The sequence below is a fragment of the Xiphophorus hellerii genome, chromosome 5 (genome assembly GCF_003331165.1).
Source record: "Xiphophorus hellerii strain 12219 chromosome 5, Xiphophorus_hellerii-4.1, whole genome shotgun sequence".
Classification (NCBI taxonomy): domain Eukaryota; kingdom Metazoa; phylum Chordata; class Actinopteri; order Cyprinodontiformes; family Poeciliidae; genus Xiphophorus; species Xiphophorus hellerii.
Window position 1 is genome coordinate 28,450,047 of NC_045676.1, and position 71,180 is coordinate 28,521,226.

General features: G+C 38.0%; 4 protein-coding genes across 8 annotated transcripts; 3 read left to right on the forward strand and 1 right to left on the reverse strand.

Annotated features, from left to right (window-relative positions):
• Positions 1-1,115: 1,115 nt before the first annotated feature.
• LOC116720348 (arf-GAP with dual PH domain-containing protein 1) lies at positions 1,116-19,786 on the forward strand. 3 transcript variants are annotated; one of them, XM_032563552.1, is made up of 12 exons: positions 1,116-1,425; positions 1,541-1,689; positions 6,519-6,649; positions 9,465-9,556; positions 10,005-10,087; positions 10,176-10,288; positions 12,248-12,394; positions 14,775-14,858; positions 14,934-14,996; positions 17,408-17,479; positions 18,561-18,792; positions 18,888-19,786. In XM_032563552.1, the coding sequence occupies exons 2-12, from the start codon at positions 1,569-1,571 to the stop codon at positions 18,914-18,916; spliced, it is 1,167 nt and encodes a 388-aa protein (XP_032419443.1). In that variant the 5' UTR covers positions 1,116-1,425; positions 1,541-1,568; the 3' UTR covers positions 18,917-19,786. The 3 variants fall into 3 exon arrangements, with proteins under 3 accessions (XP_032419443.1, XP_032419442.1, XP_032419444.1); XM_032563551.1 differs by having other exon boundaries at positions 1,117-1,689; XM_032563553.1 differs by having other exon boundaries at positions 1,121-1,656; positions 18,888-19,783.
• A 2,252-nt stretch (positions 19,787-22,038) lies between these two features.
• On the forward strand, positions 22,039-23,385 carry uts2r4 (urotensin-2 receptor 4). Its single transcript, XM_032564079.1, has one exon. It carries the CDS (start codon positions 22,122-22,124, stop codon positions 23,181-23,183), a length of 1,062 nt encoding a protein of 353 aa, XP_032419970.1. The 5' UTR covers positions 22,039-22,121; the 3' UTR covers positions 23,184-23,385.
• A 1,938-nt stretch (positions 23,386-25,323) lies between these two features.
• Positions 25,324-29,028, reverse strand: lgals2b (lectin, galactoside-binding, soluble, 2b). Its single transcript, XM_032563513.1, has 4 exons — positions 28,924-29,028; positions 27,107-27,180; positions 26,774-26,933; positions 25,324-25,689 (listed from the first exon to the last, which is right to left on the reverse strand). The coding sequence occupies exons 1-4, from the start codon at positions 28,924-28,926 to the stop codon at positions 25,543-25,545; spliced, it is 384 nt and encodes a 127-aa protein (XP_032419404.1). The 5' UTR covers positions 28,927-29,028; the 3' UTR covers positions 25,324-25,542.
• Positions 29,029-30,405: 1,377 nt separating this feature from the next.
• On the forward strand, positions 30,406-47,892 carry gtpbp1l (GTP binding protein 1, like). 3 transcript variants are annotated; one of them, XR_004339374.1, is made up of 16 exons: positions 30,406-30,494; positions 30,792-30,964; positions 31,237-31,348; positions 33,147-33,327; positions 35,845-36,028; positions 36,729-36,893; positions 37,022-37,145; positions 37,972-38,086; positions 39,838-39,982; positions 41,557-41,739; positions 41,925-42,060; positions 42,150-42,328; positions 42,445-42,585; positions 43,948-43,998; positions 44,965-45,051; positions 46,254-46,360. XR_004339374.1 is itself a non-coding variant. In XM_032563511.1 (15 exons), exons 2-15 carry the CDS (start codon positions 30,794-30,796, stop codon positions 46,365-46,367), a joined length of 2,001 nt encoding a protein of 666 aa, XP_032419402.1. In that variant the 5' UTR covers positions 30,406-30,494; positions 30,792-30,793; the 3' UTR covers positions 46,368-47,892. The 3 variants fall into 3 exon arrangements, 2 of the variants coding, with proteins under 2 accessions (XP_032419402.1, XP_032419403.1); XM_032563511.1 differs by lacking the exon at positions 44,965-45,051 and having other exon boundaries at positions 46,254-47,892; XM_032563512.1 differs by lacking the exons at positions 43,948-43,998; positions 44,965-45,051 and having other exon boundaries at positions 46,254-47,892.
• Positions 47,893-71,180: the final 23,288 nt, after the last annotated feature.

Genomic DNA, 71,180 nt, shown 5'->3' on the forward strand with positions numbered 1-71,180 from the left:
AATTTCAAATGGTGTAAAACACGTGTGTCAAACTCGAGGCCCGGGGGCCAAATTTGGCCCGTCGTGGCTTTTTATGCGGCCCTCTAGACTCCAAATCACATCGATTGGCCCCTCCAGTTTTTCCACAAATCTGCAAAAGTGATACAAAACCAACAGATCCCCACATTTCTTTTCTGATTTTTTACTGCAATTTTCTTCTTACAATTGGCCAAAACACTTTGGGTTTAAGTGACTCCTGCCTCAGCCTTACTTGATGTCAAGCTATGACCGATCCGGTGAATAATAAAAAGTTACATTTAGCATCGTACATTAGCGCAAATATCATTAAAAAATCCTTACAAATATTTTTAAAGTAGCACCACAAAATCTGTGATTTTGATTGCAAAAAAACAAAACAAACAAACAAAAAAAAACATATGGTCCAAAAATATTCACATAATCCTGGATGGACTGACCAGTGTGAAAAGATGTCCAATATTATCTCATTTAAAGAGAAGCTTTTTGAATGGTGAAACAAGCAGCTATTTATTGATATTTTTACAGTTTAGTGGGTTTCATCAATACATGCTACCGGCCCTTTAAGAACATTCCGATTTTTGATATATCTGATATATTTCTGATCAAATGAGTTCGACACCCCTGGTATAAAACTGAAACGGATATGTATCTGTTTTGACGTCCCAAACTTTAAATACATCTTCTAAACACAACCCAGATTTTATGTCTCTTCATTTAAACAACACGAACCCCAAAATGCGTCCTTGCTTGTTTTATGAACCCACAAACATCTCAATCCTTTACTTCCTAACGTTCCTAAACATGGAAGTGAAAAATGAATCGATGGCAAAAATGTGGTGACTGTATTGGTCCAGCTCACCCACATCCTGTCTCGTTTTCTCACTTTCAGAAACTGAAATGACTTATTTAATAGCTGCGTTTACTAACAAAAAAATGTTTTATTTTTTTTTTGAAAATTACTAAAAATGTTCTCTCTCTTTTCTTCCCCCCATCAACATGCAAGCTCACGTGGTGAGAGCAGAGCGTTTGCATAGATTTTACACAGCTGCGGGAGAGATATGCGATCAAAGCGCATAATATGCGGAACAGCAGCGTGTTGGAACAACCTCGGCTCTTCACTTCCTAGTGTGGCGTCGGACTCTCTCCGTTCAACACATGCAGTCCGGGCCCGGAGGTAGAAAGATCCAATCTGTCCGCTGCTCTCACTGCGGGATTACAGGAGAGGTGGCGCGATTTGGGGGAATTGAAAAGTTTGGATTATGTTAAGTTTTTCACCGCGTCACAGGACGGAGAGGCTTTGATTCGCTTTTTCCTTCACCTGGAAGCATAAAGTCTGCGCTGCGGCCGCACACCGGGCCTACCTGTGCGGTCTTGTCCGCACCTCAAGGAGGGGAGGGCGCGACGCCAGTAGGCATACCTTTTGCCTTATAAGTTTCTCTCTCTCTCTCTTCCTTCCTTCCTTTCTTTTTACTCTGCTGCACCCCATTTCTCTCTCTCTCTCTCCCTCCTCGCTCTTCACAAGCCGGCGGATAAGGGATCTAAACGCCGAAATGTCGACAAACGAAAGGGCAACCCGAGCTCTTAAAGAGATTCTGCAAAAGCCGGGAAATGACGTCTGCGCAGACTGCGGCGCGCTGGGTAGGTGGAAGAAAATCAGCGTTGCCTGTTCCAGTTAAGTGTTTGATGAATGCCAAGGCATTTAGGGCGCATAAGGTAACCGCCGCCACTAGTTTAGTTTGAAATCTTGCAGATTGGTATCTGATTTGAAAATGTGTGACAAAGAATGCTGGGATTTCAGGAGAATGGGGCTTTAACTAGACCACAGGTGAAGTTGCAGTGGCCTCCTTCTGCTTGGTGTGTGCAACGTGGAGCATCCAGGAAAAAAAGAAAGAAAGAAAAAGCCATGAGAGTTGAACAAGACTTCACATGCTTGAGTGTAGGGCAGTGTAGGACTTGCACAGAACACACCCTTTTTTTTTTCAGCCAAGACCAAAAAAAAAGTACGATCTGCCTTTTATTTATTTATTTTTCTCCCATACAGCAAAGAAAATCTGGACATTTAATGCTAAAATCCACTGGAGAAGTATAAGTTCACTAATCACACTGGTCAACAGACAAAAACTATTGTCTGTGGTTTTTCCATCTGTTTCAGGGTCATTTTGATGAGCTGAATCCAAAACTCACTTTGGTTTTGCTCAATCAGGTCAACTTTCTGAACTATGGAGCAACATGAGCATCAAAATGCATGACTTGTTCTCACATCTGGATCGGTTTCCTGAGAATCTGGGATCAACGGGTGATGAGCGGGGACAGAACGGGGACACAGGGACAGAAAAGAGACGGAGAATTTTACACAATGTTTGATTCGCATGTCCTTACTCGTATCAGTGTTTGTTATTCAACTTACAGAATTACAAGTTTGTAACATTTAGTTAATGCGCTCTGCTAAAAAAACATTTTTTTTTCTCCTATAACTTTTTTTGGATGAGAAATATTAGTGAACTGATGATGTCACAACGATGTCATCAATTAAATTTCTCTGAATCAAATTGGAACAAAATCCAGGCCTGATTGAGAACACTGGATGTCATTTTCGTATTCAACACTGCAAAAATAATCCTAATTCAGTTGAAAAAACATAGACAACTTAAAAAATAATATTTTTATGTAACCCAGTGTAATCATTGGCTGGAACACCAACAGTCCATTGAAGTAGGCCTGTTATGATAACAAATTTTGCTGAACGATTAATTGTCTCAAAAATTATTGCGATAAACGATAATATTGTTTGAAGACCTTTTAACACTGATTTAATGGAAATGACGTAATAATTCATGCGATTTCCTGCCAAAGATAGATACACTTTAATTTCAAAAGAATATTTAACACTGGAACTGATAAACAAAACAACCAAAAACAAAAATAAAATGGATTCTCAGTCTCCATTAACAAAAAATGAACTTGAATAAAACCTAAACAACATAAAGCCAAAGTGGAAATAAATACTGCATTCAACCAAGAGTGCAGATTATGAAGTCTGTGTACTATGTTGCCCTTCAGTAATAATTAGATTTAAATAGAGAAAATGGGCACATCGACTACATGATGCAATAGTTCACACTGCACCGTTTTTCCCCCCGATTTTTCCCTTACGACAATCTTAGAACGTTGGTCGTTCTAAGATTGTCGCTTACGATTTCATAACCGATCATCCTGTAGTGTGTGGTGTGTTACGGTAGACCGTTGTTGCCGCTCCGATCTAAATCAGGGGTTTTCCCCGACTGGGAGCTTTAACACAGCCTGTTGAATGTGACAGGTAGCCAATCAGAAAGCACGGATTCCCTCCGCGCTTTCTGATTGCGGACATTGGAGTCCAGCGGACATTGGAGATGATATGTGGAAACAACATTAATGTTTATTCAACATGCAAAGAATATAGACAAGAGGAGCAGTTGGAGCGAAATTGCTACCGCAGTTGATAAACTCGGTAACTTTTCAGCTGTTCTTCGTTAACGTGACATAAATACTCTAGGTTCTAATGATTTTCATTCAGTCAGGACTGACACTAGCCACATGCAAAACAGGTAGATTGTAGTAAAGCATTGATTAATGCCTGGTTTTAAAATTAGTTAACTGAACTTGTAGCCATTATTTTGTTCCCATTGTTGGACACCACACGGCAGGATCGAACCGTTATACCTAGGATTTCTGTCGGCTAATGTTTGGTCTGTCAGGTGTTGAAAATGGGCCGACAATCGGCCGACAGCTCTAAGATCGTGTCGTGTGCGCTGGGCATTTCACTAAGGAAATGAGGAAGGAGGGTCAGTGGAGAGCACCGGAGTTGAGTCTTTTTTCATTCAGTGTCATTAACAGAAAGAGAAAAAGACCGGAAGAGACGATAATGTCGATAATTAAAATGAGGTCGATAGTTTTAATTCATAGTACGATTAATAGATTTATTGTTTATCACTACAGGCCTAATTTGAAGTAAGTTATAGATCCATTAAATACAGAGAAATCTGATGGAATATGATCACTAAAAATATTCCTAATTCAGCAAGAAAGTACCTTACTGTAATAAATGCACTCTGTACTTTTTTGGGGCTCCTGTTGCATGAATTTTTGCATCAGTGCATCCGTAGCGTCGAGGCATCCTCATCCTGCTAATGTGTTAGAGAAGATGATCTGAATAACATCCTTCTGCAGTTATTCCCTGTTATTCTACAAAGCATTTTCCTTCCACTCAACTTTCCATAAATTTGTTTGGATGCTAGGTCGGGTGATCGGCCATCTTGTTTTGCAAAGCGGTAACCGGATGACAGTAAAATGTGACGTTTCTCTATTTAAAAATTCTTGATTTTTTTTCTTTTTTCTCGAGAACCTGGACTTGTCAGCCGTCGTCGTTGAATGTAATCAATAATCGTCAGTTTCTTCAAGGCTCTGTTTATTTGTCATGGTTCAGGCGTACGCGGACATTTTTAGCACACTAGCTTAAAAACAGCTTTAAGAAGGAGATCTAAAATAACTAACATCACACGTACGAACACATACTGTTCTGTCAAACACTGCCAATATTTTAAGGTGCCAACACAGGGATAACTGTAAACATAAAATATAAAAACATCTCACTCTCAGCATGCAGCGCCAACGTGTTGTAAACAAAGATAAACATAAACTGGAGAAATATCTCTTTTGAATCACTGTTGGATCAAAACGTGGGGAAATGAGTTGTGCTTTTTGAATTGGAATAATGAAATGAAATAGTTGGTGTTTTATTGATCCAAGTTGAAGTTTTATTGACCTTAAAGGTGTACACTTCTCTTCTAGCAACAAAGCCAAAATTAAAACGAGCTCAACAGTCATGTTCTGTTTTTTTTTTTTAGTTCTATACTAACTTCTCAACAATAAGCACACCAATTAGCAAAGCAAAAAGTTAGTAAAGCCGTGCCATGGTGAGGATTTATATTGCTGCCAGATTGTCATTTCATCTCAGTCTGTGTCTTTGAACAATCTTAAGGAAGTGTAAAGGTGTTGGCTGGTCTGATGTACCTTAACGGCCTTCCGGTTAAGCTTCGGCTCACGCCCTTCCTTCTTCTTTGTCCTTGAGTAACAAAAGATGGTCACTCTGTGTGCTTTTTGGGAGCATTCAGAAACTTTGATTTGGGAGGCAGTCGGGGATCGGTATTGACCAACCGGCCACATCCAAGCTCCAATCTGCTTGTGACTTATTTGGAAAATTGAAAGAATGTTCTTCCTGCTCAGACATCAATAATTTCTCCTGATAAGGTCAGGGCGGTCTTTCACACACAAAGAGTCGTGTTTACCGGCAAGCTGTCAAGATGGGGGTGGAAGACAAAGCAATGAAAAGATAACTCTAAATCTTTTAGCTTAGAGTAACAGAAAAGACAAATGAACCTGGAAGATTTCCTGCTTTGTGTGGCATTGTTCCAGGTGAGCCTTACGGTAAGAGTTAAAGGGTTTATTGAGTTTAGGTATTTTATCCTCACCTAGCAGCCACTTTGATTTGCTGTCTGGCCAGGCACGTCATTCCAAAATGCTTTTTTGAAGCCATAACACGGGTGATCAGGATTGAAGTTCTACTAACACAACTTTTAGAAATGGTGGAGTACTTATTTTATTCTTGTTGTCCAGCAGCCCGGAACAGGAACATCCAGTTTACGCTTCACTCAACTCAGCACAGGAATAAAACCTATAAGAAAAACCTATAACAAAAAGGCCCAGAGAAACTCCTATTAGGTTATAATTGTGAATTACGTAAATATGATTGGCAGCGCTAAGACCCACCTCCTGGCTCTGATTGGTTGTTTCTGGTTAGCACTGGGAGAAGGCAGAGGAGCTCAATTGTGTTCACAGATGATCTGTTTCACACCAAACTGTCACAACACAATGACAGTTTTAATAGGTTTATAAAAGTTACATACTGCAGCTTTAAGTCCGATTGAATGAAAATGTCTGACGGGCGCCTGCCGTCCAACCTGATGGAGGCTGAGAAGTACTGCAAAGAAGAATGAACCAAATTGTCTCAATGAAACTGTGACATCATTTTCAAAAAGGCTGTAATTATTGCCAAAGGTGGCTCAACAAGGTATTAAGCAAAGGTTGTAAATATTTACCCAAATGTGATTTTTATTTATTTATTTATTTTTGGTTTTCTCTTTTTAACCAGTTTGCAAACTGCTCTAGATTTTTTTTTCTTTCTTACATTGTCATGGGGTATTAGTGTGTCGAATGTTGAGGAAATAGATTAACTTAACAGTATTTGAAGTGAGGCTATAGCATTACAAAACTGAGGAACATTGAGTACTTTTCAGACATACTGTATCTCTTTACCACATCATTTAGCGATGGTAACACTTACATCTTACACTCGAGCTTTAAATTTTAATATCTAGAATCTTCTTTTGTACGTAAAGCACAGGGACTCTATTCTGGTGTTTCAGTTTTGATCTTTTTTTTTTTGACTTTCTAACCTGCGGCAGATCCGGGTTGGGGCTCCTGCTCCCTTGGTGTGTTCATCTGTCTGGACTGCTCTGGAATCCATCGCAACATCCCCGAAATCTCCAAAGTCAAGTCCCTGAGACTGTCCCACTGGGAGGACCAGGAGGTTCAGGTGAGAGGTCAAAACCAGCGACTCCCAGGATCTCATCTGTTACAATGTAGTTTTTTTTTTTTTAAGAGGATATAAAGCAAGTGAGAAAGTAAATAAGGAGGCAAATTTATAGAGGAAGAATAAAACATGTATATATTTATGCTAAAAAATAAAAAACCCTGTAGTTTTTCAATTTCATAATGTGCCGTTTATTTTGACTGGCCCAACAAAGTATTAGCTCTGCTGCTCCATTTAAAAAAAAATAATATTTCCAGTAAATGCTACCACGTTCTATTCATGACTGCTTCCAGGATAAATATGTTCACAAAACTGCACTTAGGGCCTAATTTGTAAATTCTCCAAATTTCCCAGCTGAGTCGGGATTTTCTTGTTTTTTTTATGAAGGCTTGTGGTTTCCTGTGTGGGGAGCCATTTTTACAGATTTACAAAAAAAATGTAACTGGTTATCAGTAGTTGTACTTTTATCTGCTGTACAAAGATGCGATAACACAGTGAGTTTCCAGAAAGGGGAGAAAGCTACTCAGCTGAGTTGGAAGGCTAAAAGCTAGCTTGACAGTCGTGTTAGCTAATTTGAACAGCTTAAAGATCAAAGGGAAAAACAGCATAACTATATACAATGTTATATTAGCAGATAATGGAGATTAAGCTTATCAACGTTGCCTTAGCTGAACGATGTACATGTTGCTGTACCAAAGTTATTCTGCCTTTTAATAATCTATTATATTCAACGGATGCTAGCATTTTAAATGTCTAAAATTAGCTAAAACTTGGGTCTGTCTGGCTAGTTGTTAGCTTTGCTCTACCCTCAGGATTTTTCACTTTTGTTTGCTGGTTTTATTCTTTATTTAGCAGGGACAGTGTGTAAACACATTATTCTTCACAAAAATGTGTCAATTGGAGAATTGCACCAGATTAAGCTCAAAGCTACTTTTCATCTGTAGGTTGTATGGCGGGTCATAACAACAATAAAATACATTCAACATGTGTTTATTCCATCTATAGCTATTCACACCAAGCATTTTCATCAATTTATAACCATTTAGACAATTCTTCAATCTACAATTTAAATGAATTTGATCAATTTACATTGCAAATAGTCAAGGTTTAATGTTGAGTATGCTAATTTCCTAGTATTTGCTTTCTGACCTTTTGGGAGAAATCGGGCCGATCGAGGCATAATTTTAGAATATCTACATCATTGCAATAGGAACTTAACTTCACTCATACAAATCCAACAGATAATTTTAATCACTTCAGCTTCCTTGTAAGGATGCATATGGTGGTGAGAGGGAAAGAAAGTTGCTGGTTACTTCTTGTGTGAGTTTGCTTTTTAGTTTTTTTCAATCTGGTTGTTTCAAGTTCACACTCGGGTAGCGTTGTGTAGTCAATGTACAGGCATATTTTACTTACATTTTGCATGTTTTCAGGTTCCCACTTGTTGTGTCAGGTTTTCTATTAGAACTGCGCAGCAGGAAGAGAGAAGGCGTTTTGGAACTAGTTTTACACAAAAAGACAAAAATATGTAGCAGTAAAGATTTTGGCAAAGGGAGAGCATGCCATGCAACTTAGATATTAAAGCTTTGTGTTGACTAACAAATCAAAACATACAGCTTCTGAATGTTCACACTAAAGTAAATGAAGTGAAAAAGATCAATTAAATCCTACTTTTTTGCACTCTTATGGTAATTTTATGGTTATTTGTTATGGCAAACAAAAAAACATAACCCTTTTGGTATGGTAAATAAAAAAACTTGAATGGACTAACAAAACCCACAGGACAATTATTATTTTCAGATTAAACCAGGACATCAGAAATATGTTAACTGTGGCAGTATTATTGTAAAATGATTTTTTAAAGCTTTACATTATGTTATAATGTTGTTCCCTCATCAAAAACATATTTGGAGTTTTGCCTTAATTTTTCCATGCGTGTTTGACAATCTCTTTAGTCTCCCATGGCCACCATTCAGCTGTGCAAAACCCCTGGTTAGACCTAGCCCCTCCTTCAAGATGAAGCTCCTCCTTCAAAGCTTCCACATTACAGAGCAGCCCTGCCCTGGGACTTTCCCACTTGGCTCCTTCAGACTAGCCAGCTGCAATTAGCAAACAGCTTTTGGAACAGCACATCCGCTGAGTTCATTATAGGAGCTAGTTCTCAGAGCAATGCTGGTAAAAATTGTGTTTAACGGTTAATAAAGGAGCCATGTTGTGATGACTTCCTGGAGGCAGAGTTTCAGAAAGAACCTGAGTTTTTAAAGAGACAGAGGTTCAATTTCAAGATGTTAAATATCAAAGTCAACTTTCTTTTTTTGGCTACAGTGGCCTTCATTTGACAGTAAATTGACAGGAAAGAGGGTAATGAGAGAGGGGGGGAAACATGCGGCAAAGGTTGCCAGGCCTGGAATCAAACCTGCGACAGCCGCGTCAAGGACTAAGGCCTCCATATGTGGGTTGTGCTTAACCACAGCACCCCCAAGTCAACTTTCTTTTCAGTCATGTTTGATATATATAGCATTTTTTAATCTAAAGGTAACTGATTGTGATATAAAATGGCAACATTTGGTCAGAAAACTCATAATACCGCCCTTTTAAAATCAGTTTCTAAGAAAATATATGTGGAAATTTGAAAAGATGATTTCTATGCTTGTAGAAATGTGCTTTAAGATGGAATATATTCCAAAACGTCTGAATTTATTTTTGCCTAATGTGTCCTCCTGTTATTGTTCTGTTCATTCATGTGCTGGGGCGTCATTCGGACTTTAATACTGTCTTTTTTTATTTATTTTTATATGTGTTGTGTGTGTGTGTGAGATAGTTCATGGCTGAAAATGGAAATGAGCTAATGAAGGCAAAATATGAGGCGGATGTTCCTGTCTACTACTACAAACCAACCCACAAGGACTGTCAGTGAGTAACCACAGCTCCACATGCCAACTATCAGAGCTTGAGTAACGTTATACAAAATGGAGGTGATCTTTGAATGTGTGGCTTATCACATGGATGGTCTTGTTTCTCCACAGTGCCTTACAAAAGTTTTGGTTTAAAAAAATTGCACCAAAAACAAAAAAAATCGCTCGCACATGTCTTCACTCCTCTTTAAAAACATAAAGTTTCATTTCATTTCTTTTAATTTGACGACTCTAACTAAAATGCAGAGGAAATGTTATCAATAAACGTGTCTGTGCTTTGGTGTACGACTGCGCTCATATTTGTGAGTTTTATTGAGAGGTCAACTTGACCTCTAAAAGACCTTTAAGGTTAATATGACAAGGAAAGCATTACATAACCTCAGTCCATTTACCGTTTGTTAGCTTTCTGAAGTGTGTGTCTTTCCTTTTTGTTCGTGTTTGCTCAGGGTGCTGAGAGAGCAGTGGATCAGAGCGAAGTACGAGAGGAAAGAGTTCTCGAAACCTGGGAAGAGCTTGACGTACGAATCAGGTGAGCGCGCACAAACCCTCACATGAACTGTGAAAAAAAAAAGAAAGCCCTCGTCCTTGAATAATCACGTTTTGCTTGCATCCTGCAGAAACGAGAGAGGGCACATTGATGAAAAGGGGGCGGGACAACGGGCAGTTTCTGAACAGGCGATTCGTCCTTTCTGAACGAGAGGGCAATCTGAAGTACTACACCAAATATGATGTAAGCAGCAGCTCATGAGAATCCAGTTCGGTATGATGACGGAAAAACCTTAAAGCACATTCTGCTCTAGTCTACACCCACTATACAAATACCCCTAAATATAAAAGATTTTAAAGATAAGAAGTGTATTCGCAAATGATTTCTGTATGATTTAGGGTTTGGTCTCTCATATTCACATATTCAGTTCAACTGAATTCCAGGTTAATTGGACTGAACTGACGGCAAAGACGGCAAAATGAGTATTTGCCTTCTCCGTTGTGTTTGTGCAAGTTCAGACAAGTTTACTGTGGAGTGCGTCTGAACTGTTCACCATCCAAAATAATTATTCTCAGAAGCTGGAAACAAATACTGTGTATAAAGGTCACAAAAACTAAAAAAACCCAGCTAATGTTTCCATAACAATAAGAACTTTGTGTGTTCCAGCTTATCATATATAGTTATCTGATGTCTATTATTACAAACAGCCTTTTATGATCTGAATATTTGACAAACTGATATCACTGCAGTAATGGCTATAATCAATCAACTGTCATAGATTGAAAAACCTTGATGCTCTGCACACATAAGTGTTTAATTACTAAGCACATCCATGTAGCCAATTTCTGCGTTTGCACAGCCAGTTTATAAAAACATAAAAAGTAGAACAACGGAGGCCTCTGATTTTCTAAACCAGTGGTTTTAAAACTTGGTTGTAAGGAACTGGGTTATTGGTTGAAGGATACAGTTTAATTGTGTTCCTTCCTCCTTAGAATAGCTCAAATGGACAAATGTTAGAGATGCATTTTGTTTAACTTGTCTTTTTAATAGCATTGAATCTTGTTACTGAGTAGATCAGTAAGGAAATCTCACTGGTTTTCAAAATAGGATTTGAAACAGAGCAGCTTAAATAATCACCAGCAGTTGTTTCTGTTTCATTAGCCGCATCTCCACCGACCGTAAAAGCGCTACGATGCTTTTCGGCTTTTCGGCTGTATTGAAATCGGCGTGTTTCGCAAAACTGAAATGAAAACACTTTTTTTCCACATCACACGAGTCGCGTGATCAACAACCGGATGTTACTACTGCTGGAAAAGACAAAGAGGTCAACAAGAAGTGGCAGGAGGAGGATGACGCTGCATGATTTAAAAAAAAAATTACTTATCATTTGAACAAATGTATTTATGTTTGATTTTAATTGAGTTTCTTTTTTAAAGGAAGCACCACAACTGCAAAATTGTATTGTCTTGTATTACATTATATACATACGTATATAATCCATTCCCTAACATTCTTGTATATTCTGTATAATCTGTGCATATAGCTCCCATATTTATATTTATATTTATACACAATATCTATATCTCTTTGCTATAACCCCTTATAGTCCATACATACATAGTCTTGTACATCTGTAAATAAATATTTATATTTCGTAGAGCACTTTTGGATAGATGCAAACTACATCTCGTTGCTTGTACTTGTGACAGTGCAATGATAATAAAGTTGAATTCTATTCTATTTTATTTTATCCTATTCTATTCTATTTTTAATTTTTTTTACACTAGTATAATGTCAAAAAGGAGTTGTAAAGGAAACGCAGGTATTGACACGCAAGTTTGTTTGGGAAGTTCTCAAAGTTTTGTTTGAAAAAGCAGCAATGCTTTAAAATGTTTTTTTTTTTTTTTTTTTTGCTTGTTACTAAACAGTTCAGCTCCAGAGTTGACTGATCTATATTTAGCTTGAGCTGGGCCTGGTCATGGTGCCACAGTTGGGCGCCATGGCAGTAGACAAGAGGGATTTCAGTAATTATATGATGGTCAGTTTGTAGCGACATTCGTCTGCCATTTGCAACCAGCTGAGTACGCCTCGACTGAACCTCCACTTTCACTGCCTTCTGCCTCTCGCTTAGTCGCACTTAAATAAAGCAACACTCAGCAAACTATACTTAGAGTTTTAATAACCCTCTGCTGATTCGTTTAGGCTAAGGAGCCCAAAGCAGTGATTAAGGTGGACACCATCAATGCGACGTTCCAGCCAGAAAAGATCGGAAATCCCAACGGCCTGCAGATCACCTACCTTAAAGACTACAGCACCCGGAATATCTTTGTGTATCATGACAGTGGCAAGGTGAGAATCACACACACTTAGTGTATTTCTGTTTAGTAATGACTGGAAAACAGAAGCCTGATTTGAACGAATCTTTCAGTGTCTAGCAGTTCGATTCAGAAACAATTTTTAACTCGGAAATCAGTTTTTTCTATTCAGATGGTCTAGAGATTCTGTTTAAATCGTGTGACTGACGAGAGGAAAAGACGATGTAAAAAAAAATAAAATTATATATATTACATTTATTTTATTAAGGAATTTTACACTGGTCCATACTGTTTTAAAATCTTATTTTTCTTTATATTTTGGGAAAAATATTTTTGTGTGTAAAATTCTGTAGCTTAAATTATCAGCAGTAAGTTAGCTTTGCTGCCCAGCTTTTTCTTAAACAAACAAAATCAAATTAAAAAGATTTATACAAAATGTCACTTTACAAAAAAAAAAAAAAACAACCATAAAACTTTTGAGCATTTTGAATCGATCCAGAAATGCCAGGACTAGGAATTGTGGTTCTCTGTGGAATCACATTTTTCTCTCCACCTCTATTAAACAATGTAAAGTATAATTTAAATTATTTGTCGTCTGTCTAGATAGATGTGATGAATATGCTTTCTAACTATCTCGCCGGTACTGTTGAGGAAGAGCCGATCATTTGTGCCAGTCTTTGCTTCCCGGTGGAATCCATTATCGGATGACATTCAAGCATCACATGCATCATTCTCTGTCATCCAGAGACACAGTGGGATATATTGAGCAGTCCCGTGTTTCTGTGTGATTTATTTGCTGCCGTCTGTCACCCGGGACTGAGGAGTTTGCAGTAAAATCAGATCAGTGTCATTGCATTAGCGGCGATCTGCAGAGTTGCTTAGCTGATTTTCTTCTTCAGGGAGTGTTATAGTGGAATAAAGTGGCACACCAAGCTTTCCATCAACCCTTTCCCCCCCCTTTTTTTAATCTGTGAGGTAGTGAGTTTGTGACAGCTTCAATTGTAATTGCAGTTTCAAATATCAAAACCACTTAAGCTTGCCGGAAACGTTTACATATATATATGTATATTAGTTCTAATTAATTTTAATCAACTTGCACTGATTGTGTTAATCAGACTTTTTTGTGCTTGTTGTCTTTGTTAATAAACAGTTAGGAGTGTCACCATACGTTTTGCTCTACGATAAATTGCCCCATAAGTTATCAGGATAAACGACAATATTGTTGTTTTTGAGACCATTTTCAAGTAATATAATAGTGATGGCAAAGTAATGCAGGAACACATTCTTAAATATAAATAAGCATTAAGTTCTAATGAACGTTTGACAATGGAACTGGGAGATGTTTGAAATCTGCAAAATAAATAAACAAAACAGAAACAAGAAAGACATTGAATTATGAAGTCTCTGTAAACAAAATTGTCTTTCATAAAAAAGGACCAGTGGAGACCAAAGCAGCAGACTGAAGACGGGTTTTGGTAGGAAGAGAGGGAGAGAGAAAACAGAAGAATGATAAATTATGCAATTTATTGTCTCTTATATAAGTGATATATCAGTGATATAAGAGACAATCTACTAAGAAATAAAATAAAAAAATTGCTCATTGTTGGCAAATTCAGCCTAAGTACCCTATAATATTTTATGCAAATTGTCCATGAAAAACTGCCAAAATGTTGAGGTGAGTTAAAATTAGCGGCACATCATTAAATCTCCAGGGAATAAATCGCCCAATTTCCTTAATTGCATGAAAACTCAATCTTCTCCACCTCCACAAAGGCATGGTGCCACAAAATTTCCACAAAAAATTCTCACGTTTTGCTACAATTACAATAATAAAATGTATTCCATTGGAATTTAAGTCATACACCAATATAAAGTAGTGCATAACTGTAAAGTGAAGGGGGGGAACAATTTTTAGTTTTTCAAACTTCCCTTTTTAATTTGACACCTTTTAGTTTAAAACCTGGTGTAGTTGTGTTTACAGGTGGCTTAATTATTTAACAGAGTCTATATGTGTGTAACTTTGCCTAGGAGTCAATGTGAAGAAATCAGATGTTTGGTAAAGAAAATGATTGAACAATCGGCATCATGAAAACCAAGGAACACAGAATAAAAGTCGTGGAGAAACTTGGCCGTGTCGAGTTATTGAACAAAATTCCTGGCTTTAAACATTTCACAGAGACGCTTTTCAATCCATTATCTGAAAATCACAAGAGTGTGGCACAACTGGAAATATACAGAGATATATACCAGAGGTGTTCACTTAAACTGACCAGCAAACCAAGACGAACTTTAATCGTATATCTGGTTTTTGGCCCAAACGTTAAATACTATGTGTAAATGAATGCCTTAAAATTTTGATTCTTGGCTTACTGTTAATGTTTTCACTTTTCTGTTTTTTGTTGTTGTTTTTTCAGGAAATTGTTGACTGGTTTAATTCAATCCGTGCCGTTCAGCTTCAGTATCTAAGAGTGGCCTTTCCCGGCGCAACTGATGCCGAGGTAGACGCGTTAACCTTTCCTAAAAATAATTGCTCATGGTTGACCATACTGAGAAACGTCGTGATTCTTTTTCAGCTCGTACCCAAACTTACTCGAAACTTTGTCAAAGAAGGATACATGGAAAAAACCGGCCCCAGGGTAAGTAAATCTGCTGCTGCTTGCCTGTACATGTGCACAGCTGTAACTCCTCCACCACGACTTATTTATTTTACTTTACTGATTTACCCAGCACAACAAAAGCCTCTCACTATTCACCCCCCCCCCCTCCCAAAAAAAATAAAAATCGATTTTTCTCATTTAATTTTCTCAAATTAGATTTTTCTTTAAAAAAAAAAAAGTTCTCTAAATTTTTTGATTTTTTTCCATGATTTTTTTGTTAATTATAGAAATCAACCTATTCTATACTCCACAAGCAATCAGCATTCGTTTTTATTCTTACTGGTGGTTTATTTCTTATCTCTGTTACTGCAAGTAAACTGGAGAGTTCAGTTAAATTGTGTCCAATTTGTTATGCAGTCTTGGTGTGTCAGACTGATCCCGTCTTCCTTTAGGATCAGTGTTTAACAAGATAAACACGTCTATGTCCCGCTTTTATTCCAGCTCCTGGTCTCCTGTCCCTAATTGGGGGGAAAAAAAAAGAAAAAGAATAAACATGGCTAAAAGGTTAACTCGGCTGTCAATGCGACTGATTTTTACCTGTCTGACTGGATGGTAGACGGCTGAGCAAACCCGCCGTATCAACTTTCCTCTATCTGAGGAAATGAAAGGCTTCCTTGTGAGAACTCTCTTAAATCTCATCTCTCAAGTACAAACGTGGAAGGCAGATGCGTACCGTGCAAATAAACAAAGAGTCGTTTGTAAGGATTTGTGTAAACACGCAGGCATGTACCAGTACCGGCACATGCCTGCGTTGGTTAAATCGGCCCAGACGTCTCGTGTTTTAGTTTAGTCAGAATTAGCTAAATTATTTCCATGAATGCCACAGTGATACGTCAGGGATTTATTTGTTAATATCTGCAAAATCAGAAGTTTGCATCCATTTCCTCGGTATTTGGCAACATTGACTTGGGTCAAACCTTTAGGGTTAGGGTCAGTCAGGTTTGTAGGCTTTCTCAAATATACCCACAAATTCTCTAAAGGATTTTGAACATTGACTTTGTTGTCCTTAAACTCCTTTGTAACCACTTTGGTTGCAAGCTTGGGGTCATTGTCCATTAGCCTGTGTCCAAGCTTCTACTTACTGGCTGATGTCTTCAGATGTTGCTCCAATATTTCTACATCATGTTCTTTCCTCATCATCATGGCATTTATTTTCTGAAGTGCACCAGACCCTCCTCCAGCAAAACAATCCTAAAACCTGATACTGCCAACCTCCTTACTTCACAGTTAAGACGATACAAGCATCCCGGTTTTTCCTCCAAACGTAACGATTGTCATTATGCCCAAACAGTTCCGCTTTAGTTTCATCAGACCACCGGACCAAAAATGAAGATATTTGTCACTGTGTTCATCTGTAAACTGCTTTCTGGATTTTTTTTTTTTTTTTAAATAAAGGCTTCTTCCTTTCGGCCCATTTTGGTGCAGAACACGTTTCACTGCGAATGATGTTTTACCAGCTTCAGCATCTTTACAAGGTCTTTGGCTTCGGTTCAATTTGTACATTTCGGGCCAAAACTCATTCAGAATGATGGCCGGACATTTCCCATCGCGTCTACACTTGTATATAATTGTTCAAACAAAGGAACGCAGCAACTTCTAGAAATTGTTCTAAAGGATGAATCAGACTTTTGCACCTCTACAATTCTCTTCCTGATGTCTCGACTTTCCCATCATGTCAAAGAAAAAGAAAAGGGCGCAGTGTGTTGTAAGGTGTGGCCTTAAAATACAACCACAGGTGTGACTCTAATTAGCTCAAATGACTCAGTTAACCTATCAGAAGTTTCCAAAGTCATTTCCCCCCCATTGTTTAAATACATTGTGTATATGAACTTTTGCACTTTCAGACATTAATAAATGAACATCTGAAATCTTTTCTCTTATTATTGTAGCAAATAGAAATCATTTTGGTAACTCCAACTGGTAGAAAACAAGAGAAGTTTGGTCTGATTTAACTCCTGACAATCAGGAAAAATAAATATCTTTTTATTCTGTGTATGTATGTGGTGTAGGCACATGAAATGACTCACTAACCTGCTGCTTTTTGAGTCGATTTAGTTGCATTTGAATTAATTCATGAGTTAGATGCATTTTGGCACAAGCCCACAGGAAAAATGCGAGAAAAACAATCAATCTCTCGATATTTAGAGATGTTTTCCAAAAGAACTCCAGTGGAAAGCCTTTACCGATATCACCAATCGTCGATTGACGGTTTGACAGAAAGAATTGAGTTCTAAATTCTTATTTTCTCTTTTCTAAACCAGCCAGCACATTCTGGAAACGGACCGGAGCACGGCATGCTTCGGTTTAAAATGCACAGACAGTGCTATCGATGTGAGCACGATGCCTTACTGATTCCATTTCTGGTTTTGTTTCCCCGTTCGTCTGCGTAGCAAACCGAAGGCTTCAAGAAGCGCTGGTTCACACTGGATCAGAGACGGCTGATGTACTTCAAAGATCCACTGGTATGAGAGTCTGTTCATGCACACGCCGGTTCATCTGCAGCCACACAGAGTCGTAAAAAGCGAATGGTTTCAATCTTTGAACTTTTTTCATCTTGCAAAAGTAATGTTTTATAACAGGACTTTAAGAACAACATTCAAAATTTTTAATATACTGAGTAGAGGTGAAGTCATGTTTCAGTGGCTAGAAAACAGGATTTGATGGTACTTTTCCATGATTTGAACCTGTTCAGTAACCAGGTTTCTGTAGTTTTCACAAGACTGAGTCAAAATCCCCCCCCCCAAAAAAAATTTTATTTGGTTTTTGGAAACATTTTCAGTTTTGACCCGTAGTCAAAACTACGAGTGGGCGATGGGGATTAAGGTTTTATCACTACATTTTGCTGAGCTATTGTGATAATGATAAAAGTGAAAATAAGAACTGTTTTGTACATCTTTTTTTAGGTAACTGTTACTGTGTGTCACAGCAAGCATAGACCCACAAACACAATAAATACTCTTGAAAAATGTTCCCATTTGTAACATTCTTCTTTAGGACATCAGTCACGTAAAAAAGTGGGATTTCTGTCACCAACCTGGACACGGTAACTTTATTTAAGAACATTTTTGGGAGGGTTTAAAACATCGTTAATTGGAATTTATCTTGACAATGATAAATCAAAATTCTTTTCTGAAGAAATTTATCACGATAAGTGATGAGCGATACGATAAATGCCCACACCTAGTCAGAACAAGGTGTGGGCACAATTTCAAAGACGATACCAGTTAATATCAGTTAGTTTGTCTTATTTAAAGTGCACTAAAATATTTACACTAGAAACTAGACAAGGTTTGAAGTTTTGCAGCATATTTTTGCTTTAATCATAATGAAGGTATGATTATAAAATAAAACTGAAAATACTTTTCTACTATATTCACTCTCATTGTGTGAATATCCAACCAAGTATATAAAAATAAAATTGATTCATTAATAAAATAAGAAAAATAAACAGTAGTATGCTAAAAAATAGCATACTGGAGATGACTAAAACAAAATGTTTTTTATAATGTTTGCCCCTTTCTTCTATTTTGCCTGTGTTTGAAGGATGCCTTCGCTAAAGGTGAGGTATTCCTGGGGAACAATGACAACCATTACAGTGCTTCTGCCGGCTTACCACCTGGGACCCACTGCAACGGCGCTTGGCAATATGGCATCACTATAGAAACACCTGACCGCTCCTTCCTGTTTACGTGCGAGACGGAGAGTGACCAACTGGATTGGCTGAAGCACTTCAAGAATGTCATGAACACTCAGATGTCCCCTCAGGATTACACAAGTAAGGATTCAGACTTGTCTAATGCCTTTTTAAAAATGATTTTATTAGCTGCAAGGAGGTTTACATTGACTTTGGATTTTTGTTTGTGTTCAAAGTGGAGGCCCTGTTAAAGCACCGACACTGACAGACCAGAGGCCGTTTCTCCCCTCAACACCCACCATCAGTCTGACGGGCCCAACACCGACCCTGCTACTCACAAGCTGGCGCACGTCACATTATCCCAAAAATGTGGACTTCTGGAGTAAAAGTGAGAACAAATGTACCAAAGCATTGTCTGATAGGGTTAACTGTGCTTTAATTTTGATACCACTTTTTTATTTTTTTTGACCCGTGTATCATGAAAGCTTTTTACCGTAGAACAAAGTTAGTTACGTGTCCCGAGTCAGTCACAAGGACATGTTTTCTATCTTTATTACTTGTGGCTTATGGCTAATGGTGTATAATAATAATAATAATAATAATAATAATAACATGCAACAATAAACTGTTGTGTGAAATGTTGACACTAGTAATTAATTGAATCCATATAAGTATATTCTATCTATCTCTCTCTATCCATCTGTCTATCTAGCTACAAAGCACGCTAGTTATTTTTGTAGCTAACTAGCTACAAAACTAGCTATTCTTTTAGCTAGCTAGCTGACTATTTTTGTAGCTAGCTAGCTATTTTTTTTGGCTAAATAGATATTTTTCTAACTAGCTAGCTTAAATTATGTGATGGTAAAAGATGCTTTTTTCCTATTGTGTTGGCTATTTCTGCCCAAGTGTTTATGTTTTGAATTTGTAATTTCTTTTTTACTGCTAGTAAAGTTTTAGGTATTTGCACGGTTATGGGAAACACTATGGTCAAAGCTTTATGGATACCCAAATGTTGGAGCTTTTTTTTTTTAGCTGCTGTGGTTACAAGGCTTGGTATTCTGTACAGTAAATTACAAAAAAAGATTTCTTTTTTGCAATGTTCCTATGGGTCGAAATGTTGTCATTTATTAGAGAAGAAAAAAAATCCTATTGACTTAGCAGAATTTTAATTTTCTATTTGTAACATATACCTATATTTTTTGATTACTTCTCCCAAAAGATCAGATTGTCTGTTACTTTTTTTATTCAAAAAGACATATGCATACTTTTTATAGTATTCTTACAAAAAAAAGTACATATGGAAGCCAATTTAAAAATGTATTTTGAGCAAGGTGCTGAAAACAATTCCAGCAGTTGTATGACTTAGCAGCACCTCCATGTGGTACAACACTTTATCAAAACTAAAACATTTTTACAAATGTATTTATCTAACACCTGTGGTCGTGCTAAAATGAAACCCTACCCTCTATTAATCTTATAGAGGGTAGGGTCGATCATAAAATAAAATTTTAGGATTTTATTTTACGATCGATTTGTTTTTTAAAGTTCAAAAACATTTAAAGCCTAATCTCAAGTTTACAAAATATATACAACTCTGGAAATTGATGAGGATCTTTTTGCCATGGCTGTTACTGTTGCCTTTTCATTTTGTGATTTCTCTGTAATTTCAAAATGTACTCGTCTCAGTTTAATTTCCATTAGAAGTATTTTCTTGACTCACAATTGCAGACTTGCAAAAAATGTTGACTAATAAAAATCTGATTTCTCAAAAAAAAAAAGAAATCTGTGTATAAATCTGTGCTTTTAAATTCACCAAAAAACAGTTCAAGATTTAAAAAGTAACTGAACCACAAATTAACTTTTTTGCAAATAAACTGAATAAATTGGGCCATATGTAATTTTTTTACAGAATGGTTTTTACATTTTTGTTTTTTACGTATTTGTCTGGCCTTGATGGTTCTTTATTGTTCTTGAACATTCTAACCAATTTCCTTTCAACTGATAATGACAATTTGGGTTAGCTGACTGAAACTTTAACACAAATGTGTGTCCTAACATGACAAAGACACCAAACAACCCTGACTTTAAACCTACTGAAATAGTTTGAGCTATATTAATCCACACAAGTTGAGCCCATGCAAAGAAATCAACCAGTTTAAATAACCTCTTCTTTATCTGTCAAGAATATTGGTCAAATGTTTATTTGAAATTATGCTTGAAACTTGTGAATGTCATGCTTTTCTCTGCAACTTGCTAAAAGACCTCAAATTTGACCAAACTTTAATATGGGCAGATGTGCATATCTGAACTTGTGTGGATTAGAGAGAAGTGAATACTGAATTCAAACTTCAGCGCTTCATTAAAAGCCCCCCAAAATGACACCTTTTCAATTTAACAGACACTTCGATGGGAGTATATAAACTCTGGCATTATAAAGTAGTTGCTGACAGTTGCCCCTGCCAGCAGTTGGTGTCTAAATCCACACCTCGGTGCTTTTGTGACATTAGGCTGAGGCCAGGGAGGAATGCCACATAAATCAATCGGCCTGTGCCAGTTTTTCACCCTGGTGAGACAGAGGGAGGACGGATTTGAAAAGGGAGACAAGAGAACTGCAACCAAGAAAACTTCTAAGGGGAAGCTGGATTTTCGGAGCCGAGGAGAAACGGATGGTTCGTCTTCCACCACGGGAAACCAAGTAGATAAACGAGACCGGCAGGAAATCCTCATGGCTTATATGGAAATGAAGGATTTTTACCACGATGTCTTGAATGGCAACATCAGTGAAGAAGCCTAGAGGGACAGAAGATAAGTTTTGATTCTGAATGGATGCAAGACGATTGCTCGCATAACCTAACTTGGTGCCTTCAAGACAAGTGAAACGAGTGGGAGTTATTAGAATTACAAATTATGTAAAAGTGGAGAAGGGATATTTTTTCTCCTCTCTGTTGTAGAAACTGCTCCTGAGATATTAGCAGCTGGAGTCCTCTCAAAAACGGCTCAGTACTCGCCATCAAAGGCTGTAAGCACAGTTTGTCCATTGACGGGCTGAGACTTTCCTACTGCTCACAAAAATCTCATGTTGGTTCTACTTTAACGCAGACCCAGCGGGAGAGATCCCTGCTGTCTGGAAGTGAGAACATTGCTTTTTATTTTGAGGTGTCTTTGAAATCCCACGATTATGAGCATAAATAAATTGGAAGAAATTGGGCAACAAACACTGGAAGGAGCCAGAAATTTTCAGACTCAGGTCGTGTGAGTATTGAATTTAAATCTGCCCTGTACAGTACTGTCTTTTTACCATAAAACTTATTGTCATTATTTTCTGTTTCCTTGTTGGTCAGGTTTAACTAGTCTAGAAAACACCCTAAATTGTCAAGAGTATTTGAATTGCACTTGGATTGATTAGAAGATGTTCTCATAAAGTCAGACAGAGAGCCTGTCTGCTTTAATTCCTGATCTATACATCTGCAATGAACCGCACCCTCAATGCCACCATCACTTCTGAGACTGGACCTGGTCTGACCCCGGGGGCTGAAGATGGAACCTGTCTGTTTGGCGGTAGTGCTGCTGGAACCAGTGGAGGTCTGTGGGTGACGTCCCTGCTCGGTGCCATGCTTTTGGTCATGTGCGCCGTAGGACTGGCGGGCAACATTTACACGCTCGTCGTAACGCGCTCCGCCGCTTTGTGCCGGATGGGTTCCATGTACGTCTACATCGTCAACTTGGCCCTGGCCGACCTGCTCTACCTCTCCACCATCCCCTTTGTTGTCTGCACCTACTTTGTCCAGGACTGGCTGTTCGGCGAGGCTGGCTGCCGCATCCTCCTGAGTCTCGATCTCCTCACCATGCATGCCAGCGTCTTCATTTTGGTTGCGATGAGCTTAGAACGTTACCGTGCCGTTGCCAAGCCCTTCAGTGCCCACAGATCCTCGTCTCGGAACCGACGACTCACTGCAGGAGTTATTTGGGGGTTGGCGTTCACTCTAACGCTTCCCATGATGGTGATGATACAGCTCAGGGAGGCCAAGGGCCTTGTGAAGAGAATCTGCTACCCTACCTGGACGCCTGAAGCTTTCAAGGCTTACCTTACAGTACTGTTTTTCACAAGTGTCTTAGTCCCTGGACTGATAATCGTTGGACTGTATGCTGGGCTAGCAAGGCGCTACTGGACAGTGCAGGCTAGCTTAGGGGGTAGCAGCCGCTCAGCCCAGAGGAAAGGACTCAAACAAAAAGTGCTAGCGATGATATTAAGTATCGTAGTAGCCTATTGGGTGTGCTTCCTACCGTTTTGGGGATGGCAGATAGCTAAACTTTTCTCCCCAGATTCCCTCAAACCTTTGTCTGCAGCTGCTCACAAATACGTCAATTTCTTTGTCACATGTCTTACCTATGGGAACAGCTGCATCAATCCATTTCTTTACACTCTCCTGACCCGAAACTACAAAGATTATTTGGCTCAGAAAGGTCCGTCTGGGGGATCTAGCAAGGCTGATCTTGGGACGGCTGTGACAACACCTCTTCAGGAACTCTAATGGATCACCGCACATTCAGGCAATGGAACGTCCTCGACTCATCGATCCGACAATGTGAAGCTGGACAAAGAGACATTGTTCAACTGCACATAGACACTTTGAAGGTGTGTTTACTCGCCATTGCTCCAGTTGGAGTTACCCAAGTAGTTTCGGTCACCAACTCAGTTTTTACAATTGTTCAAGACAAAAAAACTGGTGTAAAGTATGTAAAGAGGTCTGACTCTTACGGAGCCCCCTTAAAGATATGGGGGATTTTTTTGTGGCTTCCCATCCCTTCTAAGACATAAACAGAAACTTTCAGTATGAAGAAAAAAAGGGGAGAGGGGAGTATATATCCAAACTATTTGGACTATTTTTGAGTTACTTTCACGGGGTAATAAGTCATCTGAGAATTTTAATTGTTTTTTTTTTTTTTGTTGTTGTTGGTAGTCTAAATGTCTAATAACGGGTCATTTTCATGTGCAGTCCTATCTCAACCTTACACAAGCAGAAAATGAACACGGTGTAATAAATCATTTTTCAAATAGTTTTTTGCACCAAAGAATTAAGAATATATAAACATGTTTCGATTGAGGCTCCTTAAATGTGCATGTGCAATTTTAAATTGACATTTGTTACTGTATATAAAATGTACCAGGATGTATTTGCTAATTTATTGCGAGGGAACACAATATTTATTGCAAGGAAATGCAATACTTTTATGCGGTAATTTCCCATGTCTCTTAGGGGGCACCGTAGACTCTCAAAAAGGTTACTGTGATTATTATCCTTCTTCTTCGTTGAACAAAATATTTTGTGTGCATCTGGAGAAAACCTGCCATCAAGTTAAGCTACATTTGTAAATAATTTTGTCCTAAGATGCCTGTGATGGAAAATGCTGGTACATTTTTATATAGCCCAGCAGAAATGGATGTTTGGTGGCACAATGTCAAACTGTTGTTGCTCTGAAGGAAAAGAGCTTTACAAATCCCACCATTGAATTTGTTTGATGCAGATATTTTAGTCCCGTTTTGATTCCAATAAGAGGGTTACAACTTTTTCCTTTTCATGTCTCTAAATTGGTTACAGCTGTGTTAAGCAAAGTTCTTAACTTGTAAATGAGGTTTCCTGTCCTCACAGTGAATGTGGTTCAATCGTGTTACATTCCTCAGCGTCTCTACAGCGCTTCTTTAGAGTCCTGCTGCAAATTGTTTCTGACAGAGTGCTTCATCTAACACTTGTCCCTCCGTTCACATTACCAGGTTTCACACCTCCCCGTGAATATTCTCCCCAAATTATGTTTTTTTCTAATGACACAAAATGAAATGGAGCTCGATTGTCAATTTTCTGATAGAGCACATAACACCAGTTTTAAAGTCCCTCCACTGGCTCCCTGTAGCTCAAAGAATAGACTTTAAAATACTGTTGTTAGTTTATAAATCACTGAACGGCTTAGCAACACATTACATTAAAGATCTGCTTTTATTGTATCAACCTTCCAGACCTCTCAGGTCTTCCGGTTCTGGTTCTGCTCTGCATCCCCAGAACCAGAACCAAACGAGGAGAAGCAGCTTTCAGCATCTATGCACCACAAATTTGGAACAAACTTCCAGAAAACTGTAAAACAGCTGAAACACTGACTTCTTTTAAATCTCAACTAAAAACCCACCTGTTTAGAATTGTATTTGAAATGTAATCAATTACAAATTTATGGTTGCTTTGATTATTGATTCTATATTGCGTTGTGTTTCTGTGTTTGTAATGATGTAAAGCACTTTGAAATGTCTTGCTGCTGAAATGTGCTATACAAATAAAATTTGATTGATTGATTGATTGATTGATTCTGCCTTTTTTTTATTTTTATTTTTTACTAAATTTTTTTATGTCGACAACTAATGTTGGTAGTTCTCTAATCAATATCAGCAGAGATTATACTACTGAGCAGGGTTTTTATTATGCATATCTTCCAGGGTTGTCAGCAAATTTATCTGCCTATGCCTTGTAAATATGTCAGATATCCCTTGAACTTTGTGTACAATTGTGATTAGATGACCTGTAATAATCTTTTTAAAAAATTATGAGTGTATACTTAAATTTTAGTGAGTTATGAGTGTATACTTAAATTTTAGTGTAATTTTAGTATACAAAAGGAGAGTCAAACTTGTCCTTTTTCAGCTTTTAATGAAGAGACCAGGCGATTTATTGTAAGGGCAAAAGCGGTGACATACGATATGATCTGGCGCCATCTGCAGACCTTTTCTCGTCATTGCAACACAGTTGTGCCTCTGCAAGCAATCAGAACACCGGCCGGGTTCAGTGACTCTGAAACGGACCGTTTCTCCAACCGGCAGATCAGAAGATGTCGAGAGGAGTTCATCCTCTACTTGATCTTTATCCCCACGATCCTTGCGTCGCCAGTGACGTCGAAGAACTTGTACTTGACGTCTCCCAGACGGTTGGGGAAGTTCATCATGCTGCCGTCGGGAAGTTTGATGTAAAACTGGTCCATGTTGAAGTTGATGTAAAACTGCCAAACGCAAGAAAAGAAGGGAAGCACATGCATTAGTTCTCAGTTAAAAATCTGACTTGTACAGCAGAAACACTAAAGAAGAAGAACATGTGTTAAAGAATGACTAAAGCAGCATTTTCAATAGAATTATGGTCCAATAATAATGGAGATTGTGAGTTTTATGGCCCCATATTCTCTTTTATGATTACCTAGAGAGCAGTGCTCCAAACTAGACCTTACACCCACTTGTAGAAATGTGCAATAATAATTATAATGATTGGAACAGATTTTTTTCAATTATTTAATAATTGGGTAAACTGAGACGCAGGAATAGTTTTGGGTCATTACACCAACAACAAAAAAAAGAAATGATGAAAAAAGAGTTCAGCTTCATTGTTTTACCTTTTCTTAATATGCTTCATCATGGAGAAAAGAGTCTGGAAATACTGAATGTTTCTGTAATCATGTTTAAGGACTAATTTGTTTTGGTTCAAACTTTTTTATGTCTCATTTGTCTTATTCAGTCATCTGTTGTCCTATAAGTTATTATATTAAGGTCTATTGTAGCTGATGAGGATGAGACTTCATAAATTTTGTTCCATATAGAAGCAACAACTAGGAATCTGTTTTTGGACATGCACTGGAATTACAATTTACACAAATCAGTTCACTAAGTATTCAATAATATAGAATAAACAATGAATGGGCTTTATGTTCTGTTTAAATGTAGAAGTTTCTTTTCTTAAACTTCATACTTCAACTTCATCTGAATCAATCAATCAATCAAATTTTATTTGTATAGCACATTTCAGCAGCAAGGCATTTCAAAGTGCTTTACATCATTACAAACACAGAAACACAAAGCAACATAGAATCAATAATCAAAACAAAGCATTAAGCATTGAAAGCATTGAATGAACATGTGAGCTTTGAGTTCTGTTGATGACTAGAAATTTTGCCTATTTGCTCTAGAAACTAGATCAAAAATACTTGGCAAGATTTTGCGTTTTTGCAGTTTCTGTGCGTCTCAGTCTAATGGCTCGCTTTGGACAGGAAAACTTGTATTGCCGTATCTTTTGCAAAAATTATTCCACAAACAGACCTTGCATTCCTCCCCACGCACAAAGGGGAAGTTCATGTCTCGTTCCTCTTGACCCCACTCCCCACCAGACTTGGAGTTGCAGATAATGGTGTTCTGGTCGAAGCGGGGGTTGAAGTGCATCGCGATGTTCTCGGGATCGTGACCGATGTTGAGTGCAAAGCTGCGGCGGAAGCAGGAACATGTAAGAAGAGGACAAAGAAACGGGAGGAAGCTCGACGCCATGAACTTGTATTCCACCGCGCTACTTCCTCTTGATGAAAATGTAACTGAAATCTGCATTTTAAAGGAGATAAAGTTATTGTTGTGCTTAAAAAAATAGAAGCATGTGCGTACCTAGAGCTGTCATCGTTGGGTCTGACTCGGACTTTAAACTCCTGCCCTTCCTTGAATGCCATGTCCTTGACTTTCTGTTAAAAGATTTGCAGTTGTGTGAATGTAGTTTACCAGGGCAAACACTGAATTTATACTTAACACAGATTTAAAAAAAAAAAAGTCATTAAAAAAATTATATTTAGGGAAAAATTTTATTCTTCACACAAAAAAGTTGCTTTGCAAGAAAAGTAGATGCATTCATAAGCAGTTTCATGTCACAACCAGGTAAATGATGAAATTATAGTTTTTTAGCATTTTTTGTGTGTGTGTCAGAGAGAAAGTCACTTTGTTAAATTCAGAATCAGTAATGAGAAGCTTTTCTTATCTTGGCAGTTGATGATCAACCAGGATTAAAACAATGCATGGTTGTAAAAGAGAGTCAAAAGAGGAAGGTGCTCTATTTATTTAAAGACGTGTGGACATCATGTTGACATAGCAAAATCATAAAAGAACCCACCCCCCCTTCACACTCACACACCTAACACCAAAATGCTACAATCTGCAGCCTATATTACAGATATATAAATTCATATATCCTGCCTCTGTGTATTTGTGTACAAAGACAAAAAATGGAAATGTTTCTTTTTTTCTTTAAAGCAAATGAGCCGTTTCTTATTCCAGGCTTGTGCTTGAGAAAGTCACCCTGACTTTCCAGGGATTTTCCTTCAGTTCTGCGAAGTTGTTTATCTTGTCAATAAAGCTATAAATCCCATTCACATGTGTGCTTCCTATCTATGTGCTGAGCGCATAGTTTAAACATGAACTTCAACATTCTGCCCCCCTTATATCTATATCGCCACAGTTGTCTCACTTTTATACAACCCCCAAACTCCCAGGCAGATAAGTTTGGTTTATCATTGACTTGACACAGGCGGTGCTGGATAAATAGTTAGTGGACTGGATTTTATTGATCCCTGTGAGGAAGTTAATTATTTAGATCTCCTACAAGATTATACGTCTTTCCCTCCCCGGACACATTTTAAGTTATAACTTGTAAAAGTTGCAATGTGCTGCACTTTGCCAACGATATAACCGAGTAGCCATATTATCGGCATCAAGAATTAGCAGCTGATGCTCGCTGATTGGTCAGTCCTCGTTAAATTTTATATATGATAAAAAATGACAATTGAGTCTTCCTATGTATTTTAGACAGGTCAATCATCTGAAAATGACTTCATGTTCCTCTTTCAGAATTTCACCTACATATTAAAAAAATGCTTAAATTGTTCACCGCAAATTAAAGACTAAGTGAATGTAAATCAACCTTTTAATATATCATAAAAACAATGTTGAGTATTCAAAGTCAGTCATGTGGGAAAATGTTTATGCTATGGTCAATACTGTCCTTCGTCATTTTGACAGATTACACACACCTGACCACACAGAGAACATGTGGTCAGGTTTATATATATGAAAAAAAAAAAATATATATATATATATACATATATATATATATTTTAAGTTATATAATATATATATATATTTTTTTTTCCTTTCTTTTTTGCCGACCTCTGAAAAATTTCAAAACTCAAGAGAAAAAGTTAAATTTACTCGGTTTTACGATAACACAAATATTAATTATTGAATATGTCGACATATTTAATATTAAATATTAATTAAACTAAATGAAACGCAAATAAATATAATTACTTTAAGAATTGGTGGGTAAAAATAGATTCTGACAGATTTTTCTTTCGACCAAGTTAGTCAAAAGTGACGGACAACGAAAAGGCCTTGAGTCACTTCTGGCCATGAATGAAGCTGTTCACGCTACTCACCATCTTGGCGGTCTTCAGAAGTTTGTCCCTCGAGTGAAAACGTCCCGCTCGCTGGCTAACGCTTTATGTTGTCCTCGTGACGTTGCGGGGGAAGGAAGGAGCCAATCGGATGTGGAGCAGTGGTTACATTTACTATTACCGTGCAAGTTCAAAGAGTATGAATGTTTTAGGCACGTTTAGGTTTTATGAGATGCATTGGGATACATTCTCCCAGGGTTACCAACTCTCAGTCCTCTGAAGTTAGATTTTTTTTATTTGTTTATGAATATTTCATAATTTATTATTCTCACCATAAATGATAAATTATTAAAAATAATAAAATTTTAAATTATGACATTATAAATTAATAAAAAATAAATTAATAAAATACTGGTGATACTGGTTAATTATACCACGACGGATACATCTCCTATGAAGCTAAAAAGATAAAAAAATAAAAAAGTTAAAAACAGTACTAAACAATAAGGTGAAGTATAACTTGATAAGTAATCTATAGAAAAAAATAAAATGTGATTAGCCGATCATTTAGCTAACTTGTCAAGCTGTCAATTTAAAATCAATTTCTTATCATGTTGGTTTTGTTCATATTTCAGGGACCTATAATAAAAAATATGTGAGTGCAATAACCCTGATGACACACAAAGCTTTTATGACTTGCACCATCTGGACCCCGGTCTCACTCCAAGCTTCACTCGGAAGTTGACAACCCTGACTGGCCTTAGAACAATTTCTGCAGCAGTAAAAGATAATAAAATGTAGTATTTTATTGTCAGCGCGAAGCATTTGAATTGCACTGAGACCGAATCGTCCTTTAAAACCGGACAACAACCACAATAATTTACATGATTTAATTTATTTAGTTCTTGTTTATTGTCAGTATGGTACATCATCGTACAATATTGTACCATGTAGTGCTGTCTACGTGTCATGGACTTGAGTTTTAGGGATATATAATTTTAGTTTCGAGGTGACGCCCACTCAAGTGGGTGCGGTTTGTGTCTCGTGATGCATTCATGGCCTTCATTTGCAATGACAGATTTCACACAGTATTTTCTAGATACTGAATGATTAATGTTCCCAAAACGAAAATTTTTAAAAGACATTTCCTCGCCCAGTTCTTTGTTTTTCTAAAGGAGTTGTTGTGACATTTTTAACGTAAAGCATGCTAACCTTATTTGAAGAATCTTCCATTTTGAATTAAGTTGGAAGTTGCGTTCTTTGATAGTTATTTCAATATCAATACCATACATTTAGTCTTTAATTGATTTGAAAATAATTAATGTAATATCTTCAAGTGACAATTAAATTGGGATTCATGTTACAAGGCGTTTATTCGTAGATATAAGCACATATTCATACGTTTAACTTTTTATCAAAGAAGAGTAGGAGAAATTTTCTTCTTTCCGTGTTCCTCGAATGCAACATAGCCTACTTGTTTTATGACGTAACGTTATATAGCCAATCCCTTGCCTTTGCTTTCGTTGTGGGCGGGACAAACATTGTGAGCCCAGAAATCGAAGCCAAATAGAGTAAACAACAAAGTTAGCTGATCTGCTAGCTTTTATTTACTGGTATGTTTTGAACTCATTGCCACATTAACGACCTATTTCTGTAAATGCAAAATTAAAAGTATAAGAGCACTGACACGTGAAGGTTTATGTTCGTCTGTTTTAATCAAGTATAGAGTTGTTTTCTCACTTCCAAGTTCGGCTTTTGGTTAGCGTTAGCTAGGTCTAGATGGTACTCAGCCTAACTTTTGTGTTTACTATTTGCTAACTTTTACTATTCATATCCAGTCAGGAACAGCTAAGGAACAGTGTAAGATTATTTAATTCTGATTTTTTTTTTTTAACGCTGTTTGCTTTTAGATATGGCATCAGCGGCGACATGTCCAGGCTCAACACCTCCAGAGTCCATAGTGCCAGCTTGTATGTTCGCACCGGACCGGGGATGTGCTGATGATCCGTCGTGTGGAGAAGACTTTGAGGACGGCGAAGGGACAAATGGGCAGTCTGTGGATTACCTAGACTTGAGCAAAAAGGTGAGCCCCGTTATAATCTTCGGGGAAAAAAAATAATTGAAGAAGCTGATGGCTTAAAAACAAATTGCAGAGCAGTGATATTAAATCTTCACAGTGTAGATGTTCCAAAAAACATGACTCGAAAGTGCAGACTTTCAAGACATCTGTTCAAACATTAACTGTTGATATTGAATGAAATCATTAGGGAACAAGATGACCTTTGAACCTAAAGACTCAAATGTTTCATGTGGTTTGCTGATGAGATGTTTCTGTCGCTCTCTCTCATTTTTCAGCTGGTTCTTGTGAGCCCAACAGGAGAACAGTACGATTCATTACTGCGGCAGCTAAGAGAGCGGATAGAAGAGGGATGTGGCGAGACGATCTATGTGGTCGGGATGGGCTCAGGTAGTATGGATGATTTTATGAAGTTTGGGTTTATGCAAATAAGAACCACGGTTTCCTAACAAATATTAGTATCTGTTAGAGCAAACATACAGCTGGTATCAGTCAATAAAAACAAAAACATTATGCAGATTCTTCTGTTGGTTATTGTAATTTTTTTCGTTCCTTTTCTTTCTACATTTTCTCTGTGGACTTTGGTTGCGTTTTAGCCTATTTAAAATCTCATCGTTAGCTAACTCTAGGTGGTGTATTTAAACATTTGACCAAATCCTTCTTTGAAAAGAGTTTAAAATGTGATTTGAACAACTCTCCATTAAGAAATTACAAGAAAAGGTGAACACATGCAATGATTCGAGACCCGGAATCGAACCCAGGACAACCCAGTTAACCTACGCACATGGTGTGTGTTCTCTACCAACTGAGCCGCCCAGCGCCCCATTTTTATCAAATTTAAAAAAATTAACTCTAGTTAAAACTGTAGGTTTGATCATTTATGGACTAAAAGTGGTATTAGATGTGTAGGTTGGAAAAAAGAAAAAAAAATCTCATTTTTTGGCCTCTGACCTCTGGTATCTGACTTCAGAGTCCATGAATGTGAAATTCTCTAATACCCGGTGACTGTAAGTGGGGCATCTCTACTACTTTTCTCAAATGTGAGCGTAAAATGCAGAACATGTTGTTGGGGATTTACATAAATCCGCAAGTAAAAGTTATCTATCTGCAAACATGGCAAAAGTAACCCTACATGGTAAATCCTATCTGTTTGTTGTTTGGCTTTCACTCTAAAACTGCCTCTGTTCCACACACACACACGCCAACACGAGAGCCTTTTGTTGGCAGCCAGACTTCTTTTTGCCCGTTGCAGCAGCATGCCTGACCTATGTGGCATTCTGGACGGGGTGTATGGGCGGGGCCTGCAGTGCGTATGTAAAAGGGTGTCGTTTGTCAGGGCTTTGCAGAGCGACTGCCACTCGTTCAGAAAAACACACTTCTGTGTTTATTCTGCCCAGGTTACCAGCTGACCTGAGGAAATGTCTTCGTTTCTCAGGGTAGCGCAGCTTTTCTTGTCTGTAAGTGGACAGCAGTACGTCGCAGCTGCATAAAGCACGACGGAAGTTGATCCGACTCGTTCTTGGAAAAATATTCTACTGAAGTGAATGCACCTCTTTAGTATTTATACTTTCAGAAACACACAATTTCACTAAGTGTTTTTAGTCGAGTTTATTGTGCAAGTAAAGCAGTACACTTGAAATAAGACAAAACTAACTTACAAGTAGCTTTACAGTTAGATTTAGGAGTTTGGTTTAAACAAACAATTTCTTGATATTGATAAAAATGTACTAGTTGCTCTGAAAGATTATTTCACTTATTACAAGACTTTTTCCCCTTGTACTTTTCCATAAATATTAAGAAATTATTGACTTACAACAAGCTCCTGTCATACTGAAGAGTTACTTGTAAGTTATTTTTGACTTGTTAAAATATACTGAGATATTTTCACAAGAAAGTAGACTAAAAATACTTGGTAATATTTTGTTTTTGCAGTGTTTAAAAAAAAATACTGTATGGTTTTCTTTGTTTGTTTGAAGGTAATACGCTATAATTAAGTCGTTTCAGGGGGTTGTTTAGGGTCACGGTAATTGAAGTTTTTCAAATTTCTATACTGACATCCCCATAAATCTTTTGTTCCACTATTTTATACGTTTTACGTCTTTCAGTTGGGCTTTGCCCTCTCTCACAGGACTGTCGCTGCTTCAGTCCCGCTGTCCAGTAAGCGCCGTCTCGTCGTTTTTCTGTGCAGATGGAGGCGACTACGGTCTGGATGAGAAGGACATGGAGGCGTCGGTGGCCACGGTGCGGTCACTGTGTGAGCAGGTCGAGGCTGACCTGATCCTGCTGAGGGAGAGGACGGAAAGCGGCGGGAAGATTCGAGACTACCTCATCCGCCGGCGAGTCGGGGAGCAGGATTTCCTGGAAGTGAGGTATGAATTATTCTGGGTTCTAGGAACGGGCCTACTAATGTAAACCGGCGATGAAGTCGAGGAGGATTTGTCCAGACATTCTACAGTTTGTTCTGAATGTGTTACTTTTTTTCATCTGCTACTGCAGATGAAAAGCTTTTGTGAAATATTCATGACTTTGACACAGTTTCCTCCTTGGCCGGAGCATTTTTGTGCTCAGTTTGGATGTTCTTTGTGTGCTTTTGAGAGTTTTTGATGGGTTTCAGTGCATCTGTGGCAGGCCAGAGGCATGTAAACCATGTGAAGGAGGGTGCTGGGGCATCTGTGTGGAGCAGTGGCAGTCTCTCAGTGGAAGTGAACCTCTTACCTCTACGATAGATGGGATGGGTGGAGTCATTTCATCTCAAAAGCAAAACGTTGTTCAACCCAAACTAATGAACTGGTTTGACGACCTTCATTCAACCGAATATGAGGCGGTTAGGTTGTTATTGCTTTATTTTTTCAAGCCACATAAAAGAAAATAATACATATTATACCACTTGGTAGGTTACAAAAATTAATAAAGAAAATATGTACCCACTTATACACAAATAAATACAGTAATATATTTTATTTAAGCATAAAGAAGAATGTATTTAGTTTGAAAAGGAGTGGGAAGAAGACAAACTTATTCACTCCTATGTTGACATTAGGGTTGAAAAACTCACCGCGACATAAATGTTTCACATCAGTCTTTACCAATAGTTATTGATTAGTTATTTTTGTTTTTAAATATCTAAAATGTCACCAAACTGGTTATGTGACTTGTCCTGTTTTTTGCACAGCTTCCTCTCAACCTGTTGTACTTTTTTACCTTCCTTTGTTCTACGCCGTTGTTTTTGTTTTTGAAGCAGCAAAACCTGAAACCGCTGCTGCGCGATTTACCTGATAGGTTGTTGCTAGATAAACCAATCTGTCGGGTTGCCACCAGCCTTGCTTAATTCAAGGTTGAGCACCTATGCAGTCTTTCCTCTGCCTACATCCCCCAGAATTCTGTGCGGTTCTGAATCAGAATTCAGTGAATTGATTGAACATTCTATCAGATGTACTATCTATTGATATTGATCATGTCTTTATTGTGATATATATTGTTATTGATTTATTGTCCAGCCTTAATGCACATTATTATGATTGTAATAATAGGAATATTATGTCATTTTGCACTGACTACTGCTGTCACACACTTAATGGAATACTCTGCTAGATTTATTTTCAGATCTGTTTCGTCTCTTTCCTAAATGCCCACAATCAGCTAATAACTCTTTCCTTAGATTGGGTGATATTTGAACATTGAAAAGTATAATAACTTTTTTTTTTTTTTTTACTTTTCATCTGATTATAGTGTGAGCACATTTCCACTGCAGTTGTACCAGCACATAAAACCTCTTAACGGTAAATACGGCGGCACTAACAGATGAGGTTATTACAGCACAAAGCCTGTTAGTAATGTATGTGAGCCTGGTGTACCTGGCTGCTTGTTCTTGTTTCATTTTGATTTTCATTTCTTTCTTCTTTTGTTTCCATTCTTGTGCCTGAAAGAGAAAATATATTGTTATTCAAGAAATTCATTGAATTTAGCCCTTAGATGCTGTGTTAAAGGAGATGGTGATGTGTGTTCATTCTCATCCACTCACTGTTACAATGTCTTTGGAAAAAAAAAAGAATAAAGTCAGGCAAGGCCTTTTTGGAAGTCGGCTCAAGTTTATTTGTACAGCACATTTCAGCAACAGCACAATTCAAAGTGCTTCACACCGTAAAAATATAATAGTCATCAATTATGAAATCAGCAGTAAACATTACATTCTGTCAAATGCCATCATCAAAATCTTTAAACTAATGTACATCAAATATGTCGATCAAATTTCCATTTATTACAAAAAATCAAAAGTTGTTTTTTTCTCTTTTTATCTTCTTTTAGGCAAACATTTGAAGACACTGTTGCAGTAGTCAATTTGACTAAAGATGTATGAGTTTCTCTATATTTTGCTGAGACAGTAATTTTCCTCTAATCCTGGAAATGTTCCTCAGATGATTGAAGGCCGACTTTGTAACTGTATTTGTGTGTCTCTTAAGGTTCATCACTCCCCTCAGATTTCGGGTCTGATCACTAGATTCTAGCTGTTCAGAGTCACCTGTTGACATTGTAATGTAGAGCTGTATATCATCTGTGAGTTCTGGCAACTAATCTTATTTCCTATTGTTATAACCTGAGCTAATGGGAGCTTGTAGATATTAAATTAGGAGGGGCCCCAGGATTGAACCTTGTGGTACACCACATGTGATTAATCCCCGTTCCTGTGAAAAGTTACCTGTGGGCACTAAAAGCTCCGTTCTTTAGGTAAGCTTGGAACCAATTGAGTACTGGACCAATAAATAAGTTAAGACTTCACATTTAGAGAGTTTTTAAATGATCAAATATGAATACAATATCCCAGTAGACATTATCCAGAGCAGAAATTTTAATTACCTACCCTTGACTTTCTGTCGTCTTGTCTCTAGAGTTGCAGTTGTTGGCAATGTGGATGCTGGGAAGAGCACGCTGCTCGGTGTGTTGACCCATGGCGAGCTGGACAACGGCCGAGGCTTCGCCCGCCAGAAGCTCTTCAGGCACAAGCACGAAATGGAGAGCGGCAGGACCAGCAGCGTGGGCAACGACATCCTGGGCTTCGACCAGGAGGGTCAGGTGAGCCGTGGGAGTATGGCAGTCCTGATGTTTGGGTCATTGGCATACTTTGGTTTTCAGCAAAAACATTAAGGAGAATGGTGCAAAATCCATCTACTGTTCTGTTCGTCTACTGTGAGGCTCGTCTGCTATATTGGAATGTGGGCATACTACAAAAAGATTTACATTTGTGCAGATTTGATGAAAAGACGAATTTGAAACTCCTCAGAGAGGTTGGCAATTGGTCGACATCAAGACTGAATGAACTGGTGGGAATTTCCTGAATTTACCGGTTGTGTTCTGCATGTGAGAAAAACCTTTTCTTTTTTCATTTGTTTGGGTGAAAGAAACAAATTGGAATTGGACAAATTGGAGTTGGAAACAAACAACTCCAATGGAGTTGGAAGACAGACTTCCATTCGTCCAACAAAAATATCCATACCTAAGGGTGGCTGATATGTTCTAAATGTTTTATCTCCGTATTAGAATGGCGCATAAGAGATGTTCCCAAATGTACAAAAATATTGTCACGCCAATATTGGTTATGATGTGGTCTCCTACCAAAGTAAACTGAAGGCTGAAATTTAATCAAACGATTATTTAGCTATATATATATATATATATATAAAGAGTACCTTTGTTCCAACATATTCAGTGTAAAGAAATAGATTAAAAAAAAAAAGTCAATGTCTGTATCTTCTGTGTCCCTCTGTTACTTTAGGTGGTCAACAAGCCAGACAGCCACGGCGGAGGCTTGGACTGGACCAAGATCTGCGAGAAATCCTCAAAGGTCATCACCTTTATTGACCTGGCCGGCCATGAGAAGTACTTGAAAACCACCGTGTTTGGGATGACGGGCCACCTGCCAGACTTCTGCATGCTTATGGTGACTCTTGTGTTTCTGTTTTTTAATCTTTTTTTTGCTTATGTTATTGTTTGAAAGAAAGTGGCAATGCATCTTACCTCTTTTTTTATTTTTTATTTTTATTGTTGTGGTTTCACATCTTTTCACAGGTGGGCAGTAACGCCGGCATAGTTGGCATGACGAAGGAGCATCTTGGCCTGGCGTTGGCCCTGAATGTGCCGGTGTTTGTAGTTGTTACAAAGATAGATATGTGTCCAGCTAACATCTTGCAAGGTAAGGAGACGGCGCAGGATGCATACATGATAAAGCTGGAGATGCAAGTTCCATTTTATGCACTTTTTGGTTAGATTCAGTGTTAAGAAAATGTCATTTTTATTGGTAAACGTGGTTGGCTTTTGTTGGAACCATCAACAAATAAACAAAAACACTAAACCTTGGGAAAAAGAGGACAAATACATTTTCTGCTGTAGGATGTTGATATTTGTGGGAAATTTATATTTTTAAAAAAGCACATTTACAAGCCAATGACAAAAAAAAAATAGATAAAATATATGTTAATGGTACTTTTGGTGTAAATGTTGTCGAATTTCAAGTAAGTTATTTCATTAAAAATGGCTATATACATTTGCTATAGTTAAAGCTGTATTTGAAAACTTTAGCTTGAGCCATTGTGGAAGTTGCGAAGAGCCACTTGCGGCCCCGGAGCCGCAGGTTGCAGATCCCTGATCTATACCTACGTTTTTTTCCTGAGGGAGTCTTCCCAAGGGATCAATAAAGTACAAGTCTAAGTCTAAGTCTTAAATTCTTCTCGGCTTTTAAATGATTTCATAGTTTCATAATTAATGGCAATCAGCAGGTACAAAAATTACTCTGGAGGTAAACCAGTAAAACCAGCAAAACCAGGGGAGGTTTCAACGTAACACAAAAGAAGGTTGTGTGAGAAAAATTACGGAATAGAAGCGTCACAATGGATAACATGTTAACATGCATCATTAAACCGCTTCCTTCTTCCTCGTCATGAAGTCTGTTATTTTCAGTCTGTGATGTTTGCACACTTTGTAAAAACACTTGTTTTTATCTTCTTTTTTTGTTGCGACAGAGACACTAAAATTACTACAAAGATTATTAAAGTCCCCAGGCTGCAGGAAAATACCGGTTCTGGTCCAGAACAAGGATGACGTCGTTGTCACCGCCTCCAACTTTAGTTCAGAGAGGTAAGCTTCCAGAGGAGTAATGATAATTACCCCTCATTATTTGTTGTTTTTGTTTATTTGTTTTGGATTTTTAAAATGTCTTCCAGTTCAAATGTTTGTTAGAAATTAAGCTTTATTGAACATTGAGAGGCTGCACTTGCATTATTATTGTATTACCATTATGTTACTTAAAAGTGGTCTCAAGCCAACAATGTCATTGTTTATTGTAATAATAACTTCTGGGATGATTTATTGTACAGCAAAACGTACAAAACATACGGTGACTGATCTATGTGCGCGGTTGACGGTACTCATCCCACTGTTGCTAACTGAGCGACTTTGTCATTATGCTGGGTGACTTTGCAGACAAAAAAAAAAATCGGTATCGGCCAAAATCGGAATCAGTAGGTCAGACTTTTCAAATATTGGTGACCGGCTTGAAAACTGCAGTCGGTGCGCCTCTAAAAACGACGTAAACAAGAGCGGCGGTTGGCTCAACTTTAGTTTTCAAACCTTAACTCTGTAGTTTTTGAGACCAGAATGTTTTCTTAAATGTTATGAGTTAAAAGTTGTTTTTTTTGTAAAAGAGACAGAATCAAACTTTTCATTCAGCCAGCCGACTAGCAGTACACAGGAGCACGAGTGCTATGCTGCCATCTACGCTAGCAGGAGAAAACGCCTTTAACTGGGTAACCAGAACATGCCGTTTGCTAACTGATGTTGGTTGTTTAGTTTCCATTGGAAAGCAATCTCTTGCCCGTCTCCTTCAATATTATAATAAATTCAGAAATTTTACTTGTCGTTCTTTGAAACTGAAATGAAACGAGAATGCTTTATGATCCACGACCAATTCAAATCGGGGAGTTCTTGAAGGGGGGCGGCCATTTACACAAATCCATTTAGATGTAGCCAACTCTTCTAGAAACTCACTTGAGTTCCTCAGCTATGTAATTTAAAGGGTCAGTATTATACAAAATATTGAGTTTTTTGAGTTTTACATCATGTTATAATGTTGTTCCCTCATCAAAAAGTTATCTGGAGTGCTGCTTTGAGTCTTTCATGCATGTTTGAGGAATTCTTTAATCTCTCGTGGCAACCACTCAGCTGTGCAAAACGACTGTGTGGCCCTAGTCATTCCTTATGGCTCCAGTTTCCAAGCTTCTGCCTCACAGAAGTGTGATTCCCCCCATTCAGCTCCTTCAGACTAGCCAGCTGCAATTAGCAAACACCTGGTGGAACTGAACATCTGCTGAGCTCATTATAGGAGCTACGTCTTAGAGCAACGCTGGCAAAAATGTTGTTAATAGAGGAGCCATGTTATGAAGGCGGAGTTTCAGAAAGAGACAGAAGCCCAATTTCTAGACGTTAAATTACCTAGAAACGCTTCGGGCGAGAGGCGGGGTACACAGAGACAGACAGGACAAACAACCATGCACACACACTCACACACAAATTCGGGAGAATTTAGAGAGACCAATTAACCTAACAGTCATGTCTTTGGACTGTGGGAGGAAGCCCACAGGGAGAACATGCAAACTCTGTGGAATCGAACCCAGGACCTTCTTGCTGCAAGGCAACAGCTCTACCCGCTGCGCCACTGTGGATCCCCACTTTTCTAACAACTTAAGCTAACATAGTTGTATGATTATGCTATAAAATATGTGCCTGGCAAACAACCCCTTAAGTATTCTTCAACATCAACAGTGCTGCCAAATTAAATATATAGATTTTTTGCCCCGTGCTCACAACTGAGCTTCTCTCATGTTTTTAAGGATGTGTCCCATTTTCCAAATCTCCAACGTGACGGGGGAGAACATGGACCTGCTGAAGATGTTCCTGAACCTGCTCTCCCCGAGGACCACTTTCAACAACGACGAGCCCGCAGAGTTCCAAATTGACGACACGTACTCTGTGCCGGTAAGGAATTGGTTGCACACTCGGCCGCCCGCTCCGAGAGGTTTTTAAAAGTTCAAAAAGTGATTTACAGCGAGGGGCCAGCGAGAGGTTCAAACATTAAAGTCGAACCAATTTAGAAACTCTGTTTTGACACTCCGTTGCCACAGGTGATTGCCAATGTCAGTTCTGATGTATGCCACCCACAGTGTCATGTAGAAAACAAATAAAACTGAATTGCATGAATGCACTCTCTGTGGGTGTGGGTGTGTGTGTGTGCGCAGGGTATCTTGTCTCTTTTATTTTTTTTTACCATCTAAGCAGAATTTAAAAGAAAGAACATTCTGCTTGGGTGGACACTCGTAGCTAAAATAAAGATTATAGTGTTACATTCTTCTAGAGAAAAAAAATCTATCTGAAGAAAGTGAAACATCCTCATTAGTAGAGTCAATGATTTCCAATAAGTATGAAACAATGAAAAAAAAAGTACTTCCTTTCCACATTCCAAAGCAAGTTAAAATATAAGATGAGATTCATAGTTTTGGTGAAAGAAAGACGCCACCATTTTTTTGTTTTTATTAAGGCATCGACGAATCAACAAGTATCCAAGTTTTGCTCTTATACATACTGTGCTTATTATATCTGTCTATTTTTAAGTTGCTTCCAGTGGCAACCGCGACTTGAAGATGCTACGTTGTCGTGTTTTCACCTACAGATGAAGCAAGAAGTTTACATACACTATATAAAAAAACTCGCACACAGCTTTTCTCTTGGGTGTCTGAAGTGGGATCAGATGAAATCTTGTTTTAGGTCGGCAAGAATTACCAAAATTATTTATATTTTCCTAATACCTAAATAATGAGAAAAAATGTCAGAGATCTAAGAGAAAAGGAGATTGGGCTTTCTCCGTTGCTGCTCCTACTTTCTGGAACACTGCCTTTTCAGATTAGATCTGCCCACAGCCCGGATCATTCAAAATCGCCTCTTAAAACTCATTTCTATTCTTTAGCATTCAATTGAGACCTGATACCGAAGCTCTTCTGTCTTTTTTTTTTATACTTATTATTACTTATATTATTTTAACAATATATATATGGATTGTTTTTTGCCCTTTCTTGTAATATTTCTCTTTTCTTTTCATCAACTTATTTTATTATCGTTTTGTGCAGCACTTTGGTGCAGTTTTGAACCTGTTTTTAAAGTGCTATATAAATAAATTTGACATTTATTAATTAATGTCTTCAAAATTGGAAACTTTCACTTCCTCAGTATTTGGTATCATTGTCTTTGATTTGTACGTCAAAAAGTATCATGTCTTAATTATTGTATGTAAACATCTATTTTCAACTGTATAAAGTAAAAGTTTCATAAAATCTTTAGCTATTTGAGCAAATCTCTGTTCAGTGCAGAATTATCCATATCAGGTTTGATGGCCCTAGATTTTGGGGTTTATGGATGAAAAATTGCTGAGACTTTAAAAAAACTGCTAAATACTCCTTTAGTTCAGCACCGACGGAGCTCTGAAGCAGTTAGCCAATCACGGTAGTGACGAGGTCTAGCTCTGCTCCTGGTCTCATGTCGATCTTCTTCTTTGGCAGGGTGTGGGTACGGTGGTTTCTGGTACTACGCTGCGCGGATTGATACGACTCAATGACACGTTACTCTTAGGCCCAGACCCGCTCGGTACCTTCATCCCCATCACGGTGAAGTCCATCCACCGCAAAAGGATGCCCGTCAGGGAGGTCCACGGTGGACAGACTGCATCCTTCGCTCTGAAGAAGGTCAGTAGGGAAACATTTAGACCTTTATCGAGGGGAGTGTATGAAATTTCACCTCTGAAAAAGTACTTTTGTAACAATTCTTAAACTAGGTTTTAGAGTTTTTGCAGTTGTTCTGCACCAAAAATCATCTTTTCGTTTTTTATCTTTAGTGATGTTTTGTTTCCACCCTCCATTCATGTCTTCAGATTAAAAGGTCGTCAATCAGGAAAGGAATGGTGATGGTCTCTCCAAAGATAATGCCTCAGGCTACCTGGGAGTTTGAGGCTGAGATCTTGGTGCTTCACCATCCAACCACAATATCTCCAAGGTACCAGGCCATGGGTGAGTTGAACTATTATGGACACAAGCCTTTTCCCTTGTATAAAACCTACTTGTCCAAGTAAACGTGTTATTGACTTTCCATCTCGTAGTCCACTGTGGCAGTATCAGACAGACCGCCACTATCCTGACCATGAATAAAGACTGCCTCAGGACAGGGGACAAGGCTTCAGTCCATTTTCGCTTCATTAAGACACCCGAGTATCTGCACTGTGATCAGAAGCTCGTGTTCAGGGAAGGTCGCACCAAAGCCGTTGGCACCATCACCAAGGTAAAGGGCCTCATGGCTGTTTGTTTCAGGTTACACCAGTAAACAAAGTAGTCCCTGCTCGTTAATATTAGCTATGTGTTTAGCAAATAGGACTAACTAACCAGCCATGTTATCAGCTCCTCCAGTCGGTGAGCACACAAGCTGCCAAAGCCCAGCAGGCCAAGTCTCAGGTCAGTAGGAAGTCTTCTAGAGAGGGAACGACAGGGAGCGAAGACACGGGGTCAACAGCACGACCACTTAGTCCAACTATGGCATCGGTGAGTCATCAGTCCCCGGCTTCAGCTGGGTGTTTTTGTAGAAGGCTTTAACCAGAATACGGGCCAGACGGTCTCAAACTATTTTACTTGCAAACGTTTCTCAATAAGAAAGTTAGCGAAGTATGTTTTTTTTTTTTTTTTTGTCTTAAAGGAAAACCTTCATATTAAAAGTAGGACTGATCGCAACAGATTTTTCTGGTGGATTTTTCGAAATTCTTTGAAACGCGTTGTCGAAGAATTTCCAGAAATCAAAAACACTTGGTTTCTCCTAACCTCAAGCCATGATTGTGGTACTTAAATTTAGACCAACAAGAAATTATAAATAATTTCAAGTTGCCTGCTAAACTGATTTTCTAAACAAAAACTGATGCTTTTATGAACAAGTAGGCCTGTCGTAATAAATCAATTATTCGCTCAATAGATTAAAATAAGCTCAATAAATTCCATTTGAATGATTTGTCGTTTTTTTATCGTTCGGTATTCATTTGGAATCATTGACCACAGGGGCCCAAAAATAGCTAACATCCTCAAATACTCGAGAGCCCCTCTAAAAATCCTTTTACCTGTCTACTTTAATGCTTCAAACACCAAATTTACACCAAGTTGCACTGTGGAAATTGGGGAAGCTGACATCCATCCTCCTGTTCATTCTTGAGGGTACAACCAATCAGAGCCCAGGAAAATAAATGCTGCTCCTGGATTGGTAATTGGATTTTCCAGTTGCCAGCCAAAATCATGACAAGTAGCATTGCGCTTATTTTAGCTTCCCAATCTACATTTTCTTTTGAATAGTTCAGACTGCTGTGAAATAAATCTGAAAATACACAGATTTCCAACAAGTCATCTGGAGTTATGTTCCACCGAAAAATAACCGAATGTGTGAATCTGTGATTACTGAACCTCCAAAAGATGGGGGTCCACTGAATCCTGAAAACAGTCGTCCTTTTTTCTCAGTGACCACTTCCACTCGGAAGAGTATTGCCGTTGTTGTCACAGTTTATTTGCCTTGAACTTTGTCTTTCAAGAAACATAAATTGACTGTTGCTAGCTTTTCAAAATTGCACTTGAAGCTTTTTTTGTGTGTTTTGACCTTTTCAAATCTTTCCTGCTAATTTGTTGTGCTTTCCTCTTTCTTCTACACTCCCTTCCCTCCCTCCCTTCTTGGTTGGCATACATGTTTTGTTTTGACCTTCATTGGCCATCATTGTACTCTACATCTGTCTTCACTTACCCTCCCTTATCATTACTGTGATTTCATTTCATTTTTTTCCTCCCCTCATTTCTGCCACTCATTTTCTGTGCTTTAACCGCATCCTGTTGTCCTGTTCCTCTCACCCTCGCTGTCTTAACATGCTGCGTTAGACAGTGGCAGAGGAAGATGCTCTATGTAAAGATGACAACAAAGAAAACAAGGTAAAGACGGGGGCGGGCTCTGAAAGCAGTGACTTAAAGTGGCACAGAGAAAGCTGAAAAAGTGAACAAATCAACAAAAAATAAAAGTAAATACAGCATCAGGCAATTCTCAGAAATATTGAGAGACCACAAAGATGAAGGCAGAATAATATTCTTACATAAAAAAAAAAAAAATAAACGTTACTGTTTTTCATATAGTGTTTTTCGTATAGTGTTGGTTCAATAAAAATGTTGAAGAATAGTGACTGTTTTTTAATCATTTTTGTTTCAATGAAAACCATAAAAACAAGTCATTTGTGATAAAGACACCTTTTTTAATTGATAAATTAGACTTGCATAGAAGTCTTCAATTGAACTTTAACCTCCATTTGGGAGCCAAAGGAGGTATTTCTACGTTACAACACTAAGGTTTTAATTTCTGCTATTAAAGCTGCAGTACGTAACGTTTATTTAATGTTACATACTGCATACAAATATGTAAAAAAAAAAAAAGGAAGAAAGTTTTTTTTTTTTTTTTTACATATTTGTCAAAACTACAACATGAGAGATAATCTGTGGAAAAAATCAAGCTCCTCTGCCTTCTTGCTGTGGTCCTACTGCTATTTGCAGAAATACTATGCTCCGTCAGAATACATACTTATATATATATATATATATATATATATATATATATATATATATATATATATATATATATATATATATATATATATATACACATACTACGGAAAGATACTGCATCTTTCAGTAGTTTGTTTGTGGTAACCGGGTAGATGCTACTACCTGACCTGAATATCTGGACTGTGCAAATGAATAACAGTAGCAAAATTGAATTAGTTCTTTTGTACATAGCTATAAACTGTAATATTGCCTTTTTGTCTGTTACCTTTCCTTTTGAAAAGTAAAATCAAATATTTAACCTGAGCTTTAATTAAGTTGATACTTGCCTCTTTTTTTTAAAAACAGCTACCATTAGCCACATGAGCATGCCTAGTAGATTCCTCAAAGGAGCATATCTGTGAGCAACAAGGCACTGCTGTGTCTATGTTAAAGGTAAAAGTGTGACACAACTAGACAGTACACCTTTTATGTCAATCAAACTGCCAACAGAACCCAGAGGACGGCCATCCTGTCTCTGCGTAGCTGGATTATTAGTGAGCCTTCAGTCAACAGTAGCTTAGAGAGTAATAAGTTTTGACTGACAACGGGTCCCCCGAGCGAGACGCTTCGTCTTTATCCGTACCAAGGAATCTTCCTCTTTAAGACACTGTGTCTTATATATTATATATATAAGAAACATATATATCAGATAGCAACTGGCTGCTACACCTCACACACAGCATCTGAGGTTAACAAATTCTTTTCCATAGGCAGATTCCTCCGTGGAGAAGTGGAGAAATGGCCACAGACTGCGTACAGGAGTTCCCCCCCCCCCCCCCCCCCCCCCCCCCCCCCCCCCTTCCCTAGACGCACACCTGTTTCTGTATCTAAACACACACTTGTGCTGTCTTTTTCACATTGCGTTCGCAAACTCATGCACAGTAACAGGTGGAGAGAAACTTGACGTCAGAAAGCTTGGCTACTCTTGACTCCAGCTGATGTTGCAGGTTGTTGTAGAATGTCGTTCAAGAACAAGGTTTTACATATCAGTTTATTGAAAATCCCAGCAGTTTGATAACTTTGCGTAGGCATAAAACAGAGAACTTAAAACGTCATTCTAAACAAATAAATAATTCTTCCTAAAGTAATGTATTGACTATTACAGTTACAATTATGCAATGACATTCATTTATTGCTATTTTGACATTTATATCTAGATAGACAAAACACCATTACTGGATCTTGTAGCTTGTTAAACAGAACATTTGACTTTTTAAAAAAAAGAAATTATGTAGTTGTCTAAAAAAAAATTGTTTTTGATTTTAAGTAGATTCTAATTTAAGCCGACATCTTTACTTTTAATATGCAGCACTCGATACTTATTTTTGGTATAAAAATGAATCCTAACTCCAACTGCAATCGTTAGCATGAGCAGAACCTACATCAACCGACATCAGCATTGTAACTTTCTGGACTTCAAACACCCTGAATCAAACTAATCCCATATGTTTTTCTTGGCCTTATAATTTTCTCTTAACCTTTTTTTTTTTTTGAGACGTGGTCTCAACTTCCCAGAATTGCATTCTCTCATTAAAACCAACCAGCTTCACCTGATTCCTCCTAACATCCAGCGTGGTGTTGATGTCTGTCTGCAGCTGAAATCGGGAGGCGGAGGACGTCGGCGAGGGGGTCAGAGACATCGAGGGAAAAGTCAAAATACACCAACCATGTCTTCAGCAATGCCCACAGGAGCAGCAGGCTCATCCTAAAGGCTGAAGATTTCCTGCCTCGTCATCCGGTTCTCTTAAAAACATTGGCTCCCTATCTGTTGTTTCTACAGTAGAAGGTGTAATTCTCAATAGGCTGTGGAAGGTGGTATCAAGTTACAAACATGTTTGCATTTGTGCATTGCAACGTTCGCCATATTAGTAGTTTGTCAGAACTTCCACTAGAGGCATCGTCTTGTTTTTTTGCCCAGCCTCCAGTCTGCAAAACTTTTCTTTTCTATTACTGTAAGCTGCCCTTATTGTTCCTTTTGGATGGAACAAAGGTAGAATCAAACAAGTACATTTGGGCACAACATTTTCCGTTGTTTGGAAGTCATTTTTGGGTTTGCCGTTGCCTTGATGGCGTGTGGATGGCTGGCCGTAGATCTCTGACTCAATAAATGCTTTATTTATTGAGATAGGGTGATAGTTCACCCTACCATTGATGGGAGCCGGTTTTAAAAATCCCTGCTTAAGATGTTCTTGGTGTATTGAAAATGGTGTTGATTTTTGGCAATAATTTGGAAATTGAATAGAAGATACCTGAAAATTGTAGCTTTTGTTGCATTTCAAATCACATAACACGTTTGTAAATGGAGAAATTTCTCTCCATTTAAAAAGAAAAATCCATCTTGCTGAGGTTTGATCTCTAATAGAAAAACCACTTTATCTGCTTTATCATTTCCTCAGTTTCTTTAGCAGTTTAATACGTTTAGTCCTTACAACTACACAAATTTTTTCACTCTTATTTTTAAAGAAATGTTAACTAGATTCAAACTGACTGTTAGTTTTTTGTTTTCCTCTAGTCTTTTATTTGATTATATTCTTTAAGATGTTTTTGGCACTAGTGGTCTCTGTTGAACAGTAAATAGACAGGAAGCTGGGTGGTTGGAGGAGGGGAAGACCAGAAATCGAACTCAGGATAACCATGTTGAGAACTGCAGCCATCCAGCTATTATTGATCTATGATGATAACTCGTAGGTCCAGAAGTCTCACTGTAACGATGCAACAACGCACATCAAATGCCAAGGAAGAACATATTTAAGTCACTAAATTGTAGCTGCTCTTTTTTATTTTGGAGTCCACACAAATGAGCAAGCAGCAGCCATTTTCTGACTTCAGAAGTAGGATTTGTTAAATGCAAGATTAAATGTTTCTCTTCAGTAATAGGATTTTAGTTTTATTGTTCATATTTTCCTTTGCAGATTTAAAATCATAGACAAACCTTATTTTTTTTGTGTAGAAGCCATGAAGACTCTCACTAGTTAAGTTAATTTTAGTGTCTTTGTGTCTACACATTTTGCCATTTTCTTCACATTGTTTGAAAAACAGTAAATGTTGTGCAGCCAGAACATTTTACATGCTACCCATATTTGATGGTGGATTGCATGAAATGAGCTTTCAAATCTTTTTTTGTCTATTTATATTCAAAAATGATGGTTGTGTAAATGGGAAAAAAAGCAGTTTAATTTAAGTGGTGCCATTTTTATGTAAACCCTTTTAAATAAATTTGCTATAGCAAACTGACTGTTTAATATTGTTAAATCAGTTATGTGATTTAATCTTTGAACAGTAAATCCAAACTATGTTCATAATCCTAATGGTTAAAAAAATTATTTCTGTATTCTCATCAAGAAAATGAAGAACTAAAAAGCCTATTACATTGATGTACTTTAAAAAAAAAAATGTTTACTGAGCTTTCATTGTTAATATTTTTAGTTATGATCTTTAAAATAAAACTAATTGCTTTTAAAACACCTGAGCAAAGTTGAAACTGTGTAATACTGAATATCCTTTGACCCGGACTTGGATGTTCTCAATCCTCTTTTTCAAGGAATACCGCGATATTAAAAATTACAGTTTCTAAACCACTAAAATTGTCCGTCATACCTTTCCTATGATATGACGGAACAAGCGGGGTTTATATATATATATATATATATATATATATAAAAAAAATTCCCTTCTCACCCACCGCGGGTGGTTCTTATCCTCTGAGCTCGGGTCCTCTACCAGAGGCCTGGGAGCTTGAGGGTTCTGCGCAGTATCTTGGCTGTGCCAAGGACTGCACATTTCTGGACTGAGATGTCTGATGTTGTTCCTGGGATCTGTTGTAGCCATTGGTCCAGTTTGGGGGTGACTGCCCCGAGGGCCCCGATGACCACAGGCACCACTGTGGTCTTCACCTTCCAGGCCCTCTCCAGTTCCTCCCTGAGGCCCTGGTATTTCTCTAGTTTCTCGTGCTCCTTTTTCCTGATGTTGCAGTCGCTTGGTATTGCTACATCTATCACAACGGCTTTCCTCTGTTGTTTATCCACTACGACAATGTCTGGTTGGTTCGCCATTACCATTTTGTCTGTCTGGATCTGGAAGTCCCACAGGATCTAATAAGTAATTATTACTTATTACTACTCAAGTTATATATATAGTTATATATATATATATATATATATTTAAATTTCTGGTCAGAGATGACGTGCAGATCAAATTACTCCAGTCTGCAGCACCACGAGCCCTGCCCTCGCGCTTCTCCTGCTAGCTACTAGCTTCGCAAATCCCGCCGAATCGTCCCGCGCGCGCCCTGTCTCAGAGAATAAAGTCCGCTATATGAAATTACCGTTAAGAAGACAAATGGCAACTTGGAGGTAGAAAGTTGTCCTACGTGCAAAACTGCTGACGGATAGAGGCAGCCAGAGAGGGGGAAACACAACTCACTTGCTAAATTCAACAAGGTAAGCTAAAGTTTATGCTGTTTCGAAATGAACGAACTGCCATTAGCGTCTAGCATTAATTGAACAAATATCACCATGTTACACTCACTTGTCTGCATGAGTGTTTTGGAGTTGTTACGTTGAGTATTTGATTAATTTTAAGAACTGAGTGTTTCGGTAGCGTTACCTGAAGAGTTCTTTAACTGAAGGCGCATTTCCTGTACACGCGCTCATAGTTGTGATTTCTGTCCTTTGTGTACCGTAAAACCGTGATATTTTTTTTATGCCTGATACGGTTATCATACCATCCCGATGCCCATCGGTGAAGAAAATGTATCCCGTAACAATTTAGTTTGTAGTTGCTTCTTGTCCAAAGAAGTGATCTCGTTGTTCTAGATTAACGCAGTAATAGATAATGGAAGAAAAGAAGCAACTTCTTCTAACAATCCTGAAATCATGGCAGCACACTGTGTCACAGGGCAAAATAAAAAAAGTAGGCTTCCAAAGAGCGACATTTTGCTTCAGTGGCCTGGAAACTCCCCAGATCTTAATGATGTCGAGATGTTCTCAAAGCAGATGGAGAAGCTGAAGCATGAAGCCATGTTGAGATTAAAAATGAATCCTCCCCATATCTGAGGATCTGGGTCCAAAGTAATATCCAGCATTCCAGAGTTTACTCTGTTATAGTTAAGCTGTAGATACGAAATTCTAAAATATATTTGGTGTAAATGGAGATAAAGTGTCTTGAAACTTATCTTATTGTTTGTTAATATAGAAATCTCAAAATGTTTAAAGAAAAAAAATCGACCATCCCATCAAAGTCTATGGCCATCACTTTTATTTAAGTAATCAAATGCCCACAAAATTATGAATTGTGCACAACTGAATAACTTTTAATTTTATTTTTGACATTAATGCATTCTAGGTAAATTGAAATCCTAACAAACCTTTAAAATCAAAAACAAGAAAAGCCAAGACATATTAAATATGTGCCGGCAAATGTTTCGTGTTCTCCGCCAAACAAAGGAGGATAGAGTAATATTTATGAACCAGAACGCTGTGACTGTTATTCATATTCGACTCCTAATGAATATCCTTCCTCTTTGTTTAACCCAAATTACACGGAGTCCCACAGGAAGCTGGGGGCATGCCAATCAAGGCTATCAGGCATCCAAATCTACCTCTCTGCAAGATCAAGCGTCTGCACAGTTATGGAATAATTTTCCAAAGCAGCACACTGATCAAAGGGAGTAAAATTAGCTACTGATATCTGTTTTCACTCAGATTATTTGCCTGAGAGTGAATTTGCAGTCTGAATTCTTCTCTGCAATGTTCCTTAGGTGGTTAATTTGTATTGCGAACATGATCTGCAGTACCTTTTGTTTTTGTCTTGGTATACCACAGACTGCAATGATGCACACAATTTTGAAGGAAAATGAAAGCAGTATACATATTTTGTCAAAGTTATGCACAAATAAAGTGTGGACACATTGAAACCACCCTGTCCGTCCCTTAAGATCAGCACCTTGTAGGATCTTTCTCTGCAGTTAGCAAAGGCTTTTTTTTTGGGAATACAGCGGCATGAAAGTGTTTTCCCTCTTCCAGATTTCCTCTTTTTTTGCAAGTTTGTTACACTCCGGTGTCTCAGTACATCAAACCAATTTAAATAGCTGTCAAAGATGACAAAAGTATTTTTTTGAATTATTATTTATGGATATTTCTGTCACTAAGAGAGACCCAAATGGCTCAAAAACGTCTCGAGACTTTTAAAATCGTTATTCCAGATCAACATCTTTTGAAGTTCCCCGTTAAAAGTTGGCAGATTAGCTTTTTTTAAATTTTTTATCTCAATCTCAGTATATATATAAAAAAATCAGTTACCAGGCAAAATTTTCACGACATTTGTTTTTTCTTTTCCTCCTATGGCATTCTGGGGTTTTTTCTCTCTGTGAAAAATCCATGAAGCTGCCTAATCCCTAAGCATCTTTGTGTATCTAATATTCATGCACAGTCATTCTCAGCAGACTGCAACACTCTGGAATAACCCTGCATACATCAACATATTTTGTTTTGCTTCATCTCCAACTCTGCTAATATGGTTATTCTTTGCTGTATAGGACTCCACTTTATGGGACTGTCTTGGGCTTTCAGTTTGAACTTATCTGTTTCTACACCCATACGTTTTATCTAGCGCAGCAAATACAACATTTTACATCTACTCTTAGTTAAACTTTTAAATAACAAGCACCACCTCAGAAAATACCACAGGTTCCAAGTACCATAACGATGGGCATTTCAAAACAAACATTACATTTTTGTAGAGAAGAATTTCAACCTGAAAACCCAGGATAGTTCACCAGAAGGCTCCAGAGAGCACATCTCTACTGTTTCAATGTCCAGTGATATGATCTATACTCCTGTCACGATAAATTTTGAAAATACTGAAATTCTGGAGACCAATTCTAGATAGCACAGGAATCCAAATAGCCTATGTAGATTAGACAACTATTTGATATAGATTATTTGGATTTCTGTGCTGTCTATAATTCATCTTCAGTATTCCAATGTGCTGACCTATATCGCCTAAATTTTCCCATCATGTCCTCTTTGTCCTGGCTCCCTCTTGTCCTGTCCTTTCTTTCCTGTGCTATTGTTACTACTTTCCCTCGTCGTCGCCAGCTTTCTACCTCCCATTTTTCCGTCCTTGCGTCCTTCGATTGTTACATTTTTGCCTGCATCACGTCTCTCCTTCTATGAGGTTTTACTACCTTTTGTTCTTTTTAATGCTTCCTATAGTTTCCCTTTTTTTATGTGACCTCAAAAGTTAGCTTTACCCTCTGTGGAACTATTTGCCGTAAATCCGGTGAACTTTAGTTCACTGAGCGTAAAGAACAGAGAGGTCTGTAAACTTTCGTATTGACGTTTTTCTGGATAAGAAGGATTCACTGTGCATCCATGTCTGTATCCGGTAGCTGTTTGTTTTCTGCGTGCTCCTCTAAGCTAGGAGCTGTTTCTGTTTTGGTGTTTTGTGTATTGATAGTCAGGGTGAAGGAATCTCGAAGCGGTCTGTAACTAGTGAGTTGGCAGAAAGTGGGAGAACTTTTTCTGTTTTATACGTCAGTCTTTGTGCTCTCTGGTTTTTAGTGCCCTGCCTTTTAATGAGTTGATACTGTTCCCAATCGCTTCCCAAATGTACATGGAAGTGAAGGAAACACTTTAGTTTATTGACTTGGAAGAGTGTGTGAATTATGGTTTTGGCAGCATAATGTGTCAAATCATAATTAATTAGTTAAAAATCTAAAGTTAGCTTAAATTGCATTGTTATGTTGGTTGCCTTATGCTAGCATATCGCTAAAAGCTAACACCAAATTTTCTTCAGAGTATGACTAAAAGAAACATGCATACCACAATTTGAGATTCGCGGATTAAGTATTTTGTGTGGAAAAACACCTTATTTCGCTATCACAGATTATGTGATCATATTGGCTATCAGGAGAGTATTTTACCATACCTTTATTCTGTCCTCTCTGAACATCCAAGTGTGGAAACTATCACTCACTGTGGCAGTCTCAAAGCTAAGTATTGGTCTGAGTTGTGTGCTGTGGGCCATCAAAGTGTACGTTGTAAGTAGCTTTAGCAAAAAGCCTTGCAATAGATTTTTCTCCAAGGAACTTTTTATTTTCTTTCTTTTTTTTAAAAAAAGGTTTTTGAGTATGTAATGCTTCATTTTGACAAAAAAACCCCAAACAAACAAGAATTAATTTGCCTTTAAGATTTACAACAGCCCAAGCCTCTTTTTAGACTTTGTTCTTTTTAGAAGGCGTCTTCCCATTATCATTAATGGGCTCTTGATTTAATGTATTCTGCTATGACTTTTGGCTCTCATTTCAAAAAAAAAAAAGCAGCTTTCAGCGACTGTTTGTATGACAAACACAACAATCTGCCGGGGATGAGCAACAGGGACGGGGTGCGGGTAAACCAACTGTTGTTTATGTTGAGCAGAGAGGAAGCACAAACAGGCTGACGGGCAGATGGAGGGGAAGACAGGCTGGCAACGAAATGGGCAGAACCAAGAGTATATTGATTTGAAAACTGCGTGGGAGTGGAGAGAGACAATGAGGCAATGAATGAGCCAGAAAAAGAGAACAATGGAGCACAATATGGTTGCAGATTTGAGGTCGGAGAAGATATCGACGAGAGTGGAAAAAGAAAGAAAACTCAGATTAAAACTTAGATTAAGAATTCTGGGTTTGTTTTATGAACAACTACAGATTTTGCTCGGTGGCAACACAAAACTACGCAACAAATCCGTTTAGAGTGGGACTGTTTTAGAAACGACAAAATTAATATCTGATTAGTGGTTTCAGTTTGTCCTTTCATAAGTGATAAAATGTGTAAATTCAGTCTCCCTCTAAAGAGCTTTTGTCAGGACTTGCCTGCTTTATATTATTGTGGAAGATTTTTGTTGTGAAGAAACGGCATGTGTTTTCTGATAGTTTCTGTTTCACCCGCACTGACAAACTAGGCTTAATGCATAGAAACAACCTAAAAAATAATAAAAGCAAACCAATTAATTAGGTGAGATTGAATTAAAAAAAGAAATGTTCACAATAAATCTGGGTTTTGCAGAAATTGATCTTTAGTGACTTCAATTTCATTTTCACTGTTTCTCTGCCACTGCTTCGAGCTTTGATTTCAAATTATTAAGGCAGCTCTTTTCCAACATGAATCCCTGATGTGACAATTGCAGCACAAAGCATGAAATAATATATTTTTAAAAAAAACGGTGTTTATTCTTGATCAATTCCCCACCAAACTTGGGCCGCAGACACAAATTGTCTGTGTGTAGAGCTGCTTGCTCATCTCAGTCTTATGAGCAGTTAAAAAGGTGAAAAGGTCACCGACAGGCTTAGTTAGATCAGATCTATCAGGAGGAAGGGGCCACAATTTTGGTAAACTGCCATGTTAAGCTTGTTACGAAATCTCCAACACGTTTGACCAGAGCCTTACAGCTTGAGAAGCAATTCTATCAAATGCTAGGTAAGCTCCTGAAACTAAAGAAAAGAATACAAAATCTCTATGAGAAGTAAGTTAAAAAAAAAAAAGAATCAACATTAAAGGAGTATTTCAAACTCCGGAGATAATTTCTAAAATGGAATTAAACAAACAGGTTTTTACAGAAGAGGATTAGGACCACTGGGGGAAAAACAGACTTTTCCCCCCATAGAATTTTGACATTTGATTTCAGAAGGTTAATAAAGCCAGAATTCTGATTTTAAAAAAGAAAAAGCAAATTATGTGGCCCTAATCCTCTTCCGTAGATTTTTAAGTAAAACCGTCCATCTTAAAGTCTGTAAACCAGGCCTCCCCTTAACACATTTCGCCTTGCCTTGTTGAGCTGTGTCATTCAGCAGACTTTGAAAGATGAAAGATGCTCTCCTGTATTTTGAAAGGAGAATTCTGTCCAGGGCAAATGTCAGTTTGATGTTGCGGTGAATGAATACGACTTAAGCCGGCGAGAGAGTCGGCATGTAATCCAGTGAAATCATTTGAAGTCTCATTTTGTACGCTGGGCTTTCTTTATATACAAATTCATCTTGCATCTTGTTGTATTCTGTGTTTCGGGGGCGGCGGTGGTGTAAAAGGACGTCTTGTAAGTGCGGGATTGTGGTTTTAAACATCTGGGAGACGTTTCCTTTAATGTCAAGCAGGTGTATAATTTCAGTCAATGTAGCTAAACCTGCTGATTTGGAGGAATAGCCAAATGAAAGGCGATAAAACCACTCAGCATAAAACCAGAGGGAGTCACATTCGCACAGTCAAGGACAAAGACTCTGTTCTCATACGAGGAAGGATTTTATAACCTCTCATTGAGCTCTTCTTTTTTCACGTTAAGAGGATTTGTCAGAAATTCTATTCGGGCAGACTTGAAGAGTTTGTACCCTCTTGTGAATTTCATTATTTAGAGTTCTTAGTCAACTACGGTTGAAATCATTTTTGTAAGCGTTTTCCTTTTACACACAGAACTGGTAGAAGTTACCAAGGTTACAAAAAAATAAAATACAAACATTTACCTCAGAGCCTCTACAAAATCAAACCCTAAAAATCGCATTTATTTGAGAACTATTTACATATCAAACATTTGATTAGAAGGTTAAAAGACCTGGCTTGTCTAAGTTGAATAATTGATGCTCATCAGTGCTCCTGGCTTGACGGTTACCACAGGTTTGAAGTTAGCTGCCGATTAGATAATCAGTCTTGCTGAAATAAACGCTCCCCAACTGCAGCTACAAGGTTTGCAATTCCCTATTTCAGAATGAAGCACAAACATTTCCCATCAGGTAATTAGTCCAGTCCAGTAGGACTCAGCATTAGGAAATGAAATCCTAACAACGAATGAGTTAGGAAAATACTCAACAATCCTGTTCACACAATTGCCAACATTAAAGCCACTGTTACTGATCTTTATCGAGAAGTAACTCCCAATATACTTTTTTGGGGGTAAATTACTGTCATCCCCAGTGTTAAGGAAAGTACATTCTATGATAGTGCAGGATCCAGTTTCACCAGCAGGTGTCATTGTTGTGTAAGTATTTATTAATGTTCAGCTCCATGAGAAATCCACCCAGTCACGTATTGTGAGGGTTTGGGGATTTGTTGGACTGTGAAGCCACCAGTCTGGCATCTCTCCATGGATTACGACAGATACTGAACATAGAGTTTTGTAACTGTACGTGCTGTAAGCAAGGAAAAAAGGCCCACAGATACAGAACAGGGAAAAGGAGTGTTTTAGGTTTCTCCTTCGTTTCTTCAACTTAATCATGTTGTTGCCCGTTTCTGACTGTAGATCAAACAGAACTATACCAGTCAGACATAAGATTATAATCACCTGCCTAATTGTGTGTTGGTTCCCCACCTGCCAGCAACCCCACCAACACCCATTGCAAGTGAGCAGTACCAGACCCCTGAAGATGTGTTGTAGTATCTGGATACATGATGTTAGCAACAGATCATGTTAGTCATGCAAATTGTGAGCAAGACTGGTTTATTTGACATCAGTGGAATTTGAAAGCCAGGGGAACAACTTAAAGTCATTGTTGTGCCCAAAGAATCACACTGTCTCCATTATCTTGTTGTTTTCCCTCAGAGCATCCCGGTGCCTCTTCTTCCCCTAATAACGTATTCTCACTATGAAACAGAGAATGTAATTCATTTATTTCAGGTTTTTAAGTTAACCAACGGTACAAATAGTACTATGAAAAGTAACAGAAAGCTTGAAAACACAGTTATATTTTCACATAGCGCTAGGTTGATGTAGGTAGCTTAGGTCCCTGAAATTGAAATGATCAATTATTTTTTTTAAATATGAATGTTTAAAAAGCATGTTTTTCTTTGTAATTGCTTAAGTAAGCAAAATAATTAGAGGTAAAATTTTGAAATATTTTCAAAATTAGAGCGCAACATTTCAGTTTTTCAGTAGAGTTAATGTGTTTGGCAACACATTTCCCTGCACACATTTGCATTATTACTTTCTGGGAAATTACACTAAGCCAGTGAAACAGAAGGAAGTCATTTACCTTTGGTTGACCCAGGGGTTGTGTGATGGAGTTGATGTCTGATGTTTTGTTGAAAGCCATCTTTAATTATTCTCAAAACCACTGCTCTATTGTATCTTTCTGACATGTTCTTCCAACTGCTACTGTAGTAGTACTTATAAAGTACTTAACACATGGGCAGAAATTACGCTACAAGAACTTTAGTTTTGAATCAACACTAAAGTTGCTGGAAAGCATAAGAAAAACTAAATTATTAGAGAACTAATCATTTCTGTCAATGTCACCCCCAAGCTAATGCTAAGTTAAGTGATTTTTGCCTCTTAAACTTAAAGACAGTTCTGTCAAGACTTTACAAGAATGTGGATATTAAAAACTGGAGCAGATCTACAGAATCGTTCCTGTGTGCCTTACAAACCTCAATCGTCACCTCATCTCAGACCGTTACGTCAGTGGTCCCTTTTTCTGATTCCACATTAAGAACCCATCCTCAACTGTACTTCAGAAGTATGGAGTTGCAAACTTGAACTAAGAACGTTTTGGCTGTCCTATAGGACTGTTTTGAGGACAAGGGAACTCTTTGAACACTCAGGAATTGCCACCTAAGTTCTGTCGGACATCAACCTTGGCACAGACATCGTCACTGCAAAAAAAAAAGAAGGAAAAAATAAATCAAAGTATTCCCCAGCTATAAGCCATGGTTCACAAGAGATGTGCGACAGCTGCTCAGCGCATGAAACTCAGCACTGAGGTCAGGAGATAAGGAGAGGTACAGGACTGCAAGAATCAATTTACATTGAGGCATCACAGATGCAAAAAGGCAATAAAAGCAGTGTATTGAGGACAACCTCAACACAACCGCCCTGTGGAAGATGTGAAAAACATCATTCTCTTTCCTCATTTGGGTCAACACGTTTTGCTTGCTTTGAAAGCAGCTCTAGCCCCAACAGTAAACCAGATCCAGACCCTGAATCCAGCTATACAGAGGACTCTCAACCAATCATTCCCCTGACCCAGCAGGTTAAAAGAGAAGTTCTCTAAAGAAATTGCAGTAAAGCTGCTGGGTCTGATGGCTTATCAGACAGGATAGCTACCTAAGGACATGCCTTTAGGTCTTTAGATAGCCTGAAGGTATGGCCTGACCAGCTTGCCTCAGTATTCTACAGCATTTTCAACCTGTGCTTACAGCAAGCCACTTCACCCTCCTGTCTTACGGTGCGTTCCTGTTATCTCTGAAGTCTGAGCTGGGTTTGAAGTCAAGTAAACAGCGTTCCAGTTCACATAGTCGGAGAAGAAGGATTTCAATGTGGTGATGCCGAAGTAGCCATTGTTCACAGAATCTCTTACGATTTGGAAATCCGTCTTCAGGGGAGCATCTCAGTTGAATTTTCCGAATCAGAGATCGGAATGTCTGAGTTCCGACTACTTTAAAACTACCCCCATTATCCCCATACCCAAAACCACAGTCGTCACCAGCATGAGCAACTACCGGCCAGTTGATCTCTCCCCAACAGTCATGACATTCTTTGCGAGTCTGACACTCCCCCATATACTGACCTTCAACCAGCACCAATTTGCATAGAAAAGAAAAAAGAACTAGAGATGATATCAATTTATGTTTGTACACCAAACAGCCTGCACTTCTCTGGAAACACCCAACAGCTTTGTCTGAAGGTCTAGGACCCTCACTCTGCCACTCAGTAACCGACTCTAACGTCAGAAAACCAATCCTCTTCCAATTTAACGCTCAGCAGCAGGGTCGCCCAAGGCTGTCTCACCTAAAATCAAGAAATCATAATAGACATAAGGAAAAACAACAAAAGCCACCACAAAGTGCATTAATGAAGAGGAGGTGGTGATTGATTTCTAAATGACAGAGTTAATTCGTAATTTGTTAGATTTCTAATGAATTTATAATTTGATCTCTAACAGTCATTTAGGGCTTACTGAGTGGCTATCATCATCAATATACTGCATATTGTGAGCATAACATTAGATAAAAGCTATGTGCAAACTGTACATGTTAATTTATTTTATGTTTGAAAATTGCTGACTGGAAAAATGGTCAGGAGTCATTAACGATCATATTAACTCTTTATTTTATGTGGCAGTACTTAATCCTACCGAAGTGTGATGGTAGATAATGCGGCACAGTTGGACAATTGAAGCTCAAGCCACTGTCTTGATTTTATGCCCCTTCAAACGGCTTTTGTAGCTGTGTCTTACGACTCATTTCAGGAGGAAATGGCAGCTAATCTCTCCTCTACCAGCAGTTACCAATTACGTTTCGGTAGAATGGTCACGACCCCTGAAAATCTCATCAAACCGTCAAAACTTTAGTGAACGCCAAGTCATCAGCTTCCCGGCGACTTGGTAAATTACGTTTTAGCTAAACAACACTCAAACTGTTATGAGAATTTTTTGTAGGTTGTTTTTGATCCAAAGAAGATGAACAACCCAGAAGGAGTTGGTCAAAGCTAAGATCCATATTTAATTAATAATAAATAGTCTGATTTGGAGGAGAATGGAATAAAGGCGTGAACTTTATAATCTGGGTGATCTGAAAAGATTTGGTGAAGAACAGACATATTGTCCAACCAAGATATTCTTGGCTAATAGATATTTTTCAAAAGCATGAGTGCTGTTGCAAAAGAAGGTCTTAGCAAAGTGGCTTTTTTCATGTATGTCTATTGCATTCTCCACACACGATCTAGTTTTAAGTTCTTACAATGAGTCACCTTTATGAATTTATCTTTTTCTCCTTCAGGAGTGTTTAGAAGAACTTTTCTCTTGTAAACTGTCCTAGTTTTCTCACAGAAGTTGTTAGAATATTTCTACGTATTAAGATTTGATATTGTAAAATAGCAGAGGAAAAATAACAGTTATTTCTTTCTACAGTTAGCCCAAAACCTAGTCCTACTCGTGGCAGATATTGGTCTAAAGCAGTTGCTTAAGTTAACCAACTTATTTTCCTTTTGACTGGAAGTGGGATTGATTGTAGATCGGCTCAACCAGATTGCTTTTTTTATTATTAATATTTTTATTAGGAGGAAAGGAGACATTACAAGAGACATTTAAACTACACAGTATGCCACATAGTACTCAGCTTCTCCATGACATTGACAGAAAAGAGGAAACACAAGAGGTAGCGAGTGTTCGGATGAGTATTTTTCTCTTTCTAACATAACTGAGCAGGACAAAATATGTGTACATGTAATGAAAAGATGATAAATTAAAAAGGAGGAAAAAATCTCCAGTTTTTGAAAATGTTTTGCAGATTACTCAATTGCCACTTCCCTTTAAGAAGTACATCAGGGGGCGTGCTGTGGTGGCGCAGGGGGTTAGCACGCCCCACGTTTGGAGGCCTTAGTCCTCGACGCGGACGTCGCGGGTTCGACTCCCGGTCCCGACGACCTTTGCCGCATGTCTTCCTCACCCTCCTTCCTGTCTGCCTACTGTCGAAAAAATACGAGCCACTAGCGCTGCAAAAACTCTTCGGAGAAAAAAAAGGAAAAAAAAAAAAAGTACATCCGAAAAAGATAAACGAACATCTAAGAACTCATTTTATTGACCTTATTTTGGAGAGGATAGTTTTTATACTAGGAGTCGATGGTTTGAGAGAGCAGTGGCTTTAAAATAGGGCTTTGCTGTTGTTGATAGAAGAGACAACATTATTTGAATGGCCATTTTAAACTCCTAGCATCTCATAAAATTAATTGGCATGCTTAGCATCAGCCTCAGAAAAAGGTCAGCAGGTTTTAACAGGGAAATGTTTTGTGCTCTGTTTAGCCTTCATGTTATTTGCTGAAAGTCTTGACCTCCTTACCATTTGAATGAACCATATTTAAGGTATGTAGTAGAAAAAAGGTATTTTAAAAAGCTTCCTACAAATCTGTGAGTCCTATGAATTGTATCTATTTTTTTCACAATCCCTACAGGTTTTTAATGATATATAAACCTTTTAGAAAAGAGTTCTAGTATTGAAAGAGTACAGTTTCTTCTCTTCCTGACTATAAATGCTGACTGTGAACTTAGTTCACTTATTCTGCCCTCGGGGCTCTCAGGAGATGCCCTACGATAGACGAGTTGTAGTCAGTCTGATTCAAGAAAAACGAAAAAAAAAAGAAGAAGTCTTTCCGACACAATTTCAGACACGGGTGTCAATAATGCCTCCAGGGGCCCTGATGGTGTTACGCTTTGAAAGCATCAGCTACAGTCCATAGAACTGGTGTTGTCTTATCTTTTAGTCCCAACAACATGTGACGTTTTAGTTTAGCTCAATCATTACATTAAATGCTGCAAAAGTCGTCATTGTGCAAAAGAAAAAAAACCCCAATCAGATCAACATTGTTAAAAATGCCTCGCTTCTTTCTCTTTCTCCAGCCGTAACAGGATTGTGCAGCAACGACCATTTGGGAGTTTGAAAGAGATTCAGAAGGAATGGATAACTGTTGCGTTTATTTTTTCCTAATCCAGAGGCAATATCAGAAACACTAGGATGTGTTTGAAATCTTCTCAGAAAATGCATCTAACTTGAAATATTTTATTCTGTGGTATAAATCTTCACATATATAATTTAAACTTTTTAAAAAAAATTGATTTGCTGAAATACTTTTTGACAATTTCCTAATTTCATTGACTTGTACCTGTGCTCCTTTTTTCCTGAACAGATCAGAGTTGCCTCCCATCACTTTGAGAGAGCATCAGTAATTCTGCACCACATTCTGAGGTGTGAATTTGATGCAGAATGCATTATTAAAAAGACTTCTCTGACATCAATCAGCATTCTTTATCGCGTAATGTGCCCCCGCCTGACAATTGAGTCGGGGTTTTGTAAAGGAAGCGAGTCAGCATCTCGAGACAAAAAGCTCGTTATTCTGTTCGTGTGTTCGGTTCCCTAATCCCTAATTCCACTAAGTTGATGCCGCGTTCACACAGAGTTTTTCCACGGCATCAAAAAGCCCTGACTGTGCTGTCAGCTGCTTTCGGCAGAGCATCAGATTTGAAGGATGTGCTTTGTTCGCGGTGTATTTGATGTAAATTTGAGACACGACACTGACACGGAACAATATCAATAAATTCTGTTTCATCTTCATCTATGAATATGAATACTGGGTGTTGTCTCTCTGTGTTGTTTAAGTTACATGATGTAAAGGTTTGTGTTGCATACGGACATGAAAGGATGAAGTAATGGGGGTGATATATATATGTTTAGTATCAGCAGACAAAAGTAGAACCTAGAAAAGTTCTATTTTTTGCTGAATCAAGTCTATTAAATGGTATTATTAAAACTCCCAAAATGTGCTCCTAATGTTGGATCGATCTATCTATCTCTCTCTCTCTCTCTCTCTCTCTCTCTCTCTCTCTCTATATATATATATATATATATATATATATATATATATGAAACACAAATCTAAAGTCTGTTTTCTCATTCTAAAGCATAGATCCACTAATGGAAGGTCACAGTTGTCACAGTCAGATCTTTGGGAATGACACGGTACAGATTTAGTTGGACTTTGGTTTCTTTTTGTTTTTTGGTCCTTGTGTTTAAATCTCATATCGTCTCTAAACTTTTATATTTTGAAGGAATTGTTTGTTTCAAGAACATCATGAGTGCTAAACTATAGACTTACCAGGCAGACATGTTTTAGTTGTACTGCGCAAGGCATGCTGAAGCTTAAAATAAAGTTTTCTTGGCTCCTGAGGGCCACAAGCTGCCTCCTGCCTGCCCAACTATGGGTCCTGCTGTCTTCATCACTCTCAATTTTATTACATTCACTAACTTATTATATTAAAAATGCAAACTTTGTACATTATTGTAATAAAAATGTTCTTTCAACATCTGTGTTTAAACGTTGTTTCACAAACACTGCACCACCAAACCCTGTTGATGCTTATTCTACACATATTAAGAGTCATATTATTTTGCCACGATCTAGCGGACAAAGCGATACCAATTTTTTTCTCTTAAGTTTTTATTTTAAATGCACTCATATTAGAAGCTGTTTAATAGCAAGAACAAAAATAATTTATTTTTGCTTGGTAACTGTGAATAAATTCAGGCAGTAAAGGGTTAAATGCTCAATTTGTCTATTCTTACAAAGTATTTTCTGTTTTTAGCCCTTGTTTAAACGGTTCTAATTTCTCCAATATCAAACAGGCCCAGGAGTCATGCTCCCTGGAAATGGAGAGATGACCTCCCAAAGAGACAACTGATGCATGGATGATTCTCACCAGAGCTGTGTGAAGGCCCCAGATGTCGGTGGGAGGTAATCAATAATCAGGAAGCAAAATCCTACCAGAAAAATACTTCTTCAGAACCGTGGTACATTTATAGAAAAAAAAGCTCTTGCAAATATTCGGTCACGGTGGATGTTGCTCTATGACGGTTTATGCAAATTATGCAAATGAAATCATGACCTTTCATCTGGGCTCACTCGGGAACCAGAATTCAAACATTAATCCAACAACTGCTTTAGCTGTGAGGTGCACATCCTGACGACGTCCGATTATTAGCCATTTGTCAAAAAGTCTGAAAATTAGATTTTTAAACGGTCTCTCAAACTTTCACGTGGCAACCGTGCTTCAATTTTAGCCTCTTTTTTTATTCCTGATGCGCTCGGACAAACTGTCACTTTCTCGTCAAAGTGGACACGAGGACAGAGGCGCTGTCTTCGGCTGACTGAAGCGCACACTGAACGTGTCGCCGGCATCTGCTTGCCGTCGCCACATTTCCAGTTTCTGTGTCACTTTTTTTTTTTTTTAGAATGTCCCGTTTCTGGAGAGGCCATAAATAAATGGAGATGCTCGGCGCCCCTTTGGGGAAACTCTTTTTATTTCCTCCTAATATGACACTAATATGTCTGCAGCCGGAGGTGTCGGTAGGGATCATTAAAGAGCGCGGACGCTTCAGTCATGTAGAAATGGACCGAACGGATTGCTTAACTATTAAGTAATTAGAGAGAATTATCTCTGCATGACTATTTGCTTCAAAGAAACGGGTGCATGACTTAATTATTAAGTCAGAACGAAGAAGCTAAGAAGTAGACAGGAAGTCTTCATGAAAGCATAACTGTCTGTCCAAAGCTTTCAAAGCAACGCAGATAAATATTAATCTCTTTGCTTCATTTGGTGGTATGCTTTAAGTCGGCGGTTTTCAAAGTGTGAGGCGCGCCTCCCCTAGGGGGCGCCAGAGCACTTTAGGGGAGGCGCGGTGCGAGGGAAAAAATAAACCGGACAAGAAGCTATCTGCTTGCTGTCTACTGATGTGAGAGAAAGAATGGACACATTTTTAGTAAAGAAAAAGGCAGGGGAGACAAGCTCTGGCGTAAGTAGAAAGAAGAGGAAGTATGACAACGACTACTTAAAGTTTGGATTTTCCTGGACTGCAACCCCGCATTAACCGGATTCGCGCATCAAAAGCACAAGCACATTGTTCCCACTAAAACTAAGGTGAGCTGAACAGTAATGTTGCCAATGTGTTGCCATGTTGCCAATTTCGTTAAAATCATAAATAAAATGAGTTACACATGATTCAGGACCATGATAGAAAAAGAAAGGGTGCGCATAGCGTGCGTAATTGTTTTTTCCTTCGTATGCCTCCGCTCTTTCATACAGCACGCTCTTTTAGCTCGAGATAAATTGTTTAGATGAGCCACAAAAAGAGCTCCACGATTTTGCAACTGTTTAGGTTTTTGATTTATTTTTTAATTTCAAGGAAATGTGCAACATTTACAGATGTGTTCCAAAGATCTGATCAAAATGTTTTTGTTAAGATGTGAAAACACTGTTGGTATCTCAAACATTAAACTCAGAATCTCAGATGTAACGTTTGTTTGAGAAAACGGTTGAAAAATGAGTTTGGGGTTGTTCTTATCATTAAAAAAATGAAAAAAGGGCGTATTTGCCATACAAAGGCCCTGGTAAAATAATTAAAATGGGAGGAAATGTTTTAAAATGTTCATGTGTTAAATTTCATTCAGGTAAAGTGTCATTTTAAAAGATGAGATGGTTCTAAAATAAAAGCAATTAGAAGGTGTTTTGTAGTGGCATTTGTTTGTGTGTGGGTTGATTATTGGGGGGGCGCAGCAGGCATTGTGCTCCTTGGAGGGGGGCTCACCCTTTCATACTTTGAAAACCCCTGCTTTAAGTCATTTGTTCGGGTTAAATCAGAATTACTTTAAATGGCTGCAAACAGTCGGTGGGAGTTTGTCTCCCATTAAGCAATATTCTCTTTCCTTATATGTGTGACGTGTCCTTTCTTTAGTTGAACTACATCTATGATTCAAGTGGGGGTCGAGGTTTGTCATCGTTTCTCTGCAATGTTTTGTTCCACCCTGATTATTATTGTTTCACATATGAGCAACAATTTTACAGAAACAAATTGCCTTGTTAAAATTTCAACATTGTGTTTAGATCACCCAACTAATGCTTATTTTCCGTGTGCGTTTTACTGTGACTCAAGGTAGCACCTTGTGTTTTTCAGACATCAATAACCTTGTTTTCACTTTTTGATTAAAAACTGCTCAGTGCGTTATTAGATTGCAGTGGTTAGCAATTTGGTACCATGCCAAGAAAGTCAATTCCTGTGAGGGGGTTTGCCTAGGATACAAAAGCTGGTCTTTTTCAGCTATTTTTGACAGTAAACCAGGGGTGACAAACTCATTTTCATTTTTGGGCCATATAGAGCTCATGAATGTCGTCAAAGGGCCGGTGGTGCTGGAAGGTACAGATAAAACCTATTAAGAAACTGCTTAAAATAATAATAATTAGCTGTCTCTAGCTGGACACGATTATGCTTTGATCTAAAACATTGCATTGTTGCTCCGCCTGTATATTTGTACCGTTGTCCCACTATTCCGTAACACCCTTTATTTTTAATTTTTTTAACTGCCTGGTATTGATAGACACCTGACAAGAAAATAGCACACCTCTGAATAGATCCAACACAGTTTGATCACCACATAAATTAGTTTCCTATGGATTTTTTTAGACATGTTAAAAAAAAAAATAATCTCAGAATAAGTGTCTGAGATCTGACTTGTCATGTACACCATAAATGTTCCAGTGTGACACTGCAACAGAATCATCACAACTCTGACTTAAACCTTACAGCAAAAGCCCAAAAAAGCCCAAACTGAATCCAACACCAAGATTATCTCCAGAAGGTGAGTTGATCTTTTACGATTAAAAAACTCCAAACAAAACAACGTAATGTTTTTGTCACGACACAGCAGAACACTGTGAATTCCACACCATCGTTCTCAGTATGAACAAACATTTCACATTTCCTTCATTTGTTCACATTTGTACCCATGTTGCATGATTTTCTTGATGGCAACATACATGGTAGAAGTGTACGATTTTTGGTATTGATCCAGTACGAAGTAAATATATCGCCAATATCCATACTAATACCGACACTCATTATTATGTTATTATGACAAATAATGAGTATCAAAATCGCCAAAGTTTCTGACTTTTTGTGGGTTGTCGATTGAATTACTTTGCAAGAACCTCGGACAGAATTTAGGTAGTTTATAATGGTCTACAAAATACTTTAATGACATATTTACGTGATAAATAGAAACAATAAAAGTATATTGTTTTCTAAATACAGTGAAAGCAAACGAGAAAAAACCTTTTTTGCAGTAGAGTTGTGTAACTACAATACAAAAATTTAATTTCAAGAAGGAATCTGAAACTGAAGTATTGATCTTATCACGTTAGTATCGATCCGATACAGATACAGGCACCGGCTTGGTATTGAGGTTATCAATATTTTAGATCAGTCCGCCCACCGCTAATACATAGTAAGATAGGAAACTGTGTGACTGCAGCTTCAGGTTGAATCTCCTGCAGGAAGGGGAGTCTTGAAGAAAAGCATCCCAACATCAGGATGCTACTGCTGCTTCGGACACAGCAGTGGACGGTTTTCTCTCTGATTACTGCTCACCTTCACCAACCTTTCTGTTTAGGTAGACCTCTGGATAGGCTTACAGTTTCTATTTCAAAAACTTGGAATACGGTTCTGTCAACTATCCCTGTCTCAAACTTCTCTATAACTTAATCTCTGACCTTTTTTGGTATATTTCTAGTTCTGATGCTCTGTGTTTACAGATCAGCTTAGTTCATACATAAATTATATTACATAAAGGGATAGAGAAAATCTTAATGTGCTATTTATCATCCTGAAAATTCCCACCAACCCGGAATAGATGAACATATCTCTTATTGCAGGATGACATGATGAGCGCCTGCTGTATTCCCATCTTTGTTTCTGTTCGCATGTTCTCAAAGGCTTTTTTTTAGTATAGAGCATGAAACCTATAGAGGAACCAATGCAAACCGTCATGGCATTATGCAAATGGTTACTCAGTAAAATTTGTTAGCACATCAGATATCGATTTTTTGCATGTTTCCAAAAGAAGAAATGCAATAAGTAAAATTATTGTGAGCTCTACTGCACAATGTCATCAAAGACTATGAAAACTGTGGAAGCCTTCACATCATAACTGTGTGTATGTTATCGGCTTTCTACTGCAGACGAGTTTTAATGTAGCTTATTTTCACACTTCCCTTCTGGAAATAAAACACACATTGGTACTAAATAAGTGAAACACAGTGTGTGCAACAGGCAGCTGGGGTCCAAATGGGTTTGCCATTTGGATGATGTGGTTGTTTGTGTTAACAACCACATCATCTGCCTCAAAATATAAGACCCGTATACTTGAGTTTTCTAGGGCGAAAATGGATCTGTCAACACATCAGGCAAAATCATGATTCTAACATTACCTTTGATAAGCAATCCAGTATTAAAGCAGCATTTGGATTAACTCCCTTCTTGGTACGCTATGGTTGTTTTTGTCAACAGTGCATTGCACATGTACAGAAGTTTGAAATGTGAGGAAAAATCATGTAACAAATCAAGAAAAGTATTCCCAGACTGGGCTAGGCTAAAACTATTCATTTAAAATACAAATTTAATTCTAATTGTTCAAAAGTCTAGAAACAGAAAAAAGTCTCAGGTGAAGTCTGTGGAAATTTGTAGTGTAGTATATAAAAGGTACAGCAAGGTCCAACAACAGCAAGAAAAGAGCTAGCTAGTTAGCAAGACACGTTGGCTAACTAGGAAGCTAATGAAGTACAGTTCCTCTACTGAAAAGATTTAACTTCAAAAGTCAACTTCAGACCCAAGTTAATCCAAAACGTATAGCAAGGTTCAACAAAAGCAAGAAAGGAGCTACATGTTGGCTAGCTAGCTAGCTAAATAACTAAGTACAGTTCGTCTACTGCACAGCTTGAACTTCAAAAGTTGACTCCAGGCCTAGATTAATCCAAAATGTATAGCAAGGTCCAACAACACCAAGAAAAGAGCTAGCTAGCTAGCTAGACTTGTTGGTTAGCTAGGAAGCTAACTAATATTACACTTCAAAAGTTGTCTCCAGGCCAAGGTTAACTAATTATCAGGTAGTTATTAAAGTACTGTAGTACCGCTAAAAGAACACCACCATAAAGCAGAGGTGGGGACTCGAGTCACATGACTTGGACTCGAGTCAGACTCGAGTCGTTAAAATCACGACTTGAGACTTGACTTGAAAAAATGCTCAAAGACTCGGACTTGACTTTGACTTTCATGCCATTGACTTGGGACTTGACTCGACTTGAAGCTGTTTACTTGAAAAGACTTGATATTTTTTACTCAAAGTCTTAAAATTTAAAACACATTATTTATAAAGTGGCGTCATTAATTAATTTCACTCATTCCGTATCAATATGCGCAGACCGTCACTATGGTTTTCCTCTCTCCTTATGTATGTATGTGTACGTAGCTGCAGCACAACCAATCAAATTAACAGGATTTGGACGTTTAAAAAAACGCGGCAAAGCTACAGAGCTCAGGGAACGAAATATGAAATAACCGCTCGAATATGCTTCCGCGAGTAATTTCTTTTGGCTACGTAGGTTATGAACTTTCGACTAAAAAACGAACTGCAACTTGTAAAACAGGCAAGAAGAGAATATCGGATGGAGATGCCACAACGTCCAACTTTGTCCGGCATTTGAAGCTTCACAAAGATCGGTAGGCGGCACTTTTCTTTTGCTGTAAGATAGTTGACTTTAGCTAACTTCGTGTTAGCATGTGTACTCCGGGTTAAATTGGTGATGATTTACCATAAATCCGGTCCTTCAAATGCCTCCACAAATAATGTGCACCGTGTTAGCTCAGGAAGCCGGTGGATAGTGAGCGGGGCTCCGGAACAGAAAGCAGATTCTGGACCTGAACACAGGGAACAGAGTCTCTCTGTCCCATCATGATGATGAGCCGGGTCTAGTATCATCTAAGGATGGTTGGTGTATTTGAAGACATCTACGTTGGGAAATTATATTGACAATATATTGTTTACTGCAGTCAGTGCATTAAGTCAACTGTTTTTGACTTAATGCACTGACCGGCGTGACTGTCACATGTCGCACAGAACCCATTTCCAAGTAGTATAGCTTTGCTGGGAAAAAAAAAAAAAACGACCAAATACAGTGACTGTCCCAAATAAATTTTGTGTTTAGAATATCTGTCCCATATTTACGGAGGACTGAAACTAACATACTTAGAAATAAAAGCAGAAAAATAAATGCACCAGACCTTCCTGAGTTTACTTGTGATAACTTCATTTATACTTATTTCATTTTTTGAAAACTATGATTGTTGTAGTGTTGATGTTTATTTATGAATAGAAGGAGTAAACTGAAGTCAAATGTAATTCATGAAAGGCTGTAATTTCTTTTCTGACATCTGTTTACTTCTGACAGATTTGAAGAATACCAGATGAATAAGAGGATAACAAATGAACCTCAAATACATATTTTAAAAAGAACAAATGGTCTAATATTTGAATTTTATGTATAATTGCAAATTATTAAAAAAAAAAACAAAAAACGACTCGAAATGACTTGAAATGAAAGGTTCCTGACTTGAGACTTGACTCGACTTTGCCTGTCTTTACTTGAGACTTGACTCGGACTTGAGGACAGAGACTTGAGACTTACTTGAGACTTGCAACACAGTGACTTGGTCACACCTCTGCCATAAAGTAAACTCCTGGGAAGAAACTCCTTCACGGGTGACTGCATAGTAAATGGGAAAGAGATGATGTGGCAGATTTAAACAGAAGAGACAATATTAATGTGATGCTTCTTCCACCCAACAGTAGAACATTAGAGAAGGCTTATAAATCACAGACGGTTGAGTTCAGCTGCATCCGCCCACTTTGTGATAGGGATAAAGCACAGTCAAGCACATAGCAAGGCAACCAAACAGATGCACACACTTAAGTTTCGTTTTCAGTTAAAAGTTTCTTCTTTTCATGAAATACAGGACACTAACCTAAAAGCAAAACTGTCACAACAAACAGACCTATAAAAGGAAAGACTAACTAAGCTGAGTAAGAAGTTGTGCTATAGTTTAAACATAGGTATTAGTATATTGTTTTCAATCAGGCAACCGAGTATAAAATAGAAAGTTCAAATTATTAGTTATCAAAAGGAGTTTGATACGCTCCCAAGGCAGATTGAAGTTGGCATATGGTTGCATAACAGGCCCTTTTCATACATGAAAAGTAAGAAAAAAATAAACAAAAATACAAAAGAACAAAACATTCAATGATGCTATGACATTTAGCTTCAGCTCTCGAACAGTAGGTTTCTACAATTTGGTTTTTGTTACAATCCTTACTATCCAGCTCTATTGAGATATAACCTAAAATCCAGCCTTGCTCGTCACAGTTTCAGTCACTTAATACATTTTACATATTGCATTAACTATAAATATTGCTTCTCAAGCCGGTTGTTTGGTCCGGACCGAAGTTCACTTGAGTGTTTTCACACCTGCACAAAACGTCTGAACCAACGGGGGAAACGTACGTTTAACCGTACTCGTTTTGCGTCAGTTTCTTTTTTTGAAAGCGATTCAGTGCAAATTATTTGGCACAATAATTTTGATCTTTCAAAATCTTCACAAGAAGTGCCACACTTTTAAGTTTCGAGTGCCCAGTGTTTTTGAGATACTGGTGACAGCTTTACTTTATAACTGGCTGTCATAAACAAAAGGCATGCATCCACATCAAATTGGATATCACACCGAGAACTAATTTCTTCCTTCTTGCGTATCCCCAGTCTGTATTGAGTATGCCTCAAACATTGATTCATCTCTATTGCCATTATTTCCGCTCCCATGCATCTCTCCCAGACCTCTGCAATCACTCTCAGTCTTTCTCTCCTGCTCATGTTTAATAAGTCCACCAAGAGCTGGTCTCTGCAGGGGACTGTGAATTATTGATGCTAGGCCCATAAAGAAATGGGAGAGAAACAGCAGGAAGGATAATGGTAACACTGGGAGACAGGGAAGAGAACATTTCTCTAAAATGGGTAATGATAATTAACATATTATGGGATGAGAGCGAGGAGGAAAAATGGCTAGAGATAGGAAAATAAATTCAACATATGGTATAAAAGATGGACAAGGAAGGTCAACTTGTATTAAACTAATGTC

Bases quoted from the DNA above. Each gene is read 5' to 3' on its own strand.
- gtpbp1l (XM_032563511.1), top strand. From the start codon at position 30,794: ATGGCATCAGCGGCGACATGTCCAGGCTCAACACCTCCAGAGTCCATA. The intron at 33,328-35,844 runs GTATGAATTATT...TCTTGTCTCTAG, and splicing joins CAGGATTTCCTGGAAGTGAG to AGTTGCAGTTGTTGGCAATG. The intron at 42,586-43,947 runs GTGAGTCATCAG...ATGCTGCGTTAG, and splicing joins TTAGTCCAACTATGGCATCG to ACAGTGGCAGAGGAAGATGC.
- lgals2b (XM_032563513.1), bottom strand. The intron at 26,934-27,106 runs GTACGCACATGC...CTTCCGCCGCAG, and splicing joins CCCAACGATGACAGCTCTAG to CTTTGCACTCAACATCGGTC. The intron at 25,690-26,773 runs GTCTGTTTGTGG...TGCGTTTGGCAG, and splicing joins TGCGTGGGGAGGAATGCAAG to TTTTACATCAACTTCAACAT.
- uts2r4 (XM_032564079.1), top strand. From the start codon at position 22,122: ATGAACCGCACCCTCAATGCCACCATCACTTCTGAGACTGGACCTGGT.
- LOC116720348 (XM_032563552.1), top strand. From the start codon at position 1,569: ATGTCGACAAACGAAAGGGCAACCCGAGCTCTTAAAGAGATTCTGCAA. The intron at 6,650-9,464 runs GTGAGAGGTCAA...TGTGTGAGATAG, and splicing joins GGGAGGACCAGGAGGTTCAG to TTCATGGCTGAAAATGGAAA. The intron at 9,557-10,004 runs GTGAGTAACCAC...GTGTTTGCTCAG, and splicing joins CCAACCCACAAGGACTGTCA to GGTGCTGAGAGAGCAGTGGA.